Source organism: Podarcis cretensis (assembly GCF_951804945.1).
Source record: "Podarcis cretensis genome assembly, chromosome: 11".
Lineage (NCBI taxonomy): Eukaryota > Metazoa > Chordata > Lepidosauria > Squamata > Lacertidae > Podarcis > Podarcis cretensis.
In genome coordinates this window covers 40,361,465-40,433,553 of record NC_137180.1, presented here as the reverse complement: position 1 = coordinate 40,433,553, position 72,089 = coordinate 40,361,465, and the positions used below count along the sequence as shown (strand labels likewise).

The 72,089-nt window shown below is 42.7% G+C and overlaps 2 long non-coding RNA genes across 2 annotated transcripts; both read right to left on the bottom strand.

Annotated features, from left to right (window-relative positions):
* Positions 1 to 44,199: 44,199 nt before the first annotated feature.
* Positions 44,200 to 44,676, bottom strand: LOC307227133. Its single transcript, XR_013843825.1, has 2 exons — positions 44,499 to 44,676; positions 44,200 to 44,339 (listed from the first exon to the last, which is right to left on the bottom strand). It is a non-coding gene; the product is annotated as an uncharacterized lncRNA (long non-coding RNA).
* An 11,729-nt stretch (positions 44,677 to 56,405) lies between these two features.
* On the bottom strand, positions 56,406 to 70,897 carry LOC307226927. The gene is made up of 3 exons (XR_013843707.1): positions 70,398 to 70,897; positions 69,703 to 69,896; positions 56,406 to 56,586 (listed from the first exon to the last, which is right to left on the bottom strand). It is a non-coding gene; the product is annotated as an uncharacterized lncRNA (long non-coding RNA).
* Between the last annotated feature and the right edge of the window lie 1,192 nt (positions 70,898 to 72,089).

Here is a 72,089-nt window from a genome sequence, read left to right as displayed (position 1 = left end):
ACGGCTTTTAAGAAGACAATAGGACCAAGGAAAACTGCGTTAGGAATCTGGAAGAATTGAAATACGAAATGGATGCCAACATACTCAAGGTGAACGACATTAAAATATATGCAGCAGTAAGAAAAATGTGATTTGAAAAGCTGCTTTATCGGGGAAAGGACACTATTTAAAAATAAAACACTTTTTAAAAGCTCTAAAAAAAATCAAATCTGGACCAGTGGTTTCCAGTTAGTGGGCTGAGGACCCCGGGGGATCTGAGGCACAGACCCATCAACTGTCCAGGACATCCCATTTTTGGGAGGCCATGCTCTTGCACAGATCACATGACTCTCACAAGAGCACGTCCCAGAAGATATGCATCCCAGTTTTGCACTGAGACATGTTGGAGGGTATGGTAGCACCATTCACATAAGAAAAACTACCACAGAGATATCAAGTAGGGGGTCCATGGCTTGGCTTTTGAAAAACAGGAGGTCCGCAGAACTTAGCTAATTGGGAACCACTGATCTGGACCGTATAGGTTGGAAAAGGCTGATCTAAGCCCTCAGGAAAACTGTTCAAGTTCCATGCCAAGTTGAAAATCTCTCCCTTCCGTTCCTCCCCCTGGATAGAGCCTTCCTTCTGCAAGTTATCTTTCCAGCAGCTTACAGTGGTGTTTGGTCGGTTACATTGCCTTACGTAGGGTATGCCTAACAGAGCAGACAAAAGGTTTCTTCATTGCCATTCTAGTCATACACCAAATAAAATGGGAAGAACTCAAAACAAAAGAATCCAGGGCTACAATCTCTTATGAGAAGGCACACAAAGGAAGGGTTTTGCATTTGAGAAGGAGTGGGGGAGAGAGAAAAAGAAACTGATTATATATGAATGGCTTCACTCCCCATGTAAAGCTGCTGCTCTATGAAAAATCTCATAATTTCAGACAGCAAATGTGCCTCAAACAGCAACTATTCAAAACTTTGGTGGCTACTCACCTTTCAAAGCAAATCTATTTCAATGATTTTGCAGCTTCCCAAATTCCTCTTAAAAGCGGGCGGGGGAGGGGAGGGGAGGACATCAAGACCCTTTACTAACAGCACTTCTAAAACCCAGATGATTCACAAGATCTAAAACACCTCATTTTTTTTTTAAAAAAAGTGCCATAATCTGCCAAATTTGAAAACTGGTTTTCTTTTAAAGAACACCCGCGAGGAAGGATGCAGCATTAAGAATGAACAGCATGCAGAGGACCTGATGAGTTAGCCAGCACATTCTCTCCTTAGAATGTGGCTTCCTGGTTTTATTTGCAACTTGCTTTAATGACATAGCAAAGGAGCTGAATAAAATTTTTCTGTAAATGAGAAATCTGGATTGTGCAATAAAACAGTATTTTATTGAGGGGGTAAGACCACCCAAGGCAAAGACTTTATTAGTAAATTATTAAATTTTGCAACAATAATCATGGCCATTGTAATCTCCTAGCAGGGAAGGGTACAAGTGTGATCAACAAACAAATAAATAGATTTCATATGCACCCTTCAAGGCAATAGCCTCAGATAGCTTGTTCTGTAGTATTTTTCCAATTTCTTTGAATTAATTAGCTATAAATAAGTCCATGTAGAAGAAACAAAAACTGTTCTGGACATTAACTGAGTTTACCTTCAGGTATAAATACCAGTTCTGATTAAACTTTGGGTGAAAGACAACGGACTAGAAAACACTTGCAAGCACTATATTCAACTATATAAGAAAACCAGTGCCGGATTTATGTATAAGCTATAGCTTAGGGCTCCACTCTCTTGGGGGCCCCCCAGAAAATTAAAGGAAAAAAACCTGGATGTACATTTCCAAAATATAAGATACATTCAACAATTACTTTGATAAAATACATATTTTGTTATGTGCAAATGGCTTTAGATACCTATTAGGTCCATAAATTACCATATAGCGTATATTCCAACACAAAAAACAGCAAAGGGCCCCATTACCTTCAGTAGCTTAGGGTCTCATTAAACCTAAATCTGGCCCTGAAGAAGAACTGGGATCCTCCATGCCCAGTTGAGATACAGCTGACAGGAAGCAGCCCCCTGAGCTGATGTGTTTGCTCAGTGTTCAGGAACAGAATTCCTTGAAGCAAATGCAATATGCATTCATTCACAGCTGGGTTTCTTTTTTTCTTTTTTTAAATCCAGAGATTATATGTAATTAACATTGTATTTTTTGACATGTCACTTTGTTTGATGCTAACACTGTTATGATGAAGCTCAGTAGAGGTTAAGAACCCTGTGGGGAGATGGCTAATAGATGGGCCATTAGTGGATTTGTTTACTTTGAAAAGAGTACATACAGGGAAGTGAATAACACAAGGTACTTTTTTTGGCTGAGGGAGGGGCTACTAGGGTGTAAGAAAGTATATACTGATATACACAGGTGCCTCTTTGCTTTTCTTATTTCTGAAGATTGTCTGTTGTCAAAGGCAGTTTATATTCATTAAGACTGCAGTCCTAACCATGTCAACCCAGAAATAAATTCCATTGAATTCAGTGAGGTTTACTCCTAGGTAAGTATGGATAGGATTTCAGTCATACTCTGCTTAAAGTAAAAGTCAATTTAGAATGCCTTTCCTTTTTGCTCCTAATGTTTTCTTGACCTGTCTGCACCTTCCTGATGCCTGAGAGAGGGAAACAAGGTAGCATGACAAGTTCACAGCAAATTGTGAAGTCAAGATAGGGGAGTGGCTAAGCCCCCTTACCTGGGAGTTAAAGGTAAAGGTAAAGGTACCCCTGCCCGTACGGGCCAGTCTTGACAGACTCTGGGGTTGTGCGCCCATCTCACTTAAGAGGCCAGGGGCCAGCGCTATCCGGAGACACTTCCGGGTCACGTGGCCAGCGTGACATCGCTGCTCTGGCAAGCCAGAGCCGCACACGGAAACGCCGTTTACCTTCCCGCTGGTAAGCGGTCCCTATTTATCTACTTGCACCCGGAGGTGCTTTCGAACTGCTAGGTTGGCAGGCGCTGGGACCGAGCAGCGGGAGCGCACTCCGCCGCAGGGATTCGAACCGCCGACCTTTCGATCGGCAAGTCCTAGGCACTGAGGCTTTAACCCACAGCGCCACCTGCGTCCCCTACCTGGGAGTTAGCCCTACTGAAATTAGTGGGACTTATTAGTGTGACATGGTTTGCATCCGTAGATGGCTTTGTGATGGGCCATAATTTGGTTTCTAACAAGGTCTTGGCTGTTTTTGTTGCAAAAGATGACTCCTGTGGAAATTCACTAACTTTGAAAGGGAAAATACAGGAAAGGAAATTGATTTGTAAATATTGTATAACGTGGTTGCAGAAATCACGACAAAATACTGACAATTTGTATAATGCCACCATAACAGACAGCAGATAGCAGTGTATAGGGTAGAAATGGAACAGCAATAGAACACAATCAGTCAGATTGCTTTATGATGATGAAATGAAGTAATGGACATTACTACTTTTATGCATCCCTAGTTCTGGGATGTTTGTGGACTGTAAACAGTCCCATATCTGCAGATGCTAGCAGGTAGGCCTGGGGAGTAGACAGATCCATTAGCATTTCCACTGGCAGAAGAGAATGAAGCAGGCTGGAGAAGCTAGTCTCATGGAGCACAGCCAGGTCTCTCCCATTTCCACTCAAGGCCTTCACTGTTGGGGCTCTCTGCAGTAGAAGCTCCAGGACAAGGAAGCAAATAAACTCTGGAGTTTCATATCAGCCCCCACCAATGGTAAGACTGAAGAGAACCATTTAATCCAACTTTTCTGTTCATAAGGAGTACTCAAAACAGTTTGTATACCAAATACAAAGCCATTTTTTAACAATAACAATAAAAATAACGTAGCAGAGGCTACGATTCTCATAGTAGTTTAACAAGAATTGTAGCTCTGTGTGGGGAACAGGGGTCACATAAGAATACTCAGCACTTTTAGCAAACCACAGTCCCAGGATTCTTTGGGAGAATACTGTTTAAAACAGTATGATGATGCTTTAAATGTATAGTGCAAAAGGGGATTAAAACTCTAGAAGGTCTGTGCAGGATCTTGTTTTCAAAAGTACTTTTGTTCTGGCACATTGGGTGCTTTCTTTCTTTGATGAATTAGAGTAAACTTTACTTCGTGAAAATAATTGATCACAATTACGGGAACTGTATGTGGGACAGATATGAACAACTGAAGAAGGGAAAGGTTTCAAGGTTAGAAATTAAAGCAGCTTATCAGACTACATCACAAATTAGATTTTGGCACTTGTAATCAATTACATTGTATAACCAAATCCTTCCATGTAGGAAGTAATGGGAAACCCATTTGTCTTCCAAACATTTTAGAAAGTGGTTTGTTTGTTTGTTTGTTTGTTTGTTTGTTTGTTTGTTTGTTGTCTGTCTGTCTGTCCATCTGTTCTCTATGTGTTCAGAATGAGATATTGATCATTCCTGAGATGGAGCTGTGTCCCCCCCCCCCATGTTTGGATACAGTTGGACACCATTTTGAACCAAGATGGCAGGCTAAACCTTTCAAAACTATAATGATGCTTGTTTGTTTGTTTCTTAGAATTCCCAATCAACGCTGGTTACCAAATGGCTAGTATAAACAATAACATGTAACAACCTTGCAGATGAGTTTCTTGGCGTGCTCAGGAAAGCTCCAAGTGGACATGGTTTGTTAGTGCATGTATTGAGAATCATTGGGTAGAATCTTCATGTTATAAGTAAAATGGAGGGGTTTTTAAAATTTCTACATTGAAGTGACTCCTGTGCAGGAATTATGTAGTAAATGAAAAGCCCCAAATAAGCTCAAATGGGTTGTATGGCCTGAACAGTTTGGCTAGGCTGTATGGACTGAGCTGTCAGCTGCAAGCTTTTTGTCAACTGTCTTTTTCTTTCTCATCACTATCCTTTGTCTGAGAAGCCATCATTGCAGCTCATCAAAAGTTTTAGTCTCAGCAAAGCTCTAGATTTATTGCAAGTACAAATAATAAAGCATACAAATAAAAGAAATCTCCAATACTGAATTTAACATAATGGAGATAATGGACTGTGAATTCACAATATAAAGGAAATTTATATACAGGGTCGGCTCTGCCATTATACAGAATGATACAGCAGGGGATGGGTGCTATGATGGGGCAGCAGCACCTAGCTGGGGGAAGCTTCCAATTATCTGCTTGGGGAGGAACAGGACAGGGATAATAAAGCATTCTCTTCTCTTCTCTTCATGTTGAGGGCCACACACACACCCCAAATGTAAAACTCAGCAAAGTCTACAGCACTGCAGAGCAGTGGCGTAGCGTGGGTTGTCAGCACCCGGGGCAAGGCAAGTAATTTGCGCCCCCTAACCCGTGGATTTGCACCCCCTAACCCGTGGATTTGCGCCCCCTAATCCTAACCCCCAGATGTTGCGCCCGGTGCGGCCGGCCCCCCCTGCACCCCCCACGCTACGCCACTGCTGCAGAGCACTCTTTCCTCCATGCACTCTGTTCCCCCTGTGTCCCCCCTTCTTCCTGCTCCATATTTCCCTCCATTTCAGCTTTCCCTCTTTTATTTTCCCCTCCATTAACGCAGGCCAGAACTGATTCCTTGCAAAAGACACTTCCCTCTTTCTTCTGCTCATTTTTATCTTCCCCAACTCCACAAAGAGCATAACACTTGCTATAATAATTGCAAACAGAGAGTAAGATTGCTGGGAAAGTGCCAGAGAAATATGGAAACATATTAGGAAAAGAAATTTAGGAAAGCCGCACAATGCTTTCCTAACCCTGCCTTGGAAGGGTTTGAATTAGATTCAACCTGGACTTGTAAATCCAAAGCATGTTCTTTCCATCTAAATTATCACCAATAGCCCCTTCTAGATATATGGCCCCTACATCTGAGTTGGGGCTCATGGAACCAGCAATTGGGATAATGGTGATTGCTGTTCATCAAGTTTATGGAAGCTTACCATCAAGTATGACAGTTTTGAGCCCCTAGGTATGACCTACCGGGTCTTTCCAGTAAGCTCTGTAGAAGTGAACAGGGTTTACACAGACTGGATTTATAATATTGTACAACTTTCTTCTGTTTCACTGCACCAATCATTTCGAAAACATGAAAGTCAAAAAGCAGAAAACCTCCTGTTATTTGCGTAGGAGTTCAGATGTGAACATGGCATGGAAAACTTAACAGGCAACATTTCAGCAGAGCATTTTAAAAAGAGAATTTTGGAGTGAGCAGAGGGAATCATTAACATCTCCGTACAAATCCACACGCAAAGCAGGAAGTTTATAATTTGTTTGTATGAATCTTAGTGTTGTGTGTTGGAACATTAGCACCCAACCGATTCCTGCAGAGAGAACCTTCTGGTTATCAATTCACCACAAAGAAAATCATATTTGTATAATAATTGTACATACCTAGTGAGGCAGCAGAGAGACACTGCTGAAAACAAATCTTGCTAAGAAGCAGCATGGTAAGGGATTAGGGAAAGGATTCCAAGAAAATCATTATGAATGCACTGTTCATAGAAATCAATAGAATGCAGCATATTGTCTAATTTAGAAAGTGCAATAAAGTTGGGCTTTACTGGAGGCAATACAGAAACTATTTCCATGGGTGTGAACAACTGTATTGAAAAGCTGATGGGAGTATTTACTTCTGTGGGAGGAAGTGATGTATTCTAGGACAAGTTAGAAAGTACGTATATCTACTATCACGGTCAATTGTGATCAATGTGTTATTTAGTTATTCATAACAAATGTGTTCCACAGTTTCATAACAGATCTCAGAGCAGTGCACCAGAAACATACATACAAGACAAAAATCCTGAAAATGACAAATTGTTGACTAACTGTAACAGTTCATCCTTTAATTTTTCCTTTTAATTTTCTGCATTAGCCTGACAGCATATAAAGGTTTTCAGCAGCCATTTACAAATTAAAATGAATCTCAGTTAGAAGACTGTTCCACAAGACTGGGCCAACAGCACTGAAGGTTTAGTTTCTTGTTGACATTAGTGAGCCTTATCAACTCGGGGGATAACCAGCAATGCTCCTACAGATTATCTCAGTGACCAAGCTGGAATTTAAGTGCCTAGATTTTCCCCAAGGTATTCTGCACCTGAGTTGTTTAGGGCTTTGTAAATTGATACAAGAACCTTGAATCTGACTGGGTAGCAGATGGGCATCCATTGCAGATGATTTAACAATGGTGGTCACATCTGCTCCATCAGCAGTCCAGCTGAAACATTCAGCACCAACTGGAGCTTCCTGATCAGACCAAAGGGCAGCCCCATGTAGAGTGCATTGCAGTAATCTAGCCTTGATTAGGATGGCAGGGAAGAACTGTATCTCTTGGTGCAGGTGTTTTATTTTCTCCCATGGGAGAGACTGGATGTGCTGGTCCGGGGGAGGGAGGTTACCGTGGGGCGAGGTCCAGGACCTGAGTTGAGGGTTGGCAGACAGTCCTCCTCAGGCGAAGCGGGGTCCACAGAGGGAAGCCGGGCAAGGACAGGGACTCTGGGGAAAACAGGACTGGATGCTGGCCGAAACAGCTCATCAACGATGTTGCTCCCGCAACCTGGGACCGGGCTGACTGGCCTTTATCTTCTCTGAGGCCAGGGGCGGCCCCGGCCCCCAGGAGACCCGCCTCTCCTGGCCTTAAGGCGAGCACTCCTCCTGGGAGAAACCAGTTCCCTTCGCCTCTCTGCCCTGAGCCTCTGCAGTTCAGGAGAGGCTGAAGGGTTACTGGGCCCAGGGGGAGACTCAGCTGCAGGCACTGAGTCCTCAACCACTTCTGGAGCCAGAGTGGATTCACCTGGTTCCTGCTCCTGAGGATCCGGCACAGGTGCAGGCGCTTCAGAATCAAGGCCCTGCCCCAGTTCAGCCGGCCCTGGAGGCGGGGACTCCTGTGCAGACTGGGATTCCTCCGGTTCAGCCTCTGAGTCGGATTCCCAGGCCATCACACTTCTAGAAAGCAGAAAGTACAGAGTAACCAGTGAACTGAAGTCCAGGGCATTGCTTTTTGAAACAATAGCACCGAAATTACTCCACGTAGCCACAGCATTGCTGCAATTCCACAAATGTTAAGGAGGGCCATCTGTGCAGTTCTAACAAGCATATTTTTCATAACGTTACATGCATTTATTTCAGATTCAAAATGACACTTCTGAAATTAGTAATCCATGTAAAACAGCAGTATTATACCATCTTTTTGTGTCCTAGCCTTAATAACAATAACAACAACAAGGTAAACAGCAAAATGGTAAACAAACAACAGCAGGGCTAACTATAACAGCACAGCAGGCAAACAGAACAGTTCAACTAAGATAAATCCACAGAGGGAGTTATTTATTGACACATTTAGAACATTTGTACCCTCCTTTTCAGCCAAGAAAGGCTCCCAGAACAACTTAAAATTTTTAACAGTAATATAGTCCTCACCTTTAGGCTTACAGTCAGGAGAGACACAACATAAAATGAAAATGGATTGGGGGACTACTGAGTTTTGAAGTTTTTATAATGATAAACTAAAATGGAAACAGGGACACGGGTGGCGCTGTGGGTTAAACCACAGAGCCTAGGACTTGCCGATCAGAAGTTCGGCAGTTTGAATCCCTGTAACAGGGTGAGCTCAAGTTGCTCAGTCCCTGCTCCTGCCAACCTAGCAGTTCGAAAGCACGTCAAAGTGCAAGTAGATAAATAGGTACCGCTCCGGCGGGAAGGTAAACGGCGTTTCCGTGCACTGCTCTGGTTCGCCAGAAGTGACTTAGTAATGCTGGCCACATGACCCGGAAGCTGTACACCGGCTCCCTCGGCCAATAAAGCGAGGTGAGCGCTGCAACCCCAGATTAAATCATTAATCTCCGGGAACTAAAAAGAGATCCTTTCTCTGGGATTGGAATCTCAAGGATCTTCCTTTCCTCAATAACAGTAGAAATCTGTGAGTTTTCAGAGACAATTAAAACTATTTGCTAATAGGTAAGACTGCCCCCATTTGTTTGTTTGTGCATTTCCTCATCATATTTCCTTACCTGCAGTTTACCTGTAGCAGTGTTTGCAAGGCTCCCATTAGTTCCTAATTGTCTAAAATCCTTACCTTTCCTGTTCCTGTTTCAGAGGGTATAATTACCTCATACATTTTGAGTCATCCTTAATTTCAATTCCCTCCTTCCTGTCATTACTTTCCTCTTTATTTCTGAAAGGGCTTCCTTTTATTCTGACAGGAACTCACACTGTTCTTCTGTTGGTTTCTGCTCAGCACCTTGATCAATAAAGTCGCATTTGTTTTTTGCTTTCACTTTACGTTTCTGTCGTTTAAAAAAAATAATTTCCAGCCCACACCACCATTTTAAAGTTTCTTCAAAACATAATATTGGTACTCAGTTCCAAACACAATGTTACACAGCCCTCCCCCTCAGCCTCATGAAAACCAGCAGTATTGTGTTGCAATGCAATGTGGAACAGTGAAGGGCTTTGGGACAGAAGCTGTGGTGGTAGGGTAAAAGGTGGGGACACCAGCAGTGGGTGGTCCCAAGCAATATACATCATTAAACACCAAAACAGGCACTACTTGGCAGTATTTATTATTCATTATTTATTGTAGTGCCCTTGAGGGAGATATTGGGCCATTAAACATTTTTATTTATTTTATTTTGCTTCTTTGAGATCCTGTAGAGAGAGAGGGCAAATGTAGCAAGAAAAAAATATTGGTTTCATTCCATATGCCATTCTTTGACATAAAACCCAGCAGCGGTTTAATTCTCACCACTATCCCCATTGTGTGTCAGCTCTGATGTAAATAATAATATATATTTAATATGCTTGTATTATGTTTTTTGTCACAATCGACCTCAAAGCAGTTTACATTAAAAAATCATATCATTACAAATCACAGAGCACAATTAAGGTAACAGTGAAATACCAACAACAGCAATGTCAATTTAAAAAACCAGAATATATGAACCGGAATATACCAGCCATGCCAATAATAAAACCACAACAATGAAACAAAACAAACTCAAGGCTCAAAAGCAATCTAACCATAGCTACCAAAAGCTAGAAAAAAACAACAAGAAGAAGTAAATTTCTATCAAACACTCTACAGTGGTACCTCGGGTTACATAAGCTTCAGGTTACAGACTCCGCTAACCCAGAAATATTACCTCGGGTTAAGAACTTTGCTTCAGGATGAGAACAGAAATCATGCAGCAGTGGCACAGCGGCAGCAGGAGGCCCCATTAGCTAAAGTGGTCTTCAGGTTAAGAACAGTTTTAGGTTAAGAACAGACCTCCAGAATGAATAAAATTCTTAGCCCGAGGTACCACTGTATTCCCAACCGACAGATAACCATTGTTGAAGAACTGGAACAGCACTACCATGCTAGAGCCATTTGGTTCTTCCTTTCCTCCATCTCGATATTCATCCTTCCTGAACTGACATTCCATTGACATCATCTCCATCTTGTGAGAGCTGCAGAGTAAGAGCCTGGTGGTGCCTTTCAGGGGCTTGCACAGTCAGGAGATCCAGGTACTAAGTAAAGGTATGAAGATGGTGTTACCTTGCATCTGGTTTTCTTTTTGTTTATGGGAGCTGTGCGCTTAGGACTTTGATCTCATCCAGAAAGGCTCTTCTTATGTTCTCACATGAAATCTAGTATGCATGACAAAAAGCCATGGATCCCCAACTGCGACAGCTGCTGTGATCCCCCGACTGCTGGTGTGAATAGATGACTCCATGAATCAAACAGGCATAAAAAAAAGTGCCCCTAGTGATCATCGCCCGATATAATGGGCAAAGTGCCTGGTTCTGACTGGTTGATTAAAGCATTAAATAAATGCAAGCTGTTTATTCCGTATGTGCTTACTCTAGACAGCTGCTTACATCAGACAACAAATAGTATTAACTCAGACCGCTGTGCACCATTCAGCCGTTTTAATGCACAAAGCCCTTCAAACCAATACATTTGCTATAAAGGAAAATGCATGTATACTATGTTGAATTATGTTAAACAAAAAAAAAGTTGTTGCTTGTTTAGAATTATTTGTTTAGGCTACATTAACAAGTCTGCCTAATCCAGTCAGCTCATTATGAAAAGATCTGTGAATTCAAGCTGCCTCCTGTGTACAAAAGAAATGATTTTGTTGGTTGCTTCCCAATTTATTTATTTTGCTAGTTTGGCAATAGAGGAAAGACAAATATTATATTGATCCCGCTTATCTTTCTCTTCCAAGCCACAAGGGTGGTGCTTAATGGCCATATTTCCATTGCGGTCCGTCCCCCCCCGCCATGCATGGTGGATCAGAGACCTCCAGGGGTGAGTAGGTGGTGTAGCAGCAGCAGACAAGACAAGACAACAACCTGGGATCAAAATGGCCACAACTTTATGGATTACAGATGTAAGTAGGGTTTGGCATAGGCATTGGGTATGCATCATGAATCAACCAGCCCAATTGACGGCTGATTACTCCTTCGGAGTTGATCCTGACATTCAGGATCTCCCCATGATGCAAATCAGCCTTCTTTATAGTCCAGCTCTCACTTCCATACATCACTACTGGGAAAACCATAGCTTTAACTATATGGACCTTTGTTGGCAAGGTGATGTCTCTGCTTTTTAAGATGCTGTCAAGGTTTGTCATTGCTTTTCTCCCAAGAAGCAGGCATCTTTTAATTTCGTGGCTGCTGTCACCATCTGCAGTGATCATGGAGCCCAAGAAAGTAAAATCTCTCACTGCCTCCATTTCTTCCCCTTCTATTTGCCAGGAGGTGATGGGCCCAGTGGCCATGATCTTCATTCTTTTGATGTTGAGCTTCAAACCATATTTTGCGCTCTCCTCTTTCACCCTCATTAAAAGGTTCTTTAATTCCTCCTCACTTTCTGCCATCAAGGTTGTGTCATCTGCATATCTGAGGTTGTTGATATTTCTTCCGGTGATCTTAATTCCAGCTAGGGAATCATCCAGCCCAGCCTTTCGCATGATGAGTTCTGCATGTAAGTTAAATAAGCAGGGAGACAATATACAGCCTTGCCGTACTCCTTTCCCAATTTTGAACCAATCAGTTGTTCCATATCCAATTCTAACTAGCTTCTTGTCCCAAATAGAGATTCCTCAGGAGACAGATGAGGTGATCAGGCACTCCCATTTCTTTAAGAACTTGCCATAGTTTGCTGTGGTCGACACAGTCAAAGGCTTTTGCATAGTCAATGAAGCAGAAGTAGATGCCTTTCTGGAACTCTCTAGCTTTCTCCATAATCCAGCGCATGTTTGCAATTTGGTCTCTGGTTCCTCTGCCCCTTCTAAATCCAGCTTGCACTTCTGGGAGTTCTCGGTCCACATACTGCTTGAGACTTCCTTGCAGAATTTTAAGCATAACCTTGCTAGCGTGTGAAATGAGTGCAATTGTGCAGTAGTTGGAGCATTCTTTGGCACTGGCCGTCTTTGGGATTGGGATGTAGACTGATCTTCTCCAATCCTCTGGCCACTGCTGAGTTTTCTAAACTTTCTGGCATATTGAGTGTAGCACCTTAACAGCATCATTTTTTTAAATTTTAAATAGTTCAGCTGGAATACCATCACTTCCACTGGTTATTAGCAGTGCTTTCTAAGGCCCATTTGACTTCACTCTCCAGGATGTCTGGCTCAAGGTCAGCAACCACACTACCTGGGGTGTACGAGCCATCCATATCTTTCTGGTATAATTCCTCTGTGTATTCTTGCCACCTCTTCTTGAACGCAACCAACATAAACTCCAGTAAATATCCATCAGCCAGGCCTCATTGCCCATCAGTGAGAAATGAATGCCATCAGGCTGAAACAAGTCCACTTTGTCATAAGTGATCCCAGGGTGTCACATAATCCGGCCACCCAACTGCAATACCATGTGGTACATAGCCCTGTTCACCTTCTTCCTGGCAAGGTTAATATGTGCCAGCTCCAATACACCTCGCCAGTGCCACCTCTCCATGTGCTCAGACCCAAAGATGGTCAAGCGAGGGTGTGCTGCAGGCCTCAAGATCTGCAGCTGCTGCCAAAATGAGATCTATGCTCTTCCTATCCACATCACCAGCAACCAGGAGGCTCCTGTGCAGAAATGTGCACCTCTCTCAATCCTCCATTAAACTGCAGGTGTGTTCCTTGAAGACTGGCCAATTAGGAAAGGAAGCCACACTTTATTTAAAAGCTGCTCCCCTTGGTCTCTGGGCTTCTCTAGCGGCTGCTTAACACCATCCCTAATGCATTTTTTCCCTTGGCAAACGTAATGAAGATAAAGCAAATGAATATCAGCTTCGAATGCCCTGATGGACACTTTTGTATCGTTTGAGATTAGGAATGAGGCATACAATCACCCTTGTTTAATGAAGACAATAATGAATTTAAGTGAGGATGTGAGCTACAGTGTGGTGTGGTGATCTGAAATCACAGTATCAGTTATAGCAGAAGTGGGGGATCTCAACCGGCCTGCCAAAAGGATCTCTGGGTCATTCTCTCTATAACTGGGGGGGGGGGGCTCCAAGCTAGGAACCTCACTGGACCTGCTCTGCTCTCTCCTCCTCTAACTGGAATGCACCATTGAACTGTGTTACTGCCTTTTGCTTGCCTGGATGGGGGAAAGTGAGATGTTGATGTATGCAGAAATCTCTTGATTTGATGTGGCTGGAATGCAGCCTATTGTCCCCCTATTGCCTCAACAAATGAAATGGATTTGTAAAAATGTTACACGGGGGAAAAAAATACGAGGCATTACACTTACACTGTAAAACAAGAAAACCCTTAATAAAATATATTTTTTTTTAAAAAAAAGTGAGAGCCACGGCCATTGCTTCACCAGGCATGTGCCTCCAGGAAGTGTGTGCATGAGGGAATGCAGCCCTAGGGCTGGAAAAAATGTTCCCCACCTCTGGATGATGAGAATCAAACCAGGAAGTAATATTTTTCCCCCAGATTAATTAATCTGGGGGGTGAGGAGTGATCAACTCATAGCCTCAAATGCACTGTGCTTTGAAAGTGTAGTCTTCTGAATGTATTCACTGTAAAATCAGCATCAAGGAAATTGCGCAGCAATTTAATTCTGCTGTTCTCATTAGTGTTAATGGCTATTATGCATTTAAATTAGACTACACTAAAATATTCCCTACCTCCAGGTATCCTTATGTTTCTGAGCCATATAGGGAAGTAATTGGTGCTTGGGTGTTCATTTCAATTAGAGGCGCAGCAACAGGTATTTGGCTTTGAGCTTACAAGCCTATGCCTAATTACGCAAGTTCCCAAGTTAAAATACGTTCCTTACAAAAAAGACGGCTGCATTTAAAATGAAGTCAAACGGCTGATCCCCACAACTGCAGGCTGGATTTGTTTTTCCTTCTGTGTCATCTGTGTTGTTCATGAACAAGTTGCCCTGCACCTAATGGGCATCTGTTGCTTATATTTTGCAGCTGATTCAGACATTTGTGAGCAAAATTAATCTGGAGTGAAAAGGACGTCTGCATGTGTTGCACTCGTTGAGATTGCTGCATTGCAGGGACCCTTGGGACATGGAGTGTGCTCAGCATCCTGAGCCATCTTGCAAATTGTATTTTTAAAGGTATACATGTAAAAAGGTAATGGAGAATGATATATGTATGTATGCTTATCAGATAGTTGGGAGTAGCCATTGCTTCCGAATAGGTGTGCACTGGTAGCGAATACAGATTTCTCAGTACCTACAGTAAATAGCCCCTTCCACATCTTCCTTCCATGTCTACATTGGCTCCACATGTCCTCTGAACATTTGGTGGAGGGACCAAGTTCCCAGCTGTACATGTGTATGTTGAGAAATCAGATTATTCTGGTTCCTGAATGAATGGAAGTCCTTTAAATGAGCATGCAGGGAACAGGGGAAGGAGCAAGAAGGCATGATCCTGTTCCCATTCAGTACACACATAGAAGGGAGGCTACAAGAAGGAATAATGTGTGGCATTGGTCCTAAAGTAGCCCACCAGATGACTGAGCAGACTCCACAGTCAGGGTGGCATGTGAACCCAAAGTTTGTTAACCACCGGTATTTGTTAAGCAAATGGACTTTAGATACTGAAAAAACTGATATGCTTGCTTTTCCCCGTTATGGCTTCCAATAGCCTCCAGGAATTCATCCAATCCATTTATACGCAAGGCCATCACAGCATCATGTGGCAATGAGTTTCCATAGGTTATGTTTGCATTATTTATGCTGGAAAGAAAAGACATAAAATTCTATTGGTTTATTAGGCATGTATTTGGAAATATAAGAAAAGGCACAATTTCTGCCAAATTTCAAAAGATGGCATAGGAGGTGGGAGCAAACAGGCAGTGCCCCTCCTTTTTCCCATTCACCCACTAATGCAGTCATTTACAGTGAGAACCTCATTCTTCTGCCCTAACCTTATTATTGGTGTTTTATTATTTAGAAAACAAAAACACAAGCCCACACACGTAGCCCTTGCTGCTTTAATTGGGCAAGGGCAGAATTGGACACATAAATTGTTTGATACTTTCAAGATGGGCTGGGAATAGGTATGTTTGCTTGAGGTGCCATTAGTGGATTTAAATTAGATAGCCATGGGATGCTTTTCCAAAAGGGAAAAAACCATGCCTCGCAAGAGGACATCCTGTGATTTTCATAGGGCAGGTGAGCTTTGGATTACAATTGCAATGACAGCAGGCCGTACTCTGAGAATTGTACAGCAGCAATGGGAAATGGAGGCCACTATTGTCCGGTGGCAACATCTTCACACATTACATTTTTCCTTGTGTATGGTTTCCCCCCCAGCAGCACATTTTCTACCTCTGCAAGATTAACCCAGCTCTCAGAGTTAGAAGGAAATTTCCAAGTTTAAAATGTTCTTGGCCTCTCCTATTCTCAGCAGAACCTCACCACGGGGATAATATTTCCATTAGCTGGCACTCATGGTGCTATGTTAATATGTTTCTGGCTGTGAAGTAATTGTGAGCTCAAATGAGGCAGAAAAAGAGAGTGAGGAACCGTGAACAAAATCTGGGCTTTGTTCAGTGCTGGCCCAAGATATTTTACTGCTTGAAGAGCAGCCCAGACGACAGCAGTCCTGCCAGAGTCAGCACTCTGGAAAGTCCCACTGCACCATTCCTGCCTTCACCTACTCCCTCCCATCTGCTGACTGAAGCAGGGTCAGTTTGCCCTCCTGCATGGCAGGTCATAATATTATGAATCACAGAGAAATCCCCCCCCCCCGGTGAAGTTTTATTTATTTATTAAACCTATTAATCACTTGTTACCCAAAGGGTCTCCAAGCAACCTTACATTGAAAAAATATACATACGTAAGTACGTTATACCTTAGAAAGTGGGGGGGGGTCATATAATACACTAACTTTCCATATAATATACTGCAGGAAAATAAACCCCGCCAGCCTCCCCACAACAGTGATAATAATAATAATAAACATTACCAGTACGCAAACAATAAACAAAACAATACTTCCACCCACTAACTAACAGATAAAAATAAAAACTTGACACCGACAACCCCTTCCCTTATCCAGAATTCATTAACATCAACCCAGTAGTTGGTGGTGGTTGTTTTTAAGGCTGCAGTCACATGGCAGTTTCTTCCATTTTCTTGATGTTTCCCTAACTGTTAATTTCCACATTGTGTTTGAGCTTACACACAATGTGAAATCCAGTTCTAGAACTATAGTGAAATAATATAGCACAAGTTTAGCCCTCATTTCTGCCTGTCCTCTTCCACCCTCTCCTCAGAGCCTGGCCAATCCCTGACACCAGATCAGGGGCTCTGCTAAACAACTCTAGCATGCACTGCAATATTCAGAGAAGTGCAAATTTCAAAGGTTTGCACATTTCAGTTAATGAATTGTTTCAAAAAGTGCAAATTATGTAGCTTCACCTTTAAATACAAACTGCATCAAATTTCTCCCGCATCTCTACCAAGAGGAAAAAGTGGGCGGGCAATGGCTTTGAGTCTTTCCTTTGTGCATAGGCTGCTTTCTGGCCATGCAAAAAATCAGAAGCTTCTATAGATGCACACACCGCCATCTAGATAAGCAATAGGCATTGTCACATTAAAGCCAAGCACTCAAGGAGGATGCAGAGCTGGCTAGCGAAAGTTGTGACCTGGGGGGAAAGGGTGGCCTAGGAAGGGTCCCAGGGGCCAGATTGGGAGATTTGGAGGACCACATTTGGCCTCTGGGACTACACTACACCATATGCCATTTTCTCTTGCCTCCTGTTTACTTCCTTTCAGCTGCAGATAAGGACTGGGGGAGAATAGCAAATCCTTCTTGGAATAGATGGTATAGAACCAATGCTATTTTTCTAGAAAAAGAGGAGCCAGAACTCACCATGAACACCTCCCTTGTTCTCTTATAATGGCAATGACATTCCACCTGAGAGGTGCCAGAACTCAGTTCTGGTGAGTTCTAGCTGAAAAAAAGCCCTGGATATGACTAGGGATGCAAGGATGCATCATTTCCCATCCTGTCCCATGCTCATCCCATTCAGCACCGTTTCCATTTCACTACAGTTCAGCTTCTGCTAAACCCTACACTATTCATCTTGCTACCTGCAATGGCCAGAAGTAACATAATCAGTTACACAATTTCACTGCATTTCAATGAAAGGAAAACTTCAAAAACAATGCAGAAATCAGTGCAATTATTTATGTAATATTTGCAGACTAAAAAAAACCCCCAACAATAGTGAATACCCCTCATATTTGTTTGCGTGATTTCCATTACTTACCTCCGATGGACAAATACAATGTGAAAATTGCACTCTTGTTTCTGTTTCTGGGGGAATTCTCTGACAGTTATAACACAATATGAAGGTAGAGAGGTTGGTACAAGGTATTTGTGCTAGATCTATCATCATAAACAAAATTAGGGTAAAACCAACAATCATCAACCCGCCATACAAAGAGTGAGGAAAATTGAGGGCCAGAAACAGCTGCTATCAAATCAACCACAGCAATGAAGGTGAGCTGTAATATAGGTGCCACTGAGGGAGCAACATAGTGAATCATTTTGGAAAAAGTCAATAATCACCGCCTTCCTGCACAGATCATTACCTTCACCCTCTGTGGGTTTTTCCCATTAGGTTTACAAAATTATTGCCCAATTTCACAGGTTTTTAATAAGAATTTTATGACCAATATGTGCTCTCCACCATAGCTTACTTTCTCTTTTCTTGTAAACGTTTTCAGTTCAGCTGCCAGTTTCTTAGGGCAAAACAAAGCAGCTTTGCCCACTACTAATGCCTGTGTTTCGGAAAGCAAAAACAAACAAACCAGAAAACCCAAATCTGGTAATCTGTCCTGCTTTGAGGGAAAATATTTGGGGCAATGTTTTTTTCTCTTTCCTACATAACTGTACAAAAATTAGAGAATGTGTGCTAAATTCAGGTTCACTCATCCTACAACTAATATTCTATGCAGAAAATGGGTCACATATAATGGTAGTTCAGTCTCAAAGATAATCTAGTCAACCCCTCTACAGAGCCAAAAGAGAAACCACTGCAAGAAATCCCTGATAGGGGGCATTGTCTTGCCTTCTCTGCTTGCATATTCAATACATACTCCTCACTGTCTCAGGAATGAATTGAGCACTGATGTTGTTGTTGTTCTCATCGTTTAATCATTTAGTCATGTCTGACTCCTCGTGACCCCATGGACCAGAGCACGCCAGGCACTCCTGTCTTCCACTGCCTCCCGCAGTTTGGTCAAACTCAGGCTGGTAGCTTCGAGAACACTATCATCTCGTCTTCTGTCGTCTCCTTCTCCTTGTGCCCTCCATCTTTCCCAACATCAGTTTCTTTTCCAGGGAGTGTTCTCTTCTCATGAGGTGGCCAAACATTGGAGCCTCAGCTTCACGATCTGTCCTTCCAGTGAGCACTCAGGGCTGATTTCCTTCAGAATGGATAGGTTTGATCTTCTTGCAGTCCATGGGACTCTCAAGAGTCTCCTCCAGCACCATAATTCAAAAGCATCAATTCTTCAGTGATCAGCCTTCTTTATGGTCCAGCTCTCACTTCCATACATCACTACTGGGAAAACCATAGCTTTAACCAGAGCATACATCACTACTGGGAAAACCATAGCTTTAACCATGAGAAGCATCTAGGGGCGCATGCTCTATCCAAGCACAAGTGATTGGCTGCAGTAACAATCTTCCAGTAAATCCACTGATGCGTAGGCTTCTCTCCTACCCAAATTACAGTTTTATCAGATGTAGTCCTTTTCTTTGCACTGTCTAAATTCACCCTTTCTGTAGATAATTATTTTTGAATAATATTTCATTATCTTTATTTATTTACACTCACACACTCCACACACAAATATCAGTATCAGTGTCACACTTCATCCCAGTATCTACAACATTGCAAGACTTCAAGGGTTCCAGGTATGGCTACCCGGGGTCTGTGTTTCCTTCTGGAAAAGGAGGCACAGTGGAGACCGTGGCGTCTTCATGATATATGGTTTACAACATGAGCCTACGATGGAGGGGTTCAGAGCATCAACGTTCCATGAGGGTCCTGCTCCTCCCATACTTCAGCTTGCCTTGATCCCTAGGACACATGTCAGTTTACTGTCCTTCACTAACCTAATCACTGGCCTTTTCTAATACAGGGCAACACCCAGTTCCTTTGATGTTGCTAATGACTCATTACCCCGCCCCCCCACCTCCAAGGAAATTAGTCTGACTTAATTAGCTCTTAGGGACGCAGGTGGCGCTGTGGGTTAAAGCCTCAGCGCCTAGGACTTGCCGATCGAAAGGTCGGCGGTTCGAATCCCCGCGGCGGGGTGCACTCCCGCTGCTCGGTCCCAGCGCCTGCCAACCTAGCAGTTCGAAAGCACCTCCGGGTGCAAGTAGATAAATAGGGACCGCTTACCAGCGGGAAGGTAAACGGCGTTTCCGTGTGCGGCTCTGGCTCGCCAGATGCAGCTTTGTCACGCTGGCCACGTGACCCGGAAGTGTCTCCGGACAGCGCTGGCCCCTGGCCTCTTGAGTGAGATGGGCGCACAACCCCAGAGTCTGTCAAGACTGGCCCGTACGGGCAGGGGTACCTTTACCTTTAATTAGCTCTTAACGTACATTGGATCATTAAGATTTAGAAGTTTAGGAAGTTTGCCAAGAGTAATTAGCTTTTCACAAATGCTAATTCCAGAGAATTAAAAGCATCTAACACATAACTCAAATACACACAGGGGTCTAGCTATCACCTCACACTGAAGACTAGCCTATCTTAATTAGCTTTTGACCCCAAGCCTTAATTAAATTTTAGCACCTATCAGGAATTTAGGTTAAGCCTAGCACCCACAAACTTGTAACAATATGTACTTTGTGAGGTGGCTAGTCCTCTGCGTTATTACTGTAGCTCACACACTGATATCAAGAAGTGTCGCTTTTTCGTTGATGTTCTTCAGATGGCTCCACCTCATGCTTCCTAGGGTGGAAGTTGTGTGTTTGTAAATCTTCTGTTCCTTATCCACTTTTGGACTGTTAACTCTCTCATGGACACTAATGACCACACTGTTGAGGGCAGCATGTCTCTTAATACAAATGGTTGGGTGTTATAGGTAGACAGAGCACTGTTTTCACTTTGGTTCGTCTTGTGGGCTCCCAATACACATCTAGTTGGCCACTGTGAGAACAGGAAAATGGACTAAATGAGCCTTTGGCCTAATCCAGCAGCGATCTTGTTATGGTAAATGCCAGCTCCAGAGTTGAAGGTCTTTCCCAACATTTTGAGAGGTATTTCGGAGGTGGGAGGGGGCTTTAGATCTGGCACATCCAAGATCTCCGTCATCCAACTCCAACATGCCCCCTTAATTCCCCATTCCAGAGCCAATGTGGTGTAGTGGTTAAGAGCGATAGTCTTGTAATCTGGTGAACCAGGTTTGCATCTCTGCTCCTCCACATGCAGCTGCTGGGTAACCTTGGGCTAGTCACACTTCTCTGAAGTCTCTCAGCCCCGCTCACCTCACAGAGTGTCTGCTGTGGGAGAGGAAGGGAAAGGAGAATGTTTGCCGCTTTGAGACTCCTTCGGGTAGTGATAAAGCAGGATATCAAATCCAAACTCTTCTTCTTCTTCCTATCATCTCGGAAAACAGCCTGCTTCGGGGGTGGGGGGAGAGATCCTGTGTTCACTGGCAGTACAGTAGCCATAGCTGAGCTGTCAGTCATTCCTCTCAACATCCTATAGACCCCTCATCTACCCTCTCAGAGATCACTGTTTCTCTCCCTTAATCTTTCTGGCTGGGAACTTGTTTTATTTGCTTTTATTTGGGAATTCTAATACTCTGTGCTTTTAACTGTACCAGGATTTTAATTGTGATAAATGGCCTTGGGGAGGCCCTCATGGGGCTGAAAGGTAGCATACACTTTAATGAAAATAATTAAATTAGAAACGACTAAAGGCTGGAAACTGTTTTTCTTAGAGGTGGGGGCTAAATTAAATACTAGACGTAGACTATTTTTTACGGAACCTGCAGGGCTGTTAACTTCCCAGACTTCCTCCCTGACTTTGTTTTTAAATTATTTAGTGCAAACACAGGCAATGAGTTATGAATTTTCATGACTTCTGATGCATGCATGCTTTTTATAGTTCCAAGCTTTGTGTATCACCATGGAACACCTGAGCTCTTAACTGGAGCTTTCAACGCTCCTCTAGCTTCTTAGAAGTCACCGGTTTTTGCAAATGATGTATTATAACATCAAAAAGGTGTTTGTTAAAAGGAAGAGTTGCTGTCCTCACAATTTCACTCATGCTCCAAAAAAGCACACACAAAAATGTGAGCCAAGGATCTTAATTTACACACCATATAAAGAGTAAAGATTTTGAGCTGGAACTAGATTTGGAGGAAGGCTTCTTTTCATGCTCAGAAGCATAGCTGTCAACTTTTCCCTTTTCTTGCGAGGAATCCTATTCAGAATACGGGAATTTCCCTTTAAAAAAGGGAAACGTTGACAGCTATGCTCAGAAAAGAGATTCTGCACAGCTTCCTGCTATGGGTAGGGGGAGATTATTTTAATTCCTTATCCCCGCAGCAGGCCCCACAGATCATGTTGTTATTATTATAATACAGTGATTCACAGCATTTCAAAACCACTTTGTGGGGACACATTTGGCAGCTGGGAGAGGCTAGGATGGGTAAGGCTCCCTGTCGGAAACTCTGGAGAGCCCCTATCAATCAGTGGAGGGCATCAATGACATGTTGCAGAAAACACTTAGATAGATGACAGAGATAGATAGATGATAGATGATAGATAGATAGATAGATAGATAGATAGATAGATGATAGATGATAGATAGATAGATAGATAGATAGATAGATGATAGATAGATAGATAGATAGATAGATAGATGATAGATAGATAGATGATAGATAGATAGATAGATAGATAGATAGATAGATGATAGATAGATAGATAGATAGATAGATAGATACGCATACACACACAGTCTAGAGGATCAAAAGAAAATAAATATGTATATAGAATGTACATTTTAGGTTAAAATGCTTAGAAAAATGCATATTGTAGGATAAAATGAATACATGTGGAAAATTAAATTCATAAGTAATGTTAATTTGTATGTGTGCTTGTGTAATGGGATAAGGGGTTGCTTGTGCGTAAGCGCTAAAACGCTCCCAGTTTTGTAGTTAGTTTTAAACTCTCCCTAACCGGACAGCCATAAGTGCATGGCTGCCTTAATCACTGGCAGAATCCGTCAGTGGGCGTTTCCTGAATTTCTTCCAACATAAAAGTTCTTTGACAGAAAGTCTCCTCCTTGATTCCCTGCGCGACAGCTTTCTGCGCAGAGTGGGCGTTCCAAGGGGAGGTCCTGAGCTCTCACCACTGGTCTCGCTTGAAGCGTCTCTGAGCCTCACCTCCGATGCTGTCTCCTCCTTCCCTCCTTCTTCAGCGGAAACTCTCCCTCTCCCCCTGCTGGTTCCCTCCTCAGCATCCGAGGGTCTCCCAGCATCCGAGAGCCTCTCCACCACCCTGCTCTCCGATGGCAGTTCCCTGACAGCTTGTGTGCATGCTTTAATTACAGATGGATAAGGAAATGGGATGGGGTGGGATTATGAATGAACATGCAAAGCTGACATGGACTGATCCATCCATCTTTCTCCCAGGGGCTGGTACCCCTGCAGCTACCTAAGGATTCTAACCATGGCCACCTGCCCAAACATGCATTTTACAAAAACAAAGATGGTTTCCTAACCACAAGGCTTCACTTCTGCTCGTAGTTGCAACCTGGAGAGCTGACAGCAGTTTGTGACAACAGACCTTAGAGAATCAACTAGCGAACCAGCAAGCTGAAACAGAAGGGCTGAGCTATAGATTGGAAAACATGAATAGCCTTCTTTCTATTGGAATTTATGTGACTTTTTAAAGCTTCCTCTTTTAAAACCTCCTCTTTCAGTCAATGGGAGGAAAGTAAAACAGACAAAGAAGAGACAAAGAAGAAAGTCCTCCCTCAACATCAACACCCACTTCCTACTTTAAGGAGATGCTAGGGCTTAGATTTCACCAGTCAACTACTGTGGAATCTTCCGGAACTCCTTGATAGGAGAGCAGCTTTTCAGTCCAATCCTATACTGTACATGCCCACTCAGTGAGATTTACTCCCAGGAAGGGGTGGAAGAGAAATTCAACATTTAAACCCTAACTTGCACTTTCTGAAACAAATTATCACAGCCATCCTTTGAAATTCACACTTATCTGAATTTTGCAATGCATATCTCCAGCCGGGTAATATGTACATACACTAAGGTGAGCTTATGAAAGCATATATTAGTGAAAATAACATACAAATGTATTATATTGAGAGAAGGTGTTTGGAAAAAATTGTATATTAGGCGAAGTGTAGTGGGGAAAAATCACATAAACATGCCAATGAGTTTTCATGAGAAATTCACTTGTTGAAAACAATTTGCAAACTGATGTGGAAATGTGGAAGACTGAACTTAACATTAGAAAATGAGACTCCAAGAGAAACCAAAATTGACATAGTCATCCAGCTCTGCTCCCAGGTAAGTGGTACTGGTTGCAACTGGAAACATGTGATGCATATACCTACTGAGATTTATTCCCAGATAAGCATGTATTAGATGGTAGCTTTACACCGTACAATATTTAGGGGCAAAAATTCAAACTAGTACAGGAGATTTATTTTCAATAATTTGTTTTATTTCAGTTTATTTGAATTAACAAGCATCCAAAGACTGTCAGATATGTAATTCAAAGGCCTATTAGACAGAGAGTCTAACTATGCCTTCTATTTTAACGTATTATCCTTCCTGAAAATTACATTCATCTGCACAGTGGGTTACTGGAAGAGATGATCAATAGAAACCGTTCAAACTGAGATATTTTAAAATTCAATTAACAGCTGTATTATGGTCCTCCAAAATATGCAAACTGAACAATGTTGAATATAACCCCAGTCTTCTGGATATGCTAAGAGAAGTTCAAATAAATTTAAATCTGCAATAAGCTCTTTTATTTCTCCTCTCTTCTCACAACATTATTATATTCAAAATATTTTAATCCAGAGATGTTGAAGGTGACTTTCTGAAACTGATTTGATTGTCGTTATTTAGATATTTAGACTGTTTAAAAATAAGCGAGAAAGTTAGAATGGGGAGATAATAGGAACAGATTGCCCTACTTTCATTATCTCCAGCTGTGGTATTAAAAAAAACTAAGGAACAGTGTGCTGTGTATTAAGAGAAAGTCCTGAGAAAGGTAGTTCTGAAAAGGAGAATCTCAGTATGCCGTAATCAAAAACATTTGGAAGGCATTGAGTTGGGGACAACTAGTTGAAGCCACCTATAGCCCCACACACTCCTCCTAGTTATAATGAGAAAACCTAGTTCAGTTTAGTGCAAGAAGCAAAATTTTCCAGTATCCTTGCAGTGGGTTATTGGGGCTTTCCTGAACAGCTGAAGTGCTAGGGCCTATTGAAGTGCAGGTGCTAAAGCATTTTAGAGATGTGGGATCACAGCCTCTTCCTTGCCCCTGCCAATCTAACTGCACTCAGAGTCAGGCAAGTCCAAGTTAAAACGTTGTTTTTCACCTTTAAAGCATGGAAATTTTATGGTTTGGGTCCCAGTTTTTCAAAGGACCATCTTTACTTGTACACAGTGTGGCATATCCAGCCCACAGGGCATATCCAGCCCTTCTGTGTTCTCAGTTTGTCCCACAAAGCTGTTTTGGACAACCCAAGCCCCCCCCCCCCAAACCCAATAGCTGCTCTATACAGATTGGGGAAAGCTGGTTTAAGCTAACCAGGATCCAAGCCTGGTTCAGGATTGTGATTTGTTAACAAAGCATAAATTAAGCAGTTCAGATATAATTTTTACAAATTGTTAGATTTGTTAGATTATAACCAGAATCAAATGCTTCAACTCTCTTTCTCGCAGCAGCTCAGGAGGAGGAAAAGAGAAGAAAACATAGTCTTAAGCAATTTAGAGGGAGAGGTGTCTTAAAAAGGAAATATATATGTATGTATAGTTGGATTCTTGTAAACTGAAACTTTTGGGAAGAAGTGTTTCAACTAAGCCAAGTGGCAAAATGGTATAATGCACCAGAAAATGGTTTTCAACAAAGGATCAGATTTTATTCAATATTTACTTATAGGAGCAAAGCTATTTGTAGAAAATCTATCAAGGGATAGTAAGATCCCTTATGTTAAATCTTGAATGCCAAAGCTGTGGGAACTAGCAGGAAGTACTGGAAGAAATATAATGTCTTGTTGGTTATGGTTAAATAAATGGAACTGACATATTTAGAGCACATTTACAGCATTTTGGAATTCATGCCTCTGATTATGGTGTGTGTGTGTTTTTTTTATTATTATTATTATTATTATTATTATTATTATTATTAATATTCAGAAGTAGATCTGAGTAGATTATCTGATTAATTTAATATGCAAAATGTTTATAGATGGGGTTCACTGCAACAATCCAGAGAAGTAAAATGATAAAAACAGTCATTTGGATGAAACCTGTTGAGAGGGGCTGAATGTTAGCCCCTTTTCTGAGTATTTGCAAGATAGCCTCTCTTGTGCAACTGGAATATTCAGGGCAGTGGGCAGAGTGCAAAAGAATGACAGGCAGAAGCTAGAACCAAGAGACAGGAAGATGCTCCAATCACAACATTAAAGAACTGAAACAAGAATTAAAGTTGCAACCTGGAGATTCTGACCTGGAATCCGTCCCTAAATCAGTAGAGAGCAGTCTATGGTTTCTCCCATCCTGATATTCCTTCCCAGTTCTGTTATCTGGCACTATACCACCCAATACCAGAAATACTGTGTGTTGCAGCAGGTAAAGAAGGGAAACAGATGATGGGATGGGACACCTGGGACTGGCAAAGGTCATTCTTTGAGGTCTATTCAAGATGCACACCCAAATGGAGTTTGGCAGTACGGTGAGACAGGATGGCTTCCCTCAGCTAAGAGGTGGACAGTTGTTGCTTACCCTCAAGACAGGGTTAGACTCTCCCATAATAAAAAGGTGAGGTGGAGATAGCAAGGCTACCCCCGTGTCAAACCATTCTTGCTTTCCAGTGCACATTTTTGCATTGCTTTCTCACTGCCTTGTTTTCTGGATCTTTGTACAAAGTCTGTCAGTTCGGCAACTACTTCCCACATAAGGTTAGAGGAAAATGTTGTTTCATTAAGATTCATATTATTAAAAAAAAACTATCAGGCAATTATACGGTTTATAGCGGAGGTAAGAGATGTAAACAAGAGAACAACTTGTTGCCGTCTTTCCATTTAAGTGAGTGGTGTAACATGGAAGCAAGGGAGTCGCAAAAGAGATAAAATCTCATAAAGAGCAAATGGATGTGTTCACAGTGGAGGATAGCTTCCTTGTGGAGAGTTATTTAACTGTTGGTATAGGCATTCCCTGCCCTTTCCTTCAGGCTGCAATTAGCATTCTGCTGCCTGTGTTGCCTTTCAAGATCAGAGTGAAGCCAATTATATAACACAGTGAAGAGATGTTATTAAGTTCCATCAAGTCCTAAAGAGATATTGGTTCTGGCTTATGGCCTCCATTTAACTAGTAGTAGTAGTAGTAGTAGTAGTAGTATTACAATGTCTGAAGTTTTTCTATAATGTGAATGCACCTGTAAAACTTGACAAACAAGCAACTTTGATGCAACCCATTTGGAAAGGAACCATTCATGCAGATGTCAGATTGTATGGCTCGTCCTGCCTGTCAAGCCCATCTCCACCACTGACCTTCCATGTTAGTTTATGCACTGGGAGGGACTGGCCTCAGTGAAGCACAAAAGATGCTAGAAGATGCTTCAGTTAGCCCAACTGTTCTAGAGCACAGTCATATGGGTATTCAAGAAAGTTTACCTCTGTATCGTGACAGGGACACGTACGTAGACTGTGTGAGTGAACTGACCTGCAGTTTGATCCTGATATGATAACATTTCTCCAGTGACTGATGAAGGGCCTGCATTATGAGCTTACCTGTCAGTAAACTGCCATCCTGACAGTCTTGCATTCCCTTACTTTTGCTTTCTGTTCATTATGTGCCCACCCATACATGGGGTGCCTGACTCCATCACTATTTTGAAATGGGCCTTAAAGCCACTGATGTTTTAGTCTGCCTTTAACTGATGCTGGTTTTATATTTTATGGCTATGATTTAAACTATTAGCTGGCATTTTGATTTTGATTTGGAAGGTTATTCTCATGCTGTTGATGTATATATACAACTGTAATGTATATATACAAAACATAAAACAATAATTTATGTTTTGTAAACCACCTTAATGTGGCTTTTACCTTTAAAGGTCGTGTAAACCTATTTTAAATATAAATAAATAAATTAGGTAATTGCCAGATATCACTCAGCGGGCTCCTCTGATTTCACAATGTGTTTGTGCTAGCAGAGGAGTCATGGCCCCTCTTGTTGCCTCTGGTGTAATTGTTCCAATATCATATATCCCAGGTAGCTGACTATGTAGGAACTCATTTTAAGACTGTAGATCCTGAATTCAACGATACTGAAAAATCGTATCTGAACCTAATTGCCCCCCCCCCCATATATCAGATTGTCATTGGCCAATTTTCGACTTGACAACATGGAAGTTAAGAAAGCAACAGTGTTTACTAAAGACTGAATCAAGTTCTGGGAAAGGCTGAAGCACCGAAAGCGTGGAGAACAATCCGTTAAAGTTAAGCAACTTTGGTTGCAACCCACTAGGCTGACTGGAAGCATTGAGCACATGCTTAAATCCAGTTGAAATCAAAGAGTATTAAAAGTGCTCAGTTTTAGGTTGATAGTGCCTTGTTTTACTACTGTCAGAGACAACAAAGACTTGTTTCTTTGTGAATCAAAAACTGTACTTCTTTTATTTTTCATATTATATCCAGCTTTTGATTTTCAAAAGAAAGGCCCAATGTGGTTAACAATGGCCACCAAACTGAAAAACATGTAGCTTTTTAGAACCCAGAAGCCCACAACAATCCCCTTTTCACAGTCCCCTCTCATGCATGAGGCCAACTGCTCATTACCATGTAATCTTCAAAAAGTTCCTTCTGAAGTCTTTACAAGGGAAACATCATTAAGATTTCAGAACCCAAATAGCTCATCTTTTTTCTCTTCAAGTGTGTTGTGCATCTGTGGTCCTGGATGATAATAAAAACGTACTTCAGTGCTTCAAAGTATAAGCACTCAGAAAAGCAGAGAATCAATTGGTCCATCCAGGAAATATTGCTTTGGTGTTAAAGATATAAAAAGAGTGGGCAAATGCTCTTTTTTTCCCCCAGTAGTTAATCATTGAATAGTTTTATACATGCCAGGGTAGATGCAAATAGGAAAGGACAATAAAAGCTCCTTCAGAAAAATGACGTTCTTTTCATATGCAAATCCCTCTGCCTTTCATGGCCTTCTAATTAGCTCTGATTATAAGTGGTAGCAGCCTGGTAATGCCTGGGCACTCTAAATTAAAATGATCAGTATCCACATTATAAACCACCCTGTGTAAGTACAGCTGAACAGCATAATAGTACAGTTTCATGAAAATATTTCTCAAGGTTCACATACTGCACATTTGGGGAATAAAGACCAGGTTTGTGGGTTGCTCTTGGCAATGCTCCACCAGCAAAATATGCAAACTTTAGTTAGGGAGTAATGATTTTTTATAAGTAGGATTCCATGGCAACAAATCACTGCATCCAAATACCTAACAACCTACCAGAGAGTTCCAATTGCAAGAGATTGCTTAGCCTTATAACATTGTTGATTGTTTACAGTACTAACTGGTATAAGCTGGTTTAAAATGTTCTGCAATCTTGCTTAAATCAGGTATTAGCTTGGTTTGTGTGACTGGTGTCACTACTTCTTAAAGCAGTCCATGTGTTCCACTGTAGGACCACACATAGGGAACAAGCTCCCCTCTGAAATGTTATTTTTATTTCACCAACAGGTGAAATGATGAAAGGTTACTGCATCTGGAGCTTTTTAGTTTAGCGAAAAGGAGAGTAAGTAACAAGCTGAAAATTATACATGGTATGGAGAGAGGGGAGAAAGAAAAATTTCCCTCCCTGTCTCATTAACACTAGAGCTCTCAGAGATACAATGAAACTGAATATTGGAAGATTCAAGGCAGCTGAAAGGAATTACTTCCTCTCACACGATACACTTAGGGAATTCTCTCTCACAAAAGGCAACAATCTCCACCAATTTGGATGGCTTTAAAATAGGGTTAGACAAATTCATGGAGAATAAGGTCATCGGTGTCTATTAACCCTGATGGATACGATCTACCTTCACTGATGGAGGCAGTATGTTTCTGAATGCCAGTTGCTGGAAACTGGACAGAAGATTGCTGTTGCACATACCGTATTTTTCGCCCCATAGGATGCACCTAGGTTTTTTTGGGGGGGGGAATAAAGGAAAAAAATTATTTCCCCCTCCCAGGCGCGGGGCTGGCACAGAGGAAGCCCGAGCTTCCCCCGACCCCAGTCCCGAGAACAGCCTACTATCCACAAGCCTAGGGAGCCCGGCGGGAAGTCGCGCCGGTCTCCCCAGGCTTGCAGAGAGCTGCGCGAAGCCCGGGCGCGCTCTTCAACTCGCCCCAGGCTTCAGAATACAGGCAGCTCTGCGCAACCCTCGGGAGACCGGCGCCGGGCTCCCTAGCAGAGCTGTGTGATGCCCGGGACTGCAGGCAGCTCTGCGCAGCTCTCGGGAGCCCGGCGCAACTTTGTGCCGGTCTCCCAAGGGTTGCGCAGAGCTTCCTGAAGCCTGGAGAGCGAGAGGGGTCAGTGCACAGCGACCCCTCTCACTCTCCAGGCTTCAATGAAAGCCTGCATTTGCCCCATAGGACGCACACACATTTCCCCTTCATTTTGGAGGGGGGAAAGCGCGTCCTATAGGGCGAAAAATACGGTATTTCCTACAGGTATCTGGTTCGCAACTGTGATAACAGGGTCTGAACTACAGTGGTACCTCGGGTTAAGTACTTAATTCGTTCCGGAGGTCCGTTCTTAACCTGAAACTGTTCTTAACCTGAAGCACCACTTTAGCTAATGGGGCCTCCCACTGCTGCCGTGCCGCCGGAGCACGGTTTCTGTTCTCATCCTGAAGCAAAGTTCTTAAGCCGAGGTAATATTTCTGGGTTAGCGGAGTCTGTAACCTAAAGTGTATGTAACCTGAAGCGTATGTAACCTGAGGTACCACTGTATATGGACCACTGGCCTGATCCAGCAGGCTCTTATTGCATTCTTATTGAGGTGGGGATTATTTCAAAGTAGATTGTTGCTGCTGCTACTACTGCTACTACTACTATTGCTACTGCTGTTGTATCAACCTGAGTTGTTTCAGTGCTTAACACGAGGTGTCAAAACAACCTTTAGAGGGTTGTTCGTTAATGGACAAGAATCCCTTTTGAGAGCCTTGAGGCCTGGAATCTGTGCCATGAACCTGTTCAGATGGACAATCACTGTGCATATATTCCAAACACTGCTGCTCAAGTAAAAAAAAATCTGCCCGTGTTGAATTCAGCCATAATACCATCATGGGACAATGGATCATCCAAGAGAATTTGAAATTGTATTATTGAGCAAAACTTGTTCAGCCTTTGGGGCATGCAAAAATTAAAATTGTAAGCCTGAGAGCAGATCCTGTTTATAGTCCCCATTTCCATACGGTGCTTAGTGATTTTCAGCGCTTATTAAACATCAACACACCAAATGGCTCTGCAACACAGAGCAGTCTGTGAAGCACCTGATGTTCTCAGCTGCAGGAAGTTCTAAAGGTAGTGCTGTACCACACATACCTGTGGCCAGGAAATGGGAAGAAGAAAGACAAGGGAAGCAATGGAAGAGCAGGCAGGGGTGGTAAGATACAGGGACAATAAGAGGGTGGAATTAGGTGGTGGGCCAAGCTATGGTGATGATGACAGCAGCAGCTACAACTTTAACCGTGGTGGTTTTGGCAGTATTACCACTGGTGGTGTGGGTAATTCAATTCTCCCCCCACCTCCAGAGTTCTATGGAATATGTAATGTTGTGCTTAGAAAGCTTTTTTTTTTAGCCCTTATACACTTTTAGGACATAAAACGCTGAAGTGGTACGTCTGAAAATTCTCTGTTATTACATCTAAAAGCCTCCCTTTCAAAGCATTCAAAGATCACTGAAAATACACAAGCTGGTGTTTGATCATACTTTGATACCACATCAGCTCTTATCGGTTGGCATAATTTGTAGAAATCAAGGACTTCTGGATTTTCTACAGGACTTCTGTAGAAATCAATAGTTTTTAAGAATTCTATTAGTACACTGTACTACCACTGAGAATGTGAAGTTCCTCAGTTCAGGCCTGTTCGTGATACATTTGGTTACCTCAAAATATAAATCTTGCATGGTATTGCCTGAGGATGATAGTCCACTAAGTTCTACTCAGAGTAGCCCTACTGAAATTAATGGACATACAGTAATTTAGTCACATTCATTAATTTCAGTGGACCCATTCTGAGTGAAACTTAGTTTAATACCACCCTGGGTGTTCTATGACATGGAACGCTTTGTGGGTGTTTACACAAATAAGGAACATCAAGAGTGCCTTCGGCTATCTGAAAAATAATTCCTTTAATTTGATTCAATGGCAACAAAGTTTTACTTAAAGATTCATGGGAATGGCTTCATTGTTATAACATGTGGCAATAGATAAAGATATTATTTGTGCTATATCCATAGCTGTCAACTTACAGATTTGAAAATAAGGGACCAGCAGCCTCGAAAATAAGGGATCAGCAGCCAAAATAAGGGATTTTCCGAACCCAGGTATGTTCAACTTTTGAGCCCCTCCGAGCCAAAGGCAGAAAGCCCAGCCAGCAGCCAAACGAAGCCTCAAGTGGTGGTTCCCACAGCGCAGCAACCCAGCAAAGGGGATGCAGCAAGGAAAACCACCGTCATCTCTCCGCTGGGAAGCGCTGAGCAAAGGCGAGTCCCCAGGCAATGCAGCCGATTTGATCGGCACAAGGCATGCAAGCTCCACCCCCAGTCGTTCTTATTGGGTGAGCAACGCAGCCAAGCAACACAGTTGGAGCATCCCTCCTCCCTGGCCGGCAGGCAGGCAGGCAGGAAAGGATAGGAGCTGCTTCCTTTGAAACCCGGGAAATTTAAGGGACATCATCAATAAGGGACAGCAGTGGGGCACAGCACTGGGATAAGGGACTTTCCCACCAAATAAGGGATGGTTGACATCTATGGGGCCAACAGTGATGGGGAACCTTTGGCCTTCCAAATTTTGTAATAGCAACTTCCATTATCTATGAGCATTGGCCATGCTGTCTAGAGCTGAGCAGAGTTGGAATCCAACAACACCTGGGGGGCCATGGGTTCCCCATCCCTGACTGAGATGAGTATCACCTACAGCAGGTGTGGGGAATCGTTGGCACTCCAGTTGGTGCTGAACTCCAACTCCCAGCAGCACCAACAAGCATGCCCACTGCCCAGGGATGGAGTTTTTGGTTTGGCAACTTCTGATCTACAGTGACTGGCAGCAGTTCACTGGCTTTTGGACATGTGTATTCCCTTGTCTTACTGGGAGATCCCAGGGATTGAACCTGGAGCTCTTTGCAAAGTGAAAGCTGGGACAGAGTCACTTCTTCCCAAGGTGTTTTGGAGGGGCATAGCCACACACACAGAGGCCTGTTAGGGTCTAGCTCCCTTCAGGTTATTTCATGTCCTTTTCTAAATTTTGAGCGTATTACTACTACTATTATTACTACATCTCAGCCTTTCACTTGTGGAGATATAAAGAAAAGCATGCAGGCAATATTCTATACAACTGATGGTTAGTAAAAAGACCTCCAACCAGTCATAAGGTCAGTTTGGTACAAAGACACTGGGATAAATGCCAAACAGGAAACATTTTTAAAGGCGATAAAATAACATTTCATTTTATTAATATGTAATACCATTAAATCACACATAGGCATTTAGGTTCTGCCTCTTCTCCTTTTATTAGGCAACTGGACTAGGTGGGATATTGGCCTAATCCAGCATGATTCTTCTTATGTTCTTATTTAGCCCCAATGTACCCTTAAGCTACGGGTCTGATGTTTTGGAGCCAATCCTATATCTAATCAGCATCTCATTGTGGTTTACTTGGCTAACTCCTTTGCAATCCTAGTGAGATCGAGAGCCATCTAAGAAATCACTGCTTTCATTTAGGCATAAGAGGCTACCCATTTCCACTTTTCACAACTATGTAGAAATTAATTGTCCAAAAGATGTATCAAAGAAGATAATAAAAGGACTGGAACCCACTGCCTGAAATGTTGGGCACTGCCCCAAAAATCTGGGCACTTCATAAAATGGTCATTGTTGCTCACACCACATGTTTAGTTTTTGTTGCCAATGGCTATTACAATATAAGTCACAAAAAAATCCACTCAAGATAATCCAAAGCATGTTAGTTAGTTAGTTAGTTAGTTAGTTAGTTAGTTAGTTAGTTCATTGCTTCCTATGAGGCATCTCAAAGTGAGTTATGATACCATAAGAACACATATAAAACAATTACATATATAAAAACAGATAAAACAATTGGAAAATAAAACAATTTTAAATACAAAGAACTTTTTTATTTAAAAAGATACATATTTAAAATCAATTTCAATTTCAGATACAGATACCAAATGAGATAATAATCTTCATTTAGTAGGTTCTTTGGCAGAGGAAAGTCTTCAACTAGCCCTGAAAGACCATAGACTTGGTGCTTGTCTGAGAGACAATGGGAGGGAGTTTTAGAGGGCAGTCTACACCACACTAAACAGCAGATTCTGAGATTGTTTTTACTTCTACCCATTCTTCTGTTCTCTTTTGTTTCTGCATTAATTTCTGAATTTTGATATCTTTAAACTGTGTCACACGCCGCAGAGAAGTCCAGAAATGGCTAAGTGTTCCTCTGTGCATTCGTCTGAGAGGGGCAGATCAGGTCCTTTCATTTCAAAGATCGAATTCCTCAAGCATTTCTAATCCAGTCTGACCTTTCCCTGATATTTTCTCCAATGATCTTCAAAATGTGACATGGTGTTAACTTCTCTCTCTCTCTGAAGGAGACCTTATCCTCATACTGATCCATGGTTAGGAGTAGGAATATATTATGGCTCCAATTATTACCGAGCTGTTCTGGCTGCAGCTTCAAACCAGTGAACTCTCCACACTAATTGGGACTGATTCATAACACAAAGTAAAGTTTGGGACAAACACTACCTTGTTCTTTGCTCTTTTTCTTTTCTATAATGTCAGAAAGGTCACTTTTGATTCCAACTCCCCTCCACTGAAGATCTCATTTAGTGGCAATACATTATCTCTCATTTCATCTTCCCAGACTGTTGTGAGAAATGGATATAACGGGAGCAAGCCTACGGGCAGCTGTTACCCGGGCACTCAGCCTGGCTGGCACCCCCAGCAAGCTTCTTATTTCCTTGGCCCCTTTAGCTTATGCTATAGGACCTATAATTTAGGATGCTGTGCAAAGTGGGAGGCTTTGCAACATATACAAACCTTGGTCTCCATTGGCCACCCTGCTTAACATGAGACAACCTTGCCCTCAGCGTCTGGGGCAATTTAAGCACAGGCCTCTATTTGGCAGTCAATTGGCCCTGGCAATAGCATAAGCACTGCATATGCCTGTAACCTAATCGAGAGTCATATGTATCCTGTAAGGATTGGATCCTCCTCTTCCATTTTGCACATGGAAGTCCAATGGCACCCTACTGTTTTGCCCTGGGCACTCAAATGCCAAATGTAGCCAGGGCATAGGATCTTGAATGGTTACTGCTCCCTAGGACCATTGCCACTATCTTCAGTCAGGACACTTGTGTTGTAATCTAGTGCAAGTGGTGGCTAACCTTTTTTTTTCATCTGAGGGCCACATTTATCCTTGCTCACTCCTTTGCTGACACATGCAGTGGGTGGGTATAGCCAAAAGTGCGTGCATGACTCACACACATACCCTTGCACACATGAATACACACCACATGCACATACAGAGCACACACATGCTGATGACCTGAGGATGGGTCTATTGACCCTGCCCTGCTCATCAGATGACCGGGGAAGGGGTGTTTTGTATCCGCACCAGGGTGCTGAGCTGGGCAGAATGTTCAAGCATCCCAACACTGTATCTTCTTAAAAAACAAAACAAAACTTTTGCCACTGTTGCCAAAATGAGCACTCACACTTCACATTGTGGGTGCCCTTTGCAAGATCGTGCATAGTGCTACAGTTCCCAGGGAGCTTACTGGTAAACAGGGGCTGGCTTGCCTCTCAGTGTTAATTTTTGGAGGTTCACACCAGCCTCAGTAATCAAGTTTCTTGCTGGGAGGTGGGGCCAGCCCCATTTATAAATAGGGGGTGGAGCTGACAATAGGCAGTTGGCTCTGGAGATTCACCATCCCTCCCCTCCCTTTGTTTAATGTTTCTTGTTTGCAGGTTAACTTTTTCTTCCTGTTTAGCAGGCGCTGCTACAGTCTTTGACTGGTTGCTGTTGAAGGCTGGGAAGAAATTTTCCTGCATTGGCAGGTTTTGTCTTCCCCGTAGCAATTTGTCACAACTTTGGCGGTTTATGGCCTTGGGTGGAATCCTTTAGTCTTTTCTTCCCTATATGGGGGAGGGACGTGAAGTGGTGACTCACCCCCCTGTGGCGGTGATTCCGGGGTCCCCCTCTTAAAGGGGTTATATATATGGGTGTCACTGGCCATACACTGAAAGGTCGTCAGTGTGTGGGGGGATATGGGCTGGGCTGCCTGCTACACTTATGTCTCACAGAGCACCCCCCTATCCCATTTACCCTGATGAGCCCCAGTTCCCCCCGGCTGGGGGGCTGGGAGGGATACACGCCCAAGGTCTAAGCCAAGGTCTTCCTACATTCGGAAATTTAATAAAGTAGTTGTGGCCTAATTTTAATTCCATATAACGTTGTCAGAGTCTTTATTCCTTCCTTATGATCCCTGGGGGCTGTCGCCACCTGGTCACGCAATTGGTGGCATCCTGAAAGCTAGTCCAAAAGTCGGCAACTGTAACAATTAATGGCCAGCAGATATGAATAATTGCAATGCACTGGGCAGATGAAATGTATTATAACCCACTTGCTCAAAACATCTCCAAGAGATTATACAAGCACCGTATCCTGAAAGATGTCCAAGTCGTCATATTTTCCTTTTACTGTCTTTGAACAATCCAGCCAGATACGAATTAAAATGAAAAGCTAATAAAGAACGGTACAATGTCACCAAAGTTAAGCACTTGTATGTACCCATGACCTGTACAGGGTTAATTCTCCCACTGAATCAATGGTGTTTTAAAAGAGGGCTAAGTTTGGTTAGACCATGCCTAAGTGTATAGAAGGAAATCTTTAAACTGAGCCTGACTGGGATGTTTAACAGCATGCAGATGAATTGGTGTCTCGATATTCTTTTTAGCCAGAGGCAGAGTTTTTACGATAGGGATGTCAAACATTTCTAGATCAGAGTCTACCACACAGTAGGCCTTGGAGAAGAAAAGCCCAGAGGGAGGGAGGGATGTAGTTTTGCATTTGACTGAACAAGCTTCAGAACCAGTAGGGGGGAAACAGCAATTTTAGCTTCTCGTGGGAAAGAATGGCTCCCTGCTAATGGTGATTGCTGTTGTTTCGGACCTCCAGGTGCGGCACTCATATAGGAAACTAACAGCAAGCAGAACAATCGTGTTGGTTTTATTGGCAAGATGAAATCTGTATGAAAGCTGGTGTTGATCCTACTTGGAAAATCTGTGAAATGTATTACAACTTGCTTAGACATTTATTGATGACATTTCATTCCATGCCTGTAGCAACGCTGTGAGCTAAGTCAGAAACAGACATGCTGATCAAATTCCTTTCTTCACAACAAAAATCTGCTTTCTCTCCATGTTCATTTTCTACCCCAAAGTCAATTTGGCTTTCGAAAAGCCAGAGACTTTAGCTCTCTTGAGGCATTTGCTGCCCAACATTCAGCTCCTACTGAAGGGCATCCCAGGTGAGGGCAGAATTCAGGGCCACCATTATTCTGATGTTGTCATTGTACCTAAGCCCATGGGACCCAGGTATGCAGAAAAGGCATGGAGAATAATATCCAAATATTTCACCAGTGTTGGAACTGTCCAAGGTTCGGACTGTTAAACCACACCCATATAAATCCCCCAGTTTATTTATTTTAAATTCTGTTGAATCCTTTTAAAATTCCAGTTCTTTTTTTGCCAATTATTTTTTATTGACTTTCCAAATTTCAACCCAATCTTCACAAACTATTACCAGATTAATACAATTTTAATTAAATGACTTCCCACTCACCATCGTCGATGAGAACTTAGCTTCTAATATAACTGCGTTAAATATTTTACATTATCTCCAATTACAATCCATTACCCAAAATTATCCCTTAATTATCAGCTGTATTCTTAGCAATTTCCATTCGTGTTGAAACATCATTTAAAACATTTACATAGTTTTGTAAAACTTCAAGTGAGAATATAGTACTTCTTTTCATTTCATTCTGTGTATGGCAAATCTAGTATATAACCTTCATATATAATCTTCATTGGCCTTATCCTCTGCCGTTTATATCAAACGTCTCCATTTCCAAAGATGACCTTAAGTGGCATTCCTTTCTGGGTGTCTGCAATGCTGTTATGGTTGTTATTCAGTGCATAGCTGGTATCTCAAGGTTAACTCTGCCCCTCCTCTCCCCAGCTCAGCACTTCCATCCCATAATGCTCTAAGAAGTAGATTGTTGTCCAAAAGCAACAGTCCTCTCCTTTGTTTTCAACAGGTTCTCCATTTTTTTTTAAAAAAAAATCCCAGTTCTTGGAAGAATACAGGGAAAAGATCATTTTATACATCCCATGTAAACGCTATCTTTGGTTGCTGGTTGCAAATTAACACCTAAAATGCCAGCCCACAAAATTCAAATTGCAATAAATTAAATTGGAAGAAATAAAAATAAATATGATAGATTTGCCATCTCCTGTTTTCAAGCACAAATCCACAGACACCATGCAGACCATCTGTACCCTTCCCAGTCCTTACAGCATCCATTTGTGATGGGGAAGAACTCATTTCAGAAAATGATTTCTCTCCCCCCCAACACACACACCTACCATATGCAATATATTAGTGTCATAGTACTATATACCTTCCAAGCATCCCTATTTTCAAAGGCCAGTCCCAAAATTACAAAAGCCATCCTGGCTTCTGAGTTGATCCTAGAATGTCTCTATTTTCCCTGCTAGTGCTGCAGTTGCCAGGCTTGAGGATGAGGTAGTGTTTGTCCTGAGCAGGGGCAGCAGTGGTGGCTGTGAAGGAGCACCCCGTTGCCTCTGCATGGCCTCTCCACGATGGCGGCTGCCAGCTTCTTCCCTTAGGCAGCCTCTAACGGCTGTAGGAGAGTGGATGAGGAGGAGGAGGAGGAGGAGCTGCCGCTGTCGAGGCTCAGTCTCGTGTGAGCACCAGCTCTGGGATGCAGGCAGAGGGCAGGGCCGCCCTCAGTGGGGAGACAGGGGGAGCGGAGCAGAGTGCAAGGAGTGTCGATTTTTTTATTAAAAAATGCTTTGTGTGTCCACATCTAATCTTGTCCCTTCCTAAAATTTATTTATTGGTGTGTGTTTTTCTTTGTGCAAACACATCAAATGATAAAATAAAAGCAGGATTAAGGGGTTATCTCTGGATGTTGGAGGGCATGTGTGCTGTGCCCCATTGGTGTAGTTCTGGTGGCCCTCACCCTTCTTCTGAAAGGAAATGCTCAGGGTGGGGGACAAAAATGGGGGTTTGAGGAGTGTCAGTTGTGTGGGGAATGACAAACGTCTTTATTTTCATCTGAGGAATGTTGGAAGGTATGATAGGTAAAGGTACCCCTGCCGGTACGGGCCAGTCGTGTCCGACTCTAGGGTTGTGCTCCCATCTCACTTAAGAGGCCGGGGGCCAGCGCTGTCCGGAGACACTTCCGGGTCACGTGGCCAGCGTGACGAAGCTGCTCTGGCGAGCCTGCACCAGCGCAGCACACAGAAACGCCGTTTACCTTCCTGCTATAAAGCGGTACCTATTTATCTACTTGCACTTAGGGGTGCTTTCGAACTGCTAGGTGGGCAGGAGCTGGGACCGAAAGACGGGAGCTCACCCCGCTGCGGGGATTCGAACCGCCGACCATGCGATCGGCAAGTCCTAGGCACTGAGGTTTTACCCACAGCGCCACCCACGTCAGAAGGTGTGATATTACATATTAAATGCAAACCATTTGAGTCGGGGTTGTTGTTTCTTGCCAAAGTATTAAAATTCCATCTTCCTTCTTGCACTTGTATATAATGAATTAGCTTTGCCATGGTTGTGCAGTCCCACACTTTTACCAAAGCGATTTTCCACTGTTGGAGACTTTGCTTGTCTCCAATTACCGGCGTAAAGTAACCTAGTGACCATAGTTATGTATGAAATTAATTCTTTATCTGTCACATTTATTCTTGATTTAAATATGAGTGGGAGTGTGGAAGTCAATTCAAAAGTTACAAAGGAGCATAAAATGGGAGAATTTCTGTTTCTGCCTCAGGGAGTGAATCTATGAAGTTCAACCCAGGTCAAGTCTGTGAGCTCGAGATTCCGGTGTTCATGTTGATAAGAGTTTAAATAACACTTTCCTAATAATTCAAAGCATTTCACATACATGATCTCAGAAAGTCTAATAGCAATCCAGATAATAGCCTAAATCTGTTACTACAAAAACCAGCCAGGCCTTGGGTTTTTTGTTGATTTTTTTTTTATTTTTACAAACTGCCTGGATGGGAGATGTATTGGGAACTATACGTTGTTGTTGTTGTTTAGTCGTTTAGTCGTGTCCGACTCTTCGTGACCCCATGGACCAGAGCACGCCAGGCACTCATGTCTTCCACTGCCTCCCGCAGTTTGGTCAAACTCAGGCTGGTAGCTTCGAGAACACTATCATCTCGTCTTCTGTCGTCTCCTTCTCCTTGTGCCCTCCATCTTTCCCAACATCAGGGTCTTTTCCAGGGAGTCTTCTCTTCTCATGAGGTGGCCAAAGTACTGGAGGTGATGGGACCAGTGGCCATGATCTTCGTTTTTTTGATGTTGAGCTTCAAACCATATTTTGCGCTCTCCTCTTTCACCCTCATTAAAAGGTTATTTAATTCCTCCTCACTTTCTGCCATCAATGTTGTGTCATCTGCATATCTGAGGTTGTTGATATTTCTTCCGGCGATCTTAACTATAAGTATCTTAACTATAAGGAACTATAAGTAACCCAATTTAAAACATTTAGTTTAAGTATTTGGGAGTGCATAAACACGGAACACACACAAAAGTATACATCTCCTACAAGAGAGACACAAAACTTTACCCCCAACTGTTTACTGCCTTTCATTCTTTTTCTTCCTTCCATCAACCCCATGTAGCACCTCCCTCAATTTTTTCAACATTGGGGTCATTGTCTGATACTCTTTAAAAAGAGAGACTATTGAGTTGAAACTACTATAGAGCCCTCCAGATGTTTCTCAACAGCACCCACCTTCCATCATCCTTCGCCACTGGTTGAGGCCAATGGGAATTGTAGTCCAACAACATCTGGAGTCCAACATTGGGTTGGAGAAGCTTGACATACAGTAAAATGGTGCCCGTGATGTATATGTTTGGGCAGGTTTTTAATTTGGGACATTCAGACTGTATCAGGATGTTCCATCTTGGCAGCCCAGGCTTTCCTATAAGGCAGAGGTAGCCAATGTGGGCCTGTGGTGGACTACAATTCCTATCAGCCCCAGTAGGCATGACCAATGCACAAGGATGATGGGAGTTGTAGTCCAACAAGGTCTGGAAGGCACCATGTTGCCTACTCTTTCACTAGGCTTTCTTTTTCAATGCTTCTCTTCCTGAGACATAAATTTTTAAACTGTCTCCAGGTTGCTATGGAATCACTCTGATGTTTCCTTCTACACTTCCCCGTTGTCTTTCACCGTAGGCCCTGTTCAAGGCCAAAAATGCTGTGGCTTGTCCTATTAGAGGAGCTATTCCTCAGTGTCAGCTATCGTCAGGCAAAATTTATACAATGCAATCTAATTCTTTGGAGCTTGATTGCATATCAGTGTCAAATGTTAAACACAATCTTTTTTTGTATTCAGGACTCATCAGGGAAATGAGGGGGGAATGATTTATATTACCAGCTTAAACATTTATGAAACTAGATAAAAGCAACAGATGAGGGAATTGACGTACACAAATAACAATCTAATGCCACTATAAACACAATCCTCAGCTTCATTGCTGCCACAGTAACTTATTCATTTTAAATGATCCCTGAATTTCTGATGTATTATTCATGATAAAGGGGGGGAGGGGGGAGGCTTCCCAATGTACTGAGTGCAGAAGAAACAACCAATTTCTTCAAATCTGGTTCTGTTTGGACATCACAGCACTCTTTTAATGTATAGAAAAATCAAGCTCAGAGTGTTCCAAATGCTTGGAAGTCTACAAATTCAAGACCCTCCTACCTACACAAATTCATTCATTTACCCCTTTTTCTTTTTAAAGGTTTGTTTACTTTAGTTGGCACATGGATTTTAAGCCAAGGGGTAAACTATAAAAAGGATGTACCATCTCTTTATCTTTTTGTTTTTTTAAAAAAGCAGCTCCCCCCCCCCCAGTTGGGATTGCAATGCTGATAATGTAGATATGAGTAAATGCTTGCAGTGCTTAAACATTTATTATTGCATTATGTTGTTCATTCAGAAGCATGGATATCTCTCTAAGGCTGCAGGTGAATGCATCTATACATCCTTGGTATACACCACATGTGCAAATGACACAATAAGCGCTTGCTTTCTTATGGCACATCCCAGAATAGTGACATCTTTTGGAGGGGGACACTCAGAGAGAGAGAAATGGAGGGCTGTGTTTGAGTGAAAGAGTCACTGTATGTGTGGAGAAATCAGTAGTGTGATCTTCCCAACCGGAATTAGCAGGACATTTCTGAATTACCTGAGGCTCCCCAGGGTAGGGGGGGCATCTAATTTTGTTAAGCCAGGCCCCACATCAGTGATTTTGTGTTAAGCCAGGCCCCATCAGTCATTTTGTAACTGATACCCACAACACTACCAAAAAGAAACCCTAACTTGGTTACGTTTTCATTTTTTAGTTATTTATAACTCAAAGTAATAAACAACATGTAGAAAGTGTTAAACGTTTTTTTTAAAAAAAACTTTTATTCTGTACTTTTTATTTTCATAGAGAAAGAGGGTAGAGAAAGAGGGGAGGAATGGGAAAGGCATTTTGCAATTTATCAAGTTATAAGTACCAGCATCTGATTTTTTATTTTTTATTTTTACTCCAAAAAAGCAGCACTAGACTTAATTATGCATTGTCCTGCATATCCAGCCACTGCTCCCCCCCCCCAATAGCTTATCAGAGCTTGCAGGGCAGCAGCTGAAGAAGGAGCAAAAAGGGTTTTCTTGTGTGTGTTTCTTGTGGCTGATTAGTTGCTCTCCCTGTGCAAAGGTCAGAGGGGGCAGGGTTTCTGTTGAGGTAGGTGATTAGCTGTGGGAGGAGCTTATCAGAGCTTGCAGGGCAGCGGCGCACGCCTGGCGGCGCGCGCAGGTTAATCCATCTTTTAGATTTAGGGGAGCTGGTCTCAAACGTTTGTTGGGGGAGACCTAGGGTTTTTTTGGGGGGGGAATTATTTGTCCTGTCTGCACGCTTCTTATGATGGAGGACCACTGTAGCCACCCCCAATGACACGTTCTCAAGATGGAGAGTGAGGGAACAGCTGCAGTCGCCTGCGGTTCCTGCGCAATGTTTGCCATCTTGCCAAAGGTTGCAGGCAGCTTTACCTGCAGCAATTGCATGTTGGTTGCCCTCCTAAAAGACAAAGTCCAGCAACTGGAGGAACGTGTAGCTACGCTCCAAAGAATTAGAGAGCTGGAGCTCTTCTTGGAAGCAACAGAGCACACCGTCTCCATCAAGGAGGAGACAGGGGACTCCCCTGAGAAGGAGGCTAGTTCACCAACACAGGAGCCAGATATATGGAGAAACGTGACTCAAAGAAGTAGGAGGCCCAGGGTTCGCTCTGATTGTTTAGAATTACACAATCGCTTTGAGGTCCTCTCCCCTAGCATGGAAGACGAAGAGCAGACTCCATTTGAGGATATCTCCCTCATTATAGTCGATCAAGGTATATGAAGACGAGCAGCAAAGTCAGTCCTCAGGGAATGTGCAGGCGACCTTGGAACGGACAGCTCACGGAAGAACCCTGACCAAACCTAAGAGGAGGCGTGTAGTGGTGATAGGGGATTCCCTACTGAGGGGAACAGAAGCAGTGATCTGTGGGCCTGACAAAATGTCTCGGGAAGTGTGCTGTCTCCCTGGGGCTAAGATCCAAGATGTAACTGAACGACTGCAAGGAATCATAAAACCCACTGACAAATACCCCTTCCTCTTGGTTCATGCGGGAACCAATGACACTGCAAGCAATAGCCTCCAGAAGATCAAAAGAGACTATGAGGCTCTGGGCAGGAAATTGAAGCAATTAAATGCACAAATAGTCATCTCATCTGTCCTCCCAGTTGAACGACGTGGCCCAGGGAGAGAGGGAAAAATAGTGGAAGTGAACAGCTGGCTTCGCAAATGGTGTAAACAGGAACGGTTTGGATTCTTAGATCATGGACTGCAGTTTCTTGAAGATGGACTTCTGGCAAGCGATGGGCTGCACCTCACAACGGTTGGGAGAAATGTTTTTGCCAAAAATCTCAGAAACCTCATCAGGAGGGCTTTAAACTGACTAATGTGGGGGAGGAAGACAGTGCTCCTGAAGGTAGGAATCTATCAATTGATGAAGATGATCATCCAAATGTCATAGACCAAATGGAGCAAACAGCACGCAGACCTAGTGGTGGGAGGAAAAAATCCTTAAATAAGAGACATGGGGGAATGATTAATGGACTTCAATGTCTGTACACTAATGCACAAAGCATGGGAAATAAACAAGATGAGCTTGAGCTCTTGGTACAGCAAACTAAATATGACATAATAGGCATCACTGAAACCTGGTGGGATAAGTCCCACGACTGGAATGTAATAATGGAGGGATACAATCTATTTCAGAGAAACAGACCAGACAAGAAAGGAGGAGGAGTGGCGTTATATGTCAGGGATGTGTATACCTGTGATGAGATCCATGATTCAGAACCTCAAAGCCAAAGTGAGAGCATTTGGGTCAAAATTAAGGGAGAGAAGAATAACAGGGACCTCATTGTGGGAGTTTACTATAGATCCCCAAGCCAAACGGAGGACATAGATGATGCCTTCCTGGAACAGATGGCCAAGCATGCAAAAGGAAGTGAGATAGTAGTAATGGGGGACTTCAATTACTCGGATATTTGCTGGATGTCAAACTCAGCCAAGAGCATAAGGTCAAACAGATTCCTCACTGGCCTTGCAGACAACTTCATTGTCCAGAAAGTGGGAGAAGCAACAAGAGGAACAGCCATTTTAGATCTGGTCCTAACCAATGTTGATGACCTGGTTAGTGGGGTAGAAGTGGAAGGATCATTAGGTGCGAGTGATCATGCTCTTCTGAAGTTTACTATACAGCGGAAAGGAGCAGCCAAGCATACTAGGACTCAGTTTCTTGACTTTAAGAAAGCCGACTTCATAAAACTTAGGGAAGTGCTGGGTGAGATCCCATGGACAGTAATACTAAAAGGAAAGGGAGTTCATGATGGCTGGGAGTTTGTTAAGAGGGAGATAGTAAAAGCACAACTTCAGGCAATACCAATGAGACGGAAACATGGAAGGTGCCTAAAGAAGCCAGGGTGGCTATCTAAAGAACTTTTAACTGAGTTAAGATTAAAAAAGGATGTGTACAAAAAATGGAAAAGGGGGGAAACCACCAAAGAGGAATTCAAACAAATAGCCAGCACGTGTAGACACAAAGTCAGAAAAGCTAAAGCACAGAATGAACTCAGGCTTGCTAGAGAGGTTAAAAGCAACAAAAAAGGCTTTTATGGGTATGTTCGTAGCAAAAGGAAGAACAAAGAAACAGTGGGGTCACTCAGAGGAGAAGATGGTGAAATGCAAACAGGGGACACAGAAAGGGCTGAACTCCTCAATGCCTTCTTTGCCTCAGTCTTCTCCGATAAAGAAAACAATGCCCAACCTGAAGAATTTGGAGCAAATGATTCAGTGGAATTTGCTGCCAAGGAGTGTGGAGTGTGGTGGAGTCTCCTTCTTTGGAGGTCTTTAAGCAGAGGCTTGACAACCATATGTCAGGAGTGCTCTGATGGTGTTTCCTGCTTGGCAGGGAGTTGGACTCGATGGCCCTTGTGGTCTCTTCCAACTCTATGATTCTATGATTCTATGATTCTATGATTTGAGATTAATATTTCAAACCTGCTGCTTGTTTGGGACACTTATTTGCAATAATAAATACACAATTTTCACACCAGGAAGGGGAAATTACAGACATTTATGGCACCCTTAACCAAAATCCTGGCCTCCGTGCTAAGCCTTAATTGACAATGTCATGCAGATTTGATATGTGCTATTAATAAACCTCCCTAAGTAATGGGAGTGAAAAGGCATCTCATGCAGCCAAAGGATGCTCACTCAGATTTGATGGCTACGCTCAGAAAAATAAATCAATATGGCTCCATCTTACGTGCATTACGATTTTGTACATTTGTGTCAAATTACTGACAGCCATTTGTGCGTGTCCTCTACATTTAGTAAATCATAAATCCATGTTTACTGCTACAATATAGATGTAAGAAGAAGCATTCAAAAATGCACTGCGGAGCATTTAAATTAAAGAGGAGATACTTTCCCCTTCACTGTGAATGGGACTGAAATTAAGATGTGACTCTCAGCAAGGCAAGATAAGACTCCCCTCAGCTGAAAGGAGGAGAAAAAACCTCCAGAATTCATGAATGTTGCAGGGTTGCCTCTGCCATCCATACATAATTGTAAGGCATTATTCCTATATTGGGAGCTCTGTCTATCAAAAGTTTGAAAAATTGTCATGCCATCTATTTTTGTTCTCATTAGTTGTTTTCAAGAGAAACAGTCTCAATAGATAACAGTGCAATCTCCTTGAATTACAAGCTACAAATGATGCCTTTGTCACATTTTATTTATTCATGCGTTTATTATGAACATTCCTAGCCTAGCTTTCCATCCCTTGCAGAATCCTCCAGGACCAAAACGTAAATCCAATGCATTATTAAAAAAAAAAAAAAACAACAATTAGAAGAAACAGAGAAGACAACAGCAGTATCACATTATCGGAAGTAAACAAAAATCCAGATAACGTCATGCATGTTGGTACAGCAGCATTTTACCTGTGTTTTAAAGGTAGAAGATCACTATAAACACCATAAGAAGAGCTTGCTGGATCAGGCCAATGGCCCACCTAGTCCAGCATCCTGATCTCACCGTGGCCAACCAGATGCTTGTGGGGAAACCTGAAGGCAGGATGCAAGAACCAGAGCACTCCCCACCCCAGTGGTTTCCAGCAGCTGGTATTCAGAAGCATTACTGCCTCAGCCCATGGAGGCTAGCTGAGTCGACCAGGGCATGGTGTTGCATAGTCCAGGCACCACCACCAATAAGGGTCTGTCCTGAAATATCCATTTACTGCCCCATTTTCAGACAGTGAATAGGGGTGGTACATGGAGGGCATCTGGTTGGAAAAGACTGATATATATTAGAATGCCTGGTGACCCTCATACTCAGTAATGGTAAAGGTAAAGGGACCCCTGACCATTAGGTCCAGTCGTGACTAAGCCACTTCTGGCGAACCAGAGCAGTGCACGGAAACGCCATTTACCTTCCCGCCGGAGTGGTACCTATTTATCTACTTGCATTTTGACATGCTTTCAAACTGCTAGGTTGGCAGGAGCAGGGACTGAGCAATGGGAGCTCACGCTGTTGTGGGGATTCGAACCGTTGACCTTCTGATCAGCAAGTCCTAGGCTCTGTGGTTTAACCCACAGTGCCACCCGCGTCCCTCAGTAATGGTAGTCTTAAATTTAACTTTTTTCATTTTTAACCAAGCAAGTCAACTCCTCACTCACACCAGAAAATTGGGGGAGCAGCAACGGCACAGCTAGGGTCTCTCCACCTCTCTCATTCATTTCCCAAGTGCGCTGGAAAGTACCCTGTGTGACCCCAGATTTGGATGAAAGAGAAGGCAGGCTGGCAGCAAATCATGAGCTGTTGGGAGTGAAGGGCAAATCCTATATTTGTGCTCAATGCCTTTGTTAATAGCCTTGAACGCACTAAAACTCAGCTGAAGTTTTGCAGCTGCAGCGAGACGCCTGGAGGGTAGGCAAGAGGCAGCTTTCGCTATCAAAGGAGCCAGGTCCTACCATTTTCCTTCTCTCTGATGTCTGTTCTTTTGATGCAAATCAGCAATAAGTTCCTGCTACTGGCGATCTAACACATTGGTAGTGTGGAAGGCATTTCCCACAGGCAGCTGGCTTAATTTACCTGGCTTAATTGAAAAGGTTAGCCTTGACATTTGTGTTAAATTTTGTATCACCAAATGCTAGATCCCTCAGTAAAGCAGCTGGCTGCAAAGCTGCCCCCCCCCCTTACCGGTGCTGTTAAGATGTCCTGCTTGGTGAAGTCGTTTTGTACTTTCTATGTCTTTTCAGCAGACAATATTCAACTAAATATCTATGCTGGTGCAAAGATTACCACTGTACAATGAGATGTCCTGTCCACGTTCCCCCGGCACCATCCCGAAGTCTGCTCTGGAGGGATAGCGGGAAACCTAGAATAGATCTGGGGGCTTCATGGGGGGAGGAGAGGGGGGAAATTATGTTTCCTCAAATCTGTTGTTGTTGTTACCCTGCCCATCTGGCTGGGTTTCCCCCAGCTACTCTGGCAGCTTACAACATATATAGGTAAAGGGACCCCTGACCATTAGGTCCAGTCATGACTGACTCTGGGGTTGCGGCTCTCATCTCACTTTATTGGCCATGGAAGCCGGCATACAGTTTCTGGGTCATGTGGCCAGCATGACTAAGCCGCTTCTGGCGAACCAGAGCAGTGCACGGAAACACCGTTTACCTTCCCACCGGAGTGGTACCTATTTATCTACTTGCATTTTGACGTGGTTTTGAACTGCTAGGTTGGCAGGAGCAGGGACCGAGCAACGGGAGCTCACCACCTCGTGGGGATTCGAACCACCGACCTTCTGATCAGCAAGTCCCAGGCTCTGTGGTTTAACCCACAGCGCCACCCGCGTCCCTACAGCATATATAAAACACAGTAAAATATCAAACATTAAAAACTTCCTGATACAGGGCTGCCTTCAGATGTCTTCTAAAAAATATGTAGTTCTTTATCTCCTTGAGGGATGTGGGTGGCGCTGTGGTCTAAACCACTAAGCCTAGGGCTTGCCAATTGGAAGGTTAGTGGTTTGAATCCGTGCGACGGGGTGAGCTCCCGTTGCTCGGTCCCTGCTCCTGCCAACCTAGCAGTTTGAAAGCACATCAAAGTGCAAGTGGATAAATAGGTACCACTCCAGCGGGAAGGAAAACAGCATTTCCGTGCGCTGCTCTGGTTTCGCCAGAAGCGGCTTAGTCATGCTGGCCACATGACTCGGAAAAACTGTCTGCGGACAAACGTCAGCTCCCTCAGCCAGTAAAGCGAGATGAGCTGTTGTTGTCTGAACAAGTTGGATAGTATGAAAGTGTGTTCTCATTTCTCCTGGGGCTTTTTTGTGATATGTATCTACACCCTAGGTGTAATTATGGGGACATCCAACCTCAGAACCCCTCTAACCTAAAGGAAGCCCTGCCTTGGCTGTTTTGGTTTTAATTATATACCGTATTTTTTGCACCACAGGACGCACTTTTTCCCCTTCAAAAATGAAGGGGAAATGTGTGTGCATCCTATGGAGCGAAGACAGCATAGCCCCGCGACCCTCTGCCGGCTGGAGAGGTGACGCGCGGCTATGGCAGGAGCCTCTATAGCTGCGCGCCACCTCTCCAGCCGGGAGAGCGCGTGCGGGGCTAAAGAAGCCCCACTTACCCTCTCCCAGCTGGAGAGGTGACACACAGCTATGGCAGGAGCCTCTATAGCCGCGCGGCACCTCTCCAGCTGGGAGAGCCCGCGGGGGGCTAAAGAAGCCCTCTCCCAGCTGGAGAGGTGACACACAGCTATTGCAGCAGCCTCTTTAGACGTGCGCCACCTCTCCAGCCAGGAGAGCGTGCGTGGGGCTAAAGAAGCCCCGCGCGACCCTCTCCCGACTGGAGAGGTGATGCGCAGCTATGGCAGGAGCCTCTTTAGCCGTGCGCCACCTCTCCAGCTGGGAGAGCGCACGCGGGGCTAAAGAAGCCCCGCTTACCCTCTCCCAGCTGGAGAGGTGACACGCAGCTATTGCAGCAGCCTCTTTAGACACGCGCCACCTCTCCAGCCAGGAGAGTGCGCGCGGGGCTAAAGAAGCCCCTCGCGACCCTCTCCTGGCTGGAGAGGTGATGCGCGGCTATGGCAGCAGCCTCTCTGCTGCGCGCCTTTGCGCTGCTCCCCAACCTGCTCTTTGGGGCTGGTGGTGGGCTTCCCCCCGCCAGCCCCAAAGAGCAGGTCGAAAGGAACCTGAAGCCTGGAGAGCGAGAGGGGTCGGTGCGCACCGACCCCTCTCGCTCTCCAGGCTTCCAATGTAGCCGCCTGAAGGCGCCTGAACGCACCTTAAACGGCACCTTGTTTTAGAGGGGGGAAACAAGAGGGGGGAAATTCTCCCCTTCTCTGTGCAGCGCCTCCTGCCGCTTCGCTGAAGGGGTGCTGGGCAGAGAGGGGGAGAATTTTTTTTTCTTGTTCTCCCCACTCTAAAACAAGGTGTGTCCTATTGTCCGGTGCATCCTTTGGTGCAAAAAATATGGTACATACTTACTCTTACATACGCTCCAACATTTTCTGTCCCAAATCTGGGATGCTACCCCATCATGCCACCCCTACCCCCACCCTTCACCCACCCAGGCCACCACTGCCTGCCCCCGTTGCCTGGAAGTGCTCCCAGGCCACTTTGGCCTGCCACTGCCACCTCCCAACCCTCCCAGGCCCTCCCCCGACTTACCTTCACCAGCTCATCACCACCACTGCGACACCCAGGTCACCTTAGTTAGGCTGCCTCCCCCCCCAAAAAAAAAAAAAACCTGCGAGGCCTGCTGTGGTCCTTTTGTGTTTCCCTGGATTCGCTTTTGTGATCCGACATGTCCCAGTTAAAACGGGACAGTTGGGGGCTATGTTCTTGACCTAAATTCCCTTCAGCCTACAGTCCAAAGGTATCTGTGATGTTGGTTGTTGTGGTCTCCTTTGGCAGGAAGGTGGCATGTAAATTTAATAAACAAATATACTTCTTGTTTGGGGATCTTCCCTAACTACACAGCTTCATAATTTTGACACAAGGCAAAAGCTGTTTTCTTTAGTTTTGCTTTCCTTTCTGTGGTTGGTAGGTAAGCCCTTCAGGGCTGGGAAAAAGCCTAGCTCTCTAATAAAGTTCTCAGCCCTGTTCAGCAGCCAGACAGTGGAATTATTACAGTGTTTTTCTTCCCTGGTGAGAGGAAGGTGACGTTATTGTTCTAAAGCCGTTTCTTCATCTTGGCATTGTTTTCCGCTACCCCCAACGCATTTTACAGAACTGTAATTTGGGGACAGACGCTGAAAGGAGGTCACAGCAAGCTGGCAATGCTGTTTGATTTCCTACTGGTACCTGATCACAAACTAAAGAGTATACAAAACAGTTGGAACAGTTCAATAATTACTACCCACAATTGCTTTCCTTCTAGGAATAAAATCTTCCTGCCTGCCTTCCTTCACTGAAGATGTATTTCTTGTGATTTGTCCTCAATGCCTAATTCACAAGTTTGTTTATGCTGTTGGTACTTTGCCACCTTGTCATCACAAGGGCTCTTGTGACATTTCTTTTAAATAGTTCCCATGCAGGGGGGAACAAACACCCAACATCTGAGAAAATACTAGTTTTCAAGTATTTTCATGTGTGGGCTAATTCCCTACAGGGAAATGAAGCCATTAAACTGATTTTGCTACTGCCCTGCACAGAAGACTATATACTTCTTAGCTGGAACCATTGAGGTCAAACAACAAGGGACCCTTGAGGCTCTGCCCAGCTTGTAAAATCCCAGGTGCATCTGTATGGCTGCTCCAGAAAGCAGAATGGTGAGCATTTGTTGTGGAATAACCACACATCTGTTGCAGATATTAATACTGTGCAGTTTGAAGCGGCTGGAAGCATAAGAACTGACTCCTTTTGGGTCAAATCTGCTATGATTAAATGGGCACAAGATGTTGGACATAACATTATGATGGCTGACTGGGAACTGTTATGGACCACAGGTATGAAGCTTACGGCATGTAATGCTTTAAGAGAGAATATTATGAAAATGATATACAGGTGGTACATGACACCAGTCAAGCTTGCAAAAATCTATCATTTGCCTGATAATAAATGTTGGAAATGTAAAGAGGTTGAAGGTACATTCTTTTACCTTTGGTGGACACGCCCAAAGATTAAGACCTTCTGGGAGATGATCTATAATGAAATGAAAAAGGTATTTAAATATACCTTCCAGAAGAAACCAGAGGCCTTTCTCTTGGGCATGGTCGGCCAATTGGTGCCAAAGAAGGATAGAACTTTTTTTATGTACGCCACAACAGCAGCAAGAATACTCATCGCAAAGTATTGGAAGACACAAGATCTACCCACCCGGGAAGAATGGCAGATGAAGGTGATGGAGTACATGGAACTGGCTGAGATGACTGGCAGAATCCGGGACCAAGGAAAAGAGTCGGTGGAAGAAGATTGGAAAAAATTCAAAGTTTATCTTCAAAAATATTGTAAAATTAAGGATTGTTAGAAAGATGTTGGGAAAAGAAAATTATGTGGTTTTAGTAGAAATGACATAAAGGATTAAGTTAAAATGAGTTGGTGAAAGAGAGAATGTAAAATTATAGTATATTAAGACAAATTATTAAGATAAAAATAAGGTTGGAAGGATTTGCTGAAATAACAAATTGAATTAGAATACAAAAATGGGAGGCGTGAGGAGGTCAAGGAAATAAGTGACTGTAAGTAAGTGATGTACAGGTTTGACTTGTTTTTTCTCTTTTTTCTTCTGTTTTATGGTTTTTGATTATTTTATATATATATAAAATACATATATATATGTATGTATTGTTTTTTCTTTTTTTCCTTGATTATTATTTTTTTTCTTTTTTTTTTCTTCTGTAATCTTTAAAATTTTAATAAAAATTTATTTTTAAAAAAAACTGACTCCTTTTGGAATAAGTCATTGTCCAGACCCATAAAATTAATATTCAAACTTTTACTGGCAGAGCTCTTTAAAATAAAACAGAATACAGCAAATGATATGTCCAAAATATCCATACAATGTCTTGTGCTGTCCAGCACAGGCTCAGCATTTTACAAAATATGTAATAATCCAAACAGACCTAAAAGCAAAGGTCTCTCTCTCTCTCTCTCTCTCTCTCTCCAGCCTGCATTCCAGCCTCGAAGCTGTTTACTCTTCTTTCAGGAGAGCTTCATTTTACATCTTCACTCCATTGAGTTTGGGAGACAAAGACTCAAAGGTAACTCCCTTCAAAATGGAGTTTTTGCAATCCAATACCTCTCACATGATCTAAGGTTACAACACTCACATGTTAGCTACCAAAGAAACAACAGTCAGTTACTTAACCATTTGCAAGAGCTCAGAGTGCTCTCCTTGGGTTTAATATAGCCCCATGGGGGAAAACCCGTATTTAACCTTTTCACCAATACACTTTTAGGCATTCTCATTTTAAATCTTCATTAGTACAATTTTTTTAAATTCCTGTGTGAATTAAATCTATTATACTTAACAACATCTATGGAATAGCCACTCACTTTTTATGAGGCATCTGCATGAGGTTGGGAACAAAAATCCTTTCTCATTTTTTTCTTTTCTCATGAGCTCCTGCACTATGAGTACACAGTACCCAAGGATGGTCAAGTAATTCTGGCCCTCCTAGCCAGTAAACATACAGTCCTAATAAATTTAATTAATAAGAACTTGTTGATCTTTCACAACACCCAAAATTGGCTGTGTCGCTGCCTAATGGTAGGGCCGAGCTGGCTCAGCTTATTGCATGGCTAATTCTGGCCACTTATGACCTGCATAGCTAGCACTAGCCATTTCCTCCTCTATGATCTTTCTAAATACATCTTCCTTTCTTTTTCAATCTGAAGGAATATTTTCAAACTTTATTGTTTGGTTATCCATCTGCATGTTGGAGTGGCACAGTCCCAGATGAGCTGTACTTTGCTTTTCTTCTAAGCATGTAAAGTTCAATAGAGAAGAATCTCAAACTCATGTATTGCAGGGGGGATCAACACTGCATTTTCCTTCCAGAAAGAAATACGAACAAAATTAAAATTAACCCCATTCTGCTCCACACCTATCCTGATGATCATAGTTACAGCAGGAATATAAATAACATACATTAATCTTCAAAAATACAGATGCCATTATTGAACCTATCAATGATCCCAGCCCAGGTACAACCAATCCTCATCAGTACTCATTTGAAAAGAAAAGAAAAAATAGTTCACCTCATTCAATTTTCAGGTGTCTCCCTCCCTCAAGTGAGGCAATGAAAGAGATGGAATTGGATCATTAAATGTCAAACTTTACAGCTGAGGGATGTTTAAGGCAAAGGTAGCAGAATCTTGTGTTTTGCATGCAACAAGGTTGTAGGTTCAATCTTAGGCAGTGCTGCTATGAAAGACTTCAGCCTGAGTCCCTGGAGATTTGCTGTCAGTCAAAAGTGATAATATTGGGCCAAATGGCCTGACGCAATCAGTTAAACCTGACCTCTGAATGATAGACTAAAGATCTATGGAAATTTGCTCAAAGAAAATGGAAGGAAGTTTAGCAACATTGACAGTATAGGCTTGGCTGCCCCCGTATACACATGCACACACACCCAAAATCAAAATTTATCATTTCCACCAACCACTATCCGAATGATATGGTTGTACAACTGTATTGTGTGAAAGTAGCTACAGGGAAAACCGCAAATGGCTCATCTAGTGCAGCCAGCATCCTATTCGCACAGTGGCCAACCAGTTGTCTGTGGGAAACCCGCCTGCAGGGCCTGAGTGCAAGAGCACTTTCCTCTCCTCCTGTTTCCAGCAATTGGTACAGTGGTGCCTTGGTTCTCAAACATCTTGGTTCTCAAACACCTTGGTTCTCAAATGCTATGGTTCCCAAACTCCAAAAACCCAGAAGCGTGTGTTCCGGTTTTTGAACAATTTTTGGAAGCTGAACATCCGATGTGGTTGTCGGCTATTGTTTCCGGGGCACCTGCACCAATCAGAAGCTGCGCCTTGGTTTTTGAACATTTCAGAAGTTAAACGGACTTCCGGAACGGATTAAGTTTGGCCCTTTTGTTTTTGCTATTTATTTTGCATTTTTGTTTTTGAGGCTTTTTCGGTTACTTTGTTTTTGTGACTGTGTGGAACTCAGTTCATCTACTGATTGATTGATTGATTGATTGATTGATTGTGTGACTGCACAAATGGATAAAAGCTCCCCATCCAAACAATGACTATCATCAGTGCAAAAAATCAATTTTAATTTTTATCATCTACAATCCTGTCTTATTTATTTTATAGTACAGTACATTGATTATTGCTTTCATTTTATGGATCTCGCTAGATAGTAAAATCCATGTTGTTTTTAAAAGTCTGGAACAGATTAATTCACTTTGCATTACTTTCTATGGGGAAGCACGCCTTGGTTTTGGAACGGACTTCCGGAACAGATTAAGTTTGAGAACCAAGGTACCACTGTATTCAGAAGCCTTCTCACTGTGAAGGCAGAGTATAGCCATCATAGCTAGCAGCCATTGACAGCCTTGTCCACCATGAATTTTTCAAATCCTCTTTTTGAGCCATCCATATTTTAAAGACATCACTGCCTTCTGTGGGAGCAAGTGCCATCATTTAGCTATGTGCTGTGTGAAGAAACACTTCTATCTGTTCTGCACCAGTGGATGTTATGTTCTCGTCTTCGGAGAGTGGGAGAATACTTCTCTAGCCACTTTCTTCATGCCATGTGTAATTTAAAACTTCTATCATGTCACCTCTCTCACTTAGCTTTCCTCCAAACTAAAAAGTCCCAAATGCTGCAACCTTTCCTCATAGACGAGTCGCTGCAGCCCCTTGATTATTTCGGCTGTCTTTTTCCAAAACTTTCCTAACTCCACAATATCCCTTTTTAGGTGAGGCGATCGTAGATCTGTATAATGGCAATATGCTATTAGCAGTTTTCTTTTCAATTCCTTTCCTAATGATCCCTAGCACGGACATTTCCTTTTTCACAGCTGCTGCACCCTGGGTCAACATCTTCAGCAAGTCATATACTATAACCTCAAGGTCTCATTCCTGGCCAGTTCAGACCGCATAACCATATTCATTAAATTAATATTTTTTTATCCAACATACATCACTTTACACTTGCTTACATGAAATTAACTGCATTTGCCATTTCACCTCTCACTCAGTCAGTTTGGAGAGCCACTTTAGACTTCTTTACCATTTCTTTTAACAACCCTGAACAATTTTGTATCATCCGCAAACTTGGCCATCTCACTGCTCACCCCTAATTCTAGATCGTTTCCCTGATATTTCACTGCTAACCTACAGTCTTAAAACATAAAGCAGAAATGACACACACACAAGCCTGTGAGCATTTGCTGGGGCTTGAGAATGGAACTGTCTGCCGTATGGTTTTTACATCAACACCTTCTGTCTGTGTTTAAATGTAGGTTAGGCATTTTTGTTTCAGCAATGATTTTAATTGGTGCATCCAGGCTTTACTATCAATTTATCAAGTAACACCTAGGCGATGTTTATCTTCCATGGCATGGGCAAAAGCACATATTATATGAAATGAACATCTTAGTGCCAACTATGTAGAGAGAAAAAGCTCTCCTTTGGGTTAGGCATGGGGGGAGCCTCACGTGCAGATTCAAGATGTTATCCATGCCTGTGAAGAAAAAATGAGTTATATAAGATTACTAAGATCAGCATGAGTGTGTATGTTCTTCCACATTTCTGTTTTTTGTCATTCTGATATTGTAAACCTAAGCTAAGCAAACAGCTTTACAACTGCTAAATTTTATAAAGCTAAAGTTGTCTCAACAGTTATATTTTTCATCATCATCAGAGTACCACAAACTAATGGGGAACTTTAAAATATATATATATTCATAAAACACTTGTGTCATGAAGCTTATTCTGAAGCAAGTCCCATAAATTCAAAGGGGTTTACTCCTGAGTAAATGTGAGTGCAATCCTAGCCTTTAGTACTTTTAGCAGGTATGAGCCATTGAGTAAAACCATTAGTTATTTAGTTCAATTTGAGTTCAGGTCCAGCTGGAACTGAGTTCTGGTTTGGTTCCAGTTCAGGACAGTAAAAGTCTGACAAATGGACTGGGCGGACCACACTAACCTGTTCAACCAGGAACAGGCAGGATTTAGAAAGGGCCACAATACAATAGTCACTGTATGGTACTACAGACCCTGGTAGCTAAATATTCAAAAGCGTATAAGAGCAGACTCTTTGTGGCCTTTGTAGACTTGACATCTGCCTTTGACTCAATCTGTAGAGATAGACTAAGGAAAAAATTATATGAAACGGACATTGATAGATGACTTTTAAAAATCCTCAGAGAGTTACACACAGATACTACAGTTAAAATCAGATCTGGGCCATCGGGAACTCTTACAGACCCACTGCCATTGGGGAAAGGGGTCAAACAGGGATGCCTGCTAGCCCCATTTCTTTTTAACTTTTATATAAACGACATTGTCCAGTACATGGCAAAGTACAAGTCATCGGCTCCAGCCCTCGAAGGCAAACGTCTGAATATATTGTTATATGCCGATGACATGGCTTTAATGGCACTCACCCGAAGAGGCTTGCGCAGCATGTTGGAGGGGATCGCAGCCTACTGTTCCCACAACTCACTAAAGATAAATTATGACAAAACAAAAATTGTGGTGTTCATTAGAGCTCGCCACACTTTTAGATGGTCTTTAGACGAACATGTGATTGAACAGTGCCCTTTTTTTAAATATCTGGGTGTTACATTCCAGGCTACATCTAGTTGGTTAGCCCACTTTAAGGCTGTAACCATTCTAACACGAAGAACAATTGGTGTCCTGCTTAGTTTCTTCCATACCCGGAGAGGACAATTGGTGATCCCGGCATTAAGAGCTTTTGCTGGGAAAGCTATTCCCCAGATGTTATATGGGATAGAACTCTGGGGGTGGAACCAGAGGCTGTTGGAACGGCTTGAAATTTTGCAAAATTATTATCTCAAGAGGATTCTAGGCCTTCCTCAAGGAACCCCAGCAGCTTTCCTGAGGGTGGAGGTTGGATTACCCTCTGTGTCTGCCAGGGCCCACTTAAGATTCCTACGATTTTACGTCAACCTTGCAAACACTTCAAACACCTTATTGGCCAAACAAGCCTTTGTATCTCTTCAAAAGAACACCACTTGGCGTCAAAACCTATCTGAGATCCTGGTTAGATACACCCTACCGGAGTTTAATACTCTCAAACTGTGGAGCCCGGACAAAGTTCGGGATTGGATCCTGGAGAGAGACGCCCTGTTAGACATCACAAAAATACAGAACCCAGGGTCCTCCCACTGGTTTCCCCGACTGAAAACAGTCAAAACCTGCGCCAATTACTTGGCGAATATCACCAATCTCACCCTTCGGAGAGCTTTCACCATGGCCCGTTTTCAAACCATTCCTACGGCCTATCTGTCAGGCAGATATGCAAAAATCCCAGTAGAGCAGCGTATATGTCCTTGTCATATGAGAACCAAAGAGGATCTCACACATTACATGTTGTACTGTCCCATCTATTCGGCCTTCAGGGATGTGATGTTACAAACTATTCCCAAATCAATAGTCAACTCTGAGGACCAAGTAAAGTTTTTACTGGTGGACGCTGATCCATGGATTTCTCACGTGGTAGCGGTCTTTGTGGTGAAGGCTATGAAAACTAGGGTATGGTTCCTGGATGAAATGGTGAGGTCCCTCCCATTGCTCTGTTGCTGTATTTTCTTTCCTGAATGGTGGGGTTTTTTGGGTAGTTTCCTTTGCTGGGACAGCATGGCATGAATTTTAGCTTATTTTTATAATTTTATTGTTCATCTTTTTAAATAATGTTTTATGGTATTTTGTGTAAAGGCATGGACCTCACAAATTTAATAAACTTGATTGATTGATTGATTGATTGATTGATTGACAAATGGTTCAGCACACCAAAACCAGCAGCTGTGTCCTGGTTCACATGAGAACATTTAAATATAAGGCTCATCATGGTGATTATATTGCTGCTTGCTCATATGTGTTTAACAATAAGTGTATTCCCCAATAGTCTGTAAGAGTTGGCACCTTAGCATGGTTTGTACACAAGGACTGAACTTGTAAGCTGAAGAGCTTGTGTTTGGGCTTGCTTTTTTCCTCCTCTTTCACATTCCCTTCTCCTCGTGTGTCATGCCTTTTTAGATTGTGAGCCAGAGGGCTGGGTCTGTCTTAGCGCAGGCGACTGTCAACTTGCATTCTGTGGATAGTGCACAAAGCCAAAATTGTGTATAGTCAAAACACCTTGGGTGCAATGATGAGTTGGGTTGCCAAAAAATTTTTCCCAGACACCTGTCCCCTTTTCATTTAAAAAATGTCCAAGCATGTAAATCTGAATGCGCACAAGTTCAATGCACGTCAGTTGCAACTTAGTGGTACTAATTTTGTAAACCACTCTTGAGAGCTTTTTTAAGTTAAATGGGGGAGGATAAATGCTTTGAGGGAAGGAAGGACTAAGGCAGGCTTCCTCAAACTCGGCCCTCAAGATGTTTTGAGACTACAGTTCCCATCATCCCTGACCATTGGTCCTGCTAGCTAAGGATCATGGGAGTTGTAGGCCAAAAACATCTGGAGGGCCGAGTTTGAGGAAGCCTGGACTAAAGCGATAGGAACAGCATGGTGAACTGAGTCTGTATGGCTCATTGTAAGCTCTGCTTGTTCAACAAACCTGTTTCTTGGCTGATAGCAGGTAATGGTTTCTATGGAAATGGGGGGGGGGTGCAGCGGATTACAGTAATGCAGTTAAATATCACCTAAAACATTTAATAACAGATCATACAGTATTTCTAAACTAATAGACCTTCTAAAGCCATAGAGCTAGAACACTCTCATGACTGAGTTAACTCATCTTTACTCATTCTCATGGGAAAGTGTCAAAACAAGTAATAACAAATTTATAACTGAATAAATCTTACGGCATTTCCTCACACACAGAGATGGGATGTTGTGAATGCTTTGTGCTGTTGAGCGAACCACCAATGTCTACATCTCAAAAGTGATTGGTATTTGATACACTTATTAGAACAATTACAGTGGTGCCTCGCAAGACGAAAAGAATGCTTTCCGCGAGTCTCTTCATCTAGCGGTTTTTTCGTCTTGCAAAGCAAGCCCATTGATGGTTTAGCGGATTAGGGCTATTAGCGGTTTAGCGGCTTTTAGCAGCTTTTAGCGGCTTATCGGCTTAGCGGATAAGCGGATAAGCGGCTTAGCAGCTTAGAAAAAGGGGGAGGGAAGAAACCCTGCAGGAACTCGCAAGACATTTTTGTCTTGCGAAGCAAGCCCATAGGAAATTCGTTTTGTGAAGCACCTCCAAAATGGAAAACTCTTTCATCTAGCGAGTTTTCCATCTTGCGAGGCATTCGTCTTGCGGGGCACCACTGTACCTTAAAAACCATGGAAAGTATGAGTTTGCAATGTGGTCCTCTTGAAAGGGAGGAGGGGGAAAGTGGTGTGTCAGAGGTGGGTTAAGGGAAAACACACAGCAGGGAGACAAAGCATCTCATTCATGGTCTTCTGCTTGACAGCGATCAGACATGGGTGTCAGCCAACATATATTAAATAATATTGAAACAAACCTCCAGATAAAGGCTCAAAGAAAACCAATATGGGGCAGATCTCCCAGAATGATTTCAGTAGCAGTGTCAAACTGATAAATAAGAAACCAACAACCTGCTGGTGCCAGTGGGTATTTGGAATTTTGAAAACGGACTGTGGACACCAGTCACAAAATGGCTGCCATGAGGGCATAGAATAACCCACAAAATTGCTGCCACATCTAAAAGAGCGGTAAAAAGAGACCACAAAATGGTACAGACATGTCCGCCATCCAAATCCACCGCTCTGCAATGAAATGAGGAGAAAGGCATCTGCATCAACCACACTCGCATCTCTCCTCAGTTCAGAACAGAAGAACAAACATAGGAAAACTTTCACAGCTTCCACAGAAGGTACTGGCAGGCACACAGGATCCCATGGGCACCACATTGTTGACCTTTGTGTTATATTACAATTGAATATTGGCCATGGCCAGGGCTCTTTGTGCCTCTGGCACATTGGGTGTAGAATGTATCTGAGAGCCAGCATTTAAAATAAATATTGGAACACACTTTGCATGGAGATTAGGATAGTGTCAATATTTTATTCTTTTGGGCACCTCCTTTAGAATTTCTTACTCAGGCTTTTTCAGAGTAGTATAGTTCGATATTTATAATGTTTCTTTTTCAGGTGGATTGAATATATTCTTATTATTTAAAAAAAAATGTTCATTTTTTCCTCCCCCCACCCATTTTTTTTTGTACACTGCCACATTTTCATCTGGAAGGCAGTTTATACATTGTTGGACTAAGACCAGGGAAGCCAGGGTTCCAATCCCCACTTACCCATGAAGCTAACTGGGTGTCAGAGACATGGCCAGCAGAGAGGAATCAGCAGAGGGGGAGGAAGAGGCTGAGGAAAATATAAACTTGATTCTTTCACACAACAAAAGTGAGATAAGCCCCTCTCGCTCGGGAATACTGCCTATAAGTTTTCACAGCAGCACAAAGATGAAGGAGAAGGGTACAGGTGGTAGGAGGGAGTTGGAGTCAACTTCCGAGGAGGAGGAATTGGCTGCACCTGAGTCTCCAAAAAGTAGGAGGTGGAGCAAATGATTAGAACAAAGGTGGCAGAAATGACCGGCAGAATCCGCGACCAAGAGAAAGAGACTGTGGAAGAAGATTGGAAGAAGTTTAAAATATATCTTAAGAGTTATTATAAAATTGAGGAGTGCTAAAATGCTAAGGGAGAGGAAGATGTAGAATTACAGCGGTAAATTTTGTTTGATTTAGGGTGAAATTGAAAAGGAGAATGAATTTATATTTAATTGGCTAAAAGGGTTGTTGAATAATTGTAAAAAAAAAAAAAAAGGATGCAAAAAGGGGAAGGTATGGGGAAGTCCGAGAAAAGAGGCTTATGGAAATAAGGTTAAGAAATTATGATTTTTTGTGTTTGTTTCCATGTTGTTTTTGTTATGTTTGTTAAAAATTGGAAAATTAATAAAAAAAATTATTAAAAAACAACAACAAATGATTAGAGCAAAGGAAGACCAGCAGGAAGCGGGGGGCAGGCCTGGGGTATATCTGGCCTTGGGAAGGGCAGGAAGCCAATTGAGTCAACTGACTCCGACAGTGAGGAATGAGTTGTGGGAAGCTCGGTTTGCTGAAAGCCTGTTATTGCTAATAAACCTCAACTAGTTAAACTGCCAGCATGTCGTGTCTTGTGTAAGAGAAATGTTAAACCTGACACTGTGTGACATTAGACCAGTCTCTGCCTCTCAGCCTAACTTACGGTACCTCACAGGAGGAAGGGACCTGGGTGTGCCTCCTTGGGCTTCTTGGAAGAAAGGTAATATATAAATGCCACAGAGGGTTGGGGGAAACCCCAGAACAAATAGCCACCTGCTATTTTAATTCCCTCCACAATGCCTCGGAGTGATGCAATGTCAGGTCCTCTGGGGCATTGTGGAAACATTTGCAATGTGGTTTACTGACAAGTCAAGACTGCAGCTTGCAGACTGGGTAAACAAAAGGGCCATGGGTCTTTTGACCAATGGAGCTGTCTGAGATTGCTGGGTACTGATGTCAGACCTACAGTCCATGTTTGCCACCCATGACTGGAAATCACTGAAACAGCAGGGCTTGATACTGAAGTGGCAAAGTGAGTGCTGAAGCCAAGAGAAAACTTATTGCTGTCTGGCTTTCTGCATGCTGAGGCAAGGCCAGGATATGCATGTTTTGTTTTGTTTTTTCTATGATTGGCTCAACATGTGGCATCAGCAGCTAGAAGTTAATTCAAAGGACTAAAAAACCACGGCTGCCACACGCTGAGAAAGGATGCAAAACAGATCCATGGAATACTGGTCATTCCTGCGTTTCCTGTCCTCAGAAAAGGATCTCAACTTATTTAGAAAATTGTGGTGATACAGTAACAGATGGTGTTGGGTTTACAGAGATATTTCTTGTTTCAATATCCAGCACTCATTTACATTTGATAACGTGCCATTTTCAATCAACTGAAGATCCCTGGAACATAGTTGGGGATGTACTTTGCTGCTTTATAAATTTAAATAAGTCAGTCCAATTACTCCATAACTGCAGCCCTGATCAGTTAAGGGAAGTAACAGTTTGCAAGGGCAGCCATGGGTAGAGTATTATCATTGCAGTTGTTACTGCTTTGGCTTAGAATCCAAATATATTTCCATAGCTTGTAAACTTTTATGAAGACAGCAGGTTTTTTTCTCCTGAAGTCATCTGGTTTCTAATATCAAAAGACAGAACTGAGTGGGAGTTTGCTTATTAAAAACATTGTTTTTATGACTAAAAATATTGCATTTCAGGGTCTACTTTGGAACTGGGCAGGGAGGTGGAATTGCTGCTTTTTATACTCTAATGCTGGGGACGCAGGTGGCGCTGTGGGTTAAAGCCTCAGCGCCTAGGGCTTGCCGATCGAAAGGTCAGCGGTTCGAATCCCTGTGGCGGGGTGCGCTCCCACTGCTCGGTCCCAGCGCCTGCCAACCTAGCAGTTCGAAAGCACCTCCGGGTGCAAGTAGATAAATAGGGACCGCTTACCAGCGGGAAGGTAAACGGCGTTTCCGTGTGCGGCTCTGGCTCGCCAGAGCAGCGATGTCACGCTGGCCACGTGACCCGGAAGTGTCTCCGGACAGCGCTGGCCCCTGGCCTCTTAAGTGAGATGGGCGCACAACCCCAGAGTCTGTCAAGACTGGCCCGTACGGGCAGGGGTACCTTTACCTTTACCTTTACCTTTATACTCTAATGCTATTGATCCTTTCTTGGACCACCAAGTTAATGTATTCTTAAATACATTTTCCAGGCAAAAATGATGAGCAGCATATAAGCCAACTTCGGTTTTTGCATTCTACTGTGTCTGACCCTCATTTAACTTGTCCTCCCAGCTTCATAAAAGGGAAATTGAAGAAGAAGGAAGAAGTGTTTGGATTTGATATCCCGCCTTTCACTCCCCTTCAGGAGTCTCAAAGCGGCTAACATTCTCCTTTCCCTTCCTCCCCCACAACAAACATTCTGTGAGGTGAGTGGGGCTGAGAGACTTCAAAGAAGTGTGACTGGCCCAAGGTCACCCAGCAGCTGCATGTGGAGGAGCGGAGACGCGAACCCAGTTCCCCAGATTACGAGACTACCACTCTTAACCACTACACCACACTGGCTTTGAAATTATCTATATAAATAAATTGCTGCACTGCCTGAAGGAAACCCCTGAGTCCATATTCCAGTGCAATGCCCCATCCAGGGAACTACCTGGAGCAACTGGTGAGTTTCACTTATATTCACCATCTGATTTTTTTTTGATCCTCCACAGTCACAGACAGCAATGGATTCAAACTGAAGCTTGGTCCAAAGCTGGACTTGCTTGACAGTCCAATTCATCCTATTTCATAGGAACATACTGTAGAAATATTTCATAGTCCTACTGAGGAGGGAAAACCATTGCTTTGTGAAGAACAGTCAGGCTCGGGATGCTAATAGGATCCAATAGGGAGCCATGACTGTTTAAAGTGGGATAGTACTGTTTTAAAGCTATAGTACAGATGGGACCTACTTCACGGAGGATACTACTACTCATGATGGTTACATGGAACCCCCAATTCAGATTCCATATGCCATTGAATACCAGATGAAATATCAGTGGAGAGGGCTATTTCTAGCAATCCCTTCTTGAGGATTTCCCAGGGGAATCAGGTTGGCCACTGTGAGCAGGATGCTGGAACAGATCGACCACTAGTCTGATCCATCAGGGAACTCCTTCTCTTCTCATTGGTCTTAAACCCAGTGAGACTTCTTCCTCCATTTTGATCGTGAAAGAGAAAGCTTCAGTCTAGATTTCAATTTATTTCTGTCATATGCTTAAAGCTGATAAAAGAAAGTTACAGCCTTGGCGTTCTCAGTGTTTGCATGAAAACATTTTGCCATGAACTTTCATATAGCTATATATGATAGAGAAGCAATATAACATTTGCAGAGCCTTCCTGATTTTATTAACTTTGGGCACTTTTACTTTGTCAGCACATTTATAGCAGTGTCTGCCAACACAACAATAAATTGTTGCCCTGTCAGTTTGTAAACCCTCTTGCTCCCAAGAGCCTTGCCTTTATGTAACAACCTTTCATTTCAGCAGACGTTAAACTGATTTATGACTTAAATGCAGGAGCTTCACTGACATCACACTGAGGTTGGACTCCTCACCTTCTTGTATCTGCTTTCATGTAGTAAATTATTAGGATCATTGCTTTAAGAGAACTTTGGCTGCAATCCTAAACACACTATCTAGGAAGCAAGCCCCACTGAACATAATGGTACATTATTCTGAATAAACATGCATATGATTGCACTGTTTATGTGTTATGGATATGGCAGAAGCTACACATTCAAGTTCATATCTAAGGAACTTTTTTTTTTGTCAGTGCCTTGATCATCTCATCTGATCACAATCTCTGATGACTCATTAAATCTCAAGAGTATAATGGTAATGGAGACCAGATTCTGACTAGGCTGCTGTAGTGCTTACATTATCCCTATTCAGCATTGTTGGCATCTGTCTGTCTCAAGACAACTGAGTGCACCACTGGGGGTGAAGTCAAACCGTGATTTAGCAGCACCAAAGGGTGGAAGTCTGGGCAGTGTATATAGAGGTCCTGAGATGCCCAGACAACAAGACACCACCACCCCCTTTGGCCTTGGTGATGTGATCCAAAGGAAAGCAGAGCAATACGTTTGGCACCAGCTTGGCTGAAGGAGCTGCTGGAAAGAGGTGTACAGTATAAGACACCATCCAACCTGTTTGTCTGCATACTTGTGGTACGCCTGCAACTTTGGTGGGATATATAAAAGATATTTAAGCTTCACCTGGGCTATCTGTTGAGGAGAAGCACCCAAATTATTTGGTGTTCTGATAATAAGGTGCACACATACCCCCACCAAAAATTAGGTCAACAAATCACTGGTGGCTTTTTTTTTCTTCAGAGCATAATGAATGAGTAAACACATTATTCTCCTGATGCCTTGGGACAATCTATTCCATTAACACTCTTTATACACACTTCTGTTTCAATGCATGTTCTTATCAGGGTCAAATGTATCATACTGCATTCCTCATATTTGAAATTGAATTTACAAGTGAGTTCTTGAACTCTTAAATACAGATTAGTACATACAAATAAGTTTATAGCCTAATCATATGTGGCTATGTAGGAAAATATATTATTTTCAGTATTATGGTATGGCAGCTGCTAGAGGTAGGGGAAGAGGAAAGATTTATTTGCTTGACATTTAAATTTGAACCTACCTAATTCATACTTCCTCAGCCAAAACACAGCTGCCCTTCAAAATTTTCACTTATTTGAATTTTGTAATGCAGTGCTTCCTGACCTGAAAAAGCCCCATTGGGGGAGCTACATCATGACATAAACATAAGAAATGAGTTTAAATTGCTCAAGATAAATTCCTAGTGAATCACATCCCATAGCTATTGCTTGATGTACTGAATTTGTGGCAAACAATTAAGTAGTGACAATAAGACAATCCTAAAGAAAGTGATAAAAAATTAAATGTGCTCATTTGCACATTATTGCACACAGCCCAATTTTATTACCTGATAAGTAGGGAGCAACACAGTAATAAACTTGCAATGAAAAAGAATTAGCACCCACACAGACCCATAGGGGACACAACAAACAATTCCATTTCAGCCATATCTACTGTTTGTAGACTTCGTTGAATAATAGTGGGGAAGTTACATGCAAACAGTTACACAATGCTGGGAAATGGGGTGGTTCAATGTGCACAATTCTTTTCTTATTAGTATTTTACAGCATGACTGCAAATTAGTATTAGCAGTCATTTTCTAATTTATTCAAATGGCAAGCTAAAGTAAATAAAGAACTGGCCCTGTAACTGAAAGAAACCTTAAGCAACAAACCAAGTAATAAATTGAACCCGGCCATAATAATAATATTGTAGAGAATGCTCAGTATTGAAGGTAACATTGTGATAGGAAGAGATATCAAATTACTGTGCTGGGTTTACATTTGTGGACTAGACAAAACATCCTCTTTGTTCTTGAGACCGTTTCCTGAAGAAGCTAAGTCTTGATAACAATATAATATTATTAGACAAATTACAGTAGTATCTAGAGGCTGCTGACAAGATTACAGTCCTGCTGTGCTAGACACTCTTCCATTGCTTCATAATGGAAATCTGTGTTGTGGACGATTTTAATTCAGTGTTTCTTTACTGAATGCATGGATTATGATGCCTTTTTAAAAAAGCAACGACAGAAAGTATTCACTTTCTTTCCAGAATTTTCTGGGTAGGGAACCTTTCGCCGCTCAAGAGCCATATTACTTTATTAGCAATTTCTTGGGGGCCACATGAAAGGGATGGGTGGGTTGGAGGAATCATGTGACCCATACCTCCATACAGCAGGCTACATCTGCTGATGATGGTGGCACTACCCCTCCTCCAGGTGGTAGCTGACTTCCCCTCCCCCTCCCCCAGGAATGTACCTTGAGAAAAGCCTTAAAAAGACAGGACTCCTTTTTGGAGCCTGAAACAACTCTCTTCATCTGCATTGCTGGATCAACCTAGGGACATGGGTACTTTGGAGGTCCTGACTCAAAGCTCCAGAGGCCCTGATCCACTGGTCATGATGCTGGGGCCCAACTATCCTCTGGCAAAGCTGGGTTTATGGATCCCAGCCCCTTTAAGTTTGAAGTGATAACAGGGTTCAGTGAGCAGGAAGAGTCTGTAGCAAAGAACAGCCCAGAACCAGAGGTAGAAGAGAAGGATGGAAAGGGAGGGGTGCTGAGAGGCAGCCAGGGTGTCTCCCTGTCCTGTGGTAACCAGCTTCTCTCCCCTCTGGTCTCCCAGAACCCACAGAGGTATGAAGAGGGTGGAGCAAAGACAGACATGATACATGAGCCTCAGATTGCTTAGGAAGGAGCTGGGGGAGGAGGAAACTTAGGGAGCTGTGGGAAGTTGAGGACCTTCAGTCCTCACAACTGCCTCCTAGGGGCAAGTTCTCATGGGAAGAATTGTGGTACTCCCTAGCCCTGGCTTCCTGAGCTGTCTTGTTTCTTTGAATGAAGACTTAACTTCATTGAACCCATGTGAGTTATTGGTAATCTGCTCCTGGTACCTGCTCCTGTCAATAAATCACACAGAAAGAAATGCAGGGGATAGTTCTTACACTTAACGTACTTCAACTTTTTTTCTGGTCTGAGAGTGATGTGTTCCTTTTTTTAAAAAAAAGTTATTATTAAAATAATTCAACATTAATACATACATGTTACGAATATACAAACATATATTTCATACAATCCTTGAAAATATTCATACATATGGTGGGAAAAAGAAGTATCTGTAGGACTGATTGTGGAGATGTGTTCCTTATTTCTTTATTTATTTCAGGTTTAGAAAGTGCTACAGCTTCTTAGAAACAGGGTAGACAGAAACACCACTGTTTAAATTGAAAGCATCCATTTCTGTAATATGAAGAAAAACACTGACAATATAAAGGAATCCATTTAGCTAAATGTTCACTGTCAGACGCATAACAATGCATCTGTTTCTTTTATTACCATCTTATGTCGTCTGTAATCTTCTAATGGAAAATAATACGCTAGTGATGAGAACAAATACCAGGCTGAATGGGGCAGAAGGTGGGGAGAGATTTGCTTTCAGGACTTAATGTTCTCTCCCCAAACCCGCTTCCATTGTCTTTGTAACAAATCTTCCTTTGACAAATATTGTATTAATTGACACTGTGCTTTGAAATATTACAGCTGCTTCAGCAAAAGGCAGGGCTTTGGCCCATAGAAAACTCTTGGGTTTTTGGCTGAAGGTCACTAACAAGGTAACTTCCCAACCTCACAGCCTGATCCTCTGCATAGTTAGACATCAGAGCTGGTTCAAGACATTTTGTTGCCAAAGGCAAAGCATCAAACTCCTGCCCCACAAATCAAGATGCAAAGCACCCAATGCTAGTTGTATTTTTTTGGCTCCTGAGGCAGAAAATTCCACAAGTGCCTCTCCCCATCCCTGGAAGTAAACAGTGCAGTAATGATTATGTTTAATAGAACAATATTTTTTGGACTCCAGCTCCCACCAGCCCTCAACCAGCATGTGTAATGGTTAGGGAAGATGGAAATTCAGCAGCAACTTGAGGGTCACAGTTTCCCCTGCCTTTGTCATAATGGGTTGAGGCTTTCTAACCCCGCTGCCATTGATGTGTAGTGGAGACCACATATCTTAATAAAAACTCAAGAATTACACCAGCAATCCAGGTTGCAAATTTAAATGGTTCATCAGAGTATGAGCCAAGGACCTAGATTTGTGGAACGGGTTAGAAAACAACAGAATCTTGGACATTCAAATTGTGTTTCTCTTTAACCCTGAACTAATCATACCTACTTTATTTTCTGCTGTTGTACCATTCAAAGTTTTAACAAGCAATTGATTTTTATTTTCTAATTCAGACTAACGATGTTTGCATTCCTGACTATACACCATGAAACTTTAAACTTACTGTCAGTAAAACTGATTAGACAAATAAATGCATTTTATTCCTGTCTGGGAGCAGAATATCAAAACCTTAAAGGCTTTGGAAAGCCAGCTTTTATTGGGCCTTAAACTGCAGTCTGAAACATACATACCTGAAAATAAATTCCATTGAAATTAACGAGCCATATCCAAGTGCTTCTTTCCATTCACAGAAAGCTCTTTGATCCAATGGAGGCTTCTATGAATGGAGGAGGACAGAGGTGATCTTCACTGAGTCCCTCTTCTAACGCTTCAAAATCTGTGGATTGGGGATCCCAGTGGAACAGCATGGGAGGTAGCATCGGAGCTGTAAGAGAATTTGCAAAAAATTATTCCCTCCCCATTCTGTTCATGGAAGTCTCCACTGGATCAAAGACTTCCATGAATGGGAGTCACAGTTGGATGCAAACCAATGTGCCTTAAAGGCAATTTACAGATGCATAATCAGCCAGTAATTAATTGCCAAATCAAGAGTCAAGTGAGCTGCCTGTGTGAATGAGCCATGCCAGCATTAAAATCACTCTACATTTCATCTCACCCAGTGTCAGCTCAAATGCAATGTGCCTTCCAAGTGGAGCCATTCACACAACTATTATTTATTTAAGAGAATTTATACCCTGCCCTTTCAATGTAAACACATTGCTCAGGGAAGCTTAAAACAAGTTAAAAGCAGCACAGTGAAATGATTAATCTCAAGACACAGCAGATAAAAAAGCACTGAAATTCCACAACTTGGCAGGTTAAATGTCTGCTGTAAGAAAAATGTCTTAACTAAATAGCGGAAGGTTAGGAGATAGTCCAGGAGCACCTCTTGAAATATGGAGTTCCATAATCAAGAATCAGCTACAGAGAAAGTCCACTCTGAGATCCCAACATACCACGCCTCTGTCAATGTCATGGCACAGAGAAAAGCCGCCTTTGCAAATCATAAAAAAGGCTATTACAGGAGACGATATCCTGAACCCAAATCACTGAGGGCAGGGATGGGGAGCCTGTGGCCCTCCAGATATTGCTTGCCTTCAACTCCTCTCATCCTTGACTACTGGCCATGGCGTCTAGGACTGATGGTGGCTGGAGACCAACAGGTTCTGGAATGTGGGATGTGAAACACAAGAGCAGTCAAGTACAACATCCCTAGAGTGGACATAAAAGGGGATGTCTGGACCAGCCAGTCGGAAATTCCTGTTTCTCCTAAGCTGGGACAGACTTCCTCTGCATGTGACTAGAGGTGGGTGTGACCTCACCTGCCCAGGTAACAAAAGAGCAGGACTGGTCAGCCATCTCTCTCTCTCTCTCTCTCTCTCTCTCTCTCTCTCTCTCTCTCTGACTACACTAGTCGAAGGAGCAACATCTGCTTAGCCTAAGATGTTCTCTTGGCTTCCAGCCAAGAGAGGACAAAGTGACTGTCTCCTTATGGGATAGTTTCCAGGTATATTACTTTTGTAACTTAAAGTCTGCCTTCTAGGATCCAATTGTGAACAGAAAAGGTGAGTAAACTCTTTTCATACTTTTATAGAAGACTGTGTCGTGTCTATCTTTTTATAAGGAACTAAAGGGGAAATAACCAAAAGGAAAACTTATTATAGAGGCTTTAGCAAGCCTGAGCAAATGCATCCGCTGTGCAAGTTTAAAAAGGGGAATGTTACTCTGCTAAACTGTAGAACTTGTTAACACAAGTTGGAAAAGATAGAATCAAACAATATATCCTCTCCTGCATCCCTGAACATTCCCACATGGAAGGGCACAGAATAGCCACACCTGATTCAGGGCCTTAAAGGTAATAACCAGTACCTTGAATTGTGCATGGGAAACAAACTACACTGCAGTGCAACTACTGTAAGTTAGGCACTACATTATCCCAGAATGGGCACTCAAGCCCATGCCCTTGCTGCCGCATTCTAAACCAGCTGAAATTTCTTTTTTTTTCTCCAAAGAGCCACATGTCCTATTGCCTATGGGGAGGATTCAAAGAACTAAGCGAGCCCAAGGACTCCCACTCGCCCAACAGAACGTTTGATTTTTCTTTTAACAACAAACCCCTTTGTTATAACATAAACTCTTTACAAAACACTCCTCATTTCCAAAGTAGTTTGTATTGTGTAGCATTGCCCACTCTGGAAGGGAGGGAGGATGAGGAACGGAGCATGAGAAACCTATGAGTTGGAGGTGGAGCCTAGAGTAAGTCCAGAATGGAGCTGGGGGGTTGGGGGGACCTTAAGCTGAAACACAAACATTTTTAGTTGATCAGGGTAAGAGTACAGTGAGGTTTAAGGGCTGATCCAAGCTTAATGCTCTCTATTCATCAAAGGTGCATAAACTTTTTTAAAAAATTAGCTGACCACTGGTCCTGATGTTTGACCTGAGTCTGCAAGTGGCCCTTTTAGTCCCCTACAATACCTCAGAAATCAAAGGCATTGTGGGAATTATTAAACTGTGGCATGCAGCTGCCCATCACTGCTACCAGATAAGCCTGCAACCAAGGGTCCACTGATATAGGAAA